The sequence below is a fragment of the Miscanthus floridulus genome, chromosome 2 (genome assembly GCF_019320115.1).
Source record: "Miscanthus floridulus cultivar M001 chromosome 2, ASM1932011v1, whole genome shotgun sequence".
NCBI lineage: Eukaryota > Viridiplantae > Streptophyta > Magnoliopsida > Poales > Poaceae > Miscanthus > Miscanthus floridulus.
In genome coordinates, this window is record NC_089581.1 from 162015050 (window position 1) to 162085953 (window position 70904).

The 70904-nt window shown below is 44.3% G+C and overlaps 1 protein-coding gene and 1 pseudogene across 1 annotated transcript; one reads left to right on the forward strand and one right to left on the reverse strand.

Annotated features, from left to right (window-relative positions):
• Positions 1–21815: 21815 nt before the first annotated feature.
• Positions 21816–27620, forward strand: LOC136535496 (sugar transport protein MST4). The gene is made up of 3 exons (XM_066527755.1): positions 21816–22076; positions 23472–23791; positions 26232–27620. The coding sequence occupies exons 1-3, from the start codon at positions 21941–21943 to the stop codon at positions 27327–27329; spliced, it is 1554 nt and encodes a 517-aa protein (XP_066383852.1). The 5' UTR covers positions 21816–21940; the 3' UTR covers positions 27330–27620.
• A 479-nt stretch (positions 27621–28099) lies between these two features.
• On the reverse strand, positions 28100–60718 carry LOC136537361 (nuclear pore complex protein NUP214-like; annotated as a pseudogene).
• Between the last annotated feature and the right edge of the window lie 10186 nt (positions 60719–70904).

Sequence of the window (70904 nt, forward strand, 5' to 3'; positions counted from 1 at the left end):
AAAATAATTAATGAGACAAGAAGGATTGCATATGGAATGGTCACAAGCTTGCTATATGAAAGACAAGTATACAAATGAACTTAATGAATGATTCGACACCAAGTGTGACTAGATGGCTTGAGATGGTGAAAATAGCAAGGAAAAGACTTTGAGGTACCAAGCAAAGGTGAAGGGCAAGCGATGGCTCAACAGTCGAGGAATCTAGCTAAGGTGAAAAAGAAAGTACTTGCATTTAGTTGATGTACTAATCAAGCTTGATGGTCATATCGATGTGGAGAATCAAATCATTGTTGAAGAATGTTGTTTGAAGTGACTTGATACATTTGGAATAATTAACATTTGTTGAATGAAGTCAAGTCATGTGCTCAAGATGAATATGCTCAAGATGGAAATCAAAATAGATCATGTTGACACTCTAGTGGATGAAGATTGAAGATATCGGCATTGGTTTGAAGAAGATCAACTCGAAAGGTCTAAATTTGTTTTACATTTGAATTTGAGTTAATAGAAATATCGTACTATTAAGAGTGATGCAACATGATGATATATGATGTTTCATAAGTGCTCAAGCCTACCCATGAGAGTTTGAGAGAGAGACATCCAAAAATGCTAACTAGTGGTGCTGCACAGGGCATACTGGACATGTCTGGTATTTGTGTGAAGCATAAAATCTTCTCTGTGGTTTGGGTGTTTGAGTTTGTCGAAAGTCCCGACATGTGTCGGGAGTTCCAGGAGTCAGAAGTCCCAGCCAACGCTGAAAGTTTTGAATCTTTGCACTGACTAGAGCTAACTAACCAAGTCATACCAGCCGGTATGCCTACCGGACGCATTCGGTATTTGCCCAGTCACAACAATTCCTTCATTGTCTCAGCTTGGCTCGTCGGGAGTTCCAGGGATTGGGAGTTCCAACGATCGTTGGGAGTTCCAATGTCTCACGCGTCACTGACAAAGTGATCGTTGGGGCTAACGTGTCCGGTATTGCCCAACGGTCACATAACGACTAGTTTTTTAAAAGGACTATAAATACCTCTTAGCCTCCACCTTTGGAGGCTACTGGTTCTACTGACTCTCTCACACGTTTCTGAGCCTTGAGAACACTCTCCAACCCTCTCTTAGTGAGTGATTGATTCAATCTTGCAAAATCCATCTTGTGGGTTAAGAGAGATTCAAATTTGAGAGCAAGCCACCCTTGGGCACTTGTGAATATTGTCGATCTCATGATTTGCATTTGTTACTCTTGGACTCTTCGGTCCTAGACAGCTAGGCGTCACCAGAGAGCACCCATGACATTGTGGTGTGCCTCAAAAAGTTTGTAACGGTTCGATTCCACCGCCGTAAGGGAAGGAATCAGGCTAGTGAAAGGAGGAAAAAGGAGTTGGAAAAGACTCCAGCTAGAGTGGCCTTCGTGGTTCTCTAGGGCTGACCTTTGCTGGGTCGCTCGCAGTCCCCTCAACGGACAGTAGGTCTCGATGGAGGCCAAACTTTGGTAAAACATATAGTGTGCCTCGATCTCTCTTTTCATCGAGTACTTGTGATCCACTTGTGTTGCTTGAGCTTGTGAATAGGTTACTACGTGTGAAAGGAGAAATCAAAAGGATCAAGTTGAGAGCTGATCGGGCAGAACCTATGTATAACGGACGCGTCCGGTATTGATACCAAACACATCTGGTATTTGTGAACTCTGCTGTTTTTATTCAATCTCATTTCTAACCTTTGTGGTGCAGAGTTTTAGCTCCTAGATACCTTACACATACCTTGTTTACTCTGTTAGCTAACTCGTGAGGGGTTTATTTCTCTGATTAGGAGTTTCCAACACTAACCGTTTCCACATTTTCAAGGGTTGAATTTTTAGAAACGCCTATTCACTCCCTCTAGGCGTCATCCTCGGTCCTTTCAGACCAAAAACTGCATTAGACATCACATTATTATTATCATCATCATTAGTAGTAGCCATTTCTAAATCTTTTAAGAAGTCTCCCAAATCTAGCAAGAATATGAGAAAAGCGCTCGAGGGCAGACATACTTGCACACCAAATACTTGAAAAAAGTAAACAAATTGTTGGTCCTAGAGCAAACATAAGAGAGCTGGGAATGGAGGGAGTGAAAGAATATCAAATGAATGAAGGGCCAAGCTCCTCCTCCACCTTCCCAGTCTTCCCCTTTTATAAGGGAGATGGGAGGTTATGTTTTCATTATTTCCCCTAGTGTGGCTTGCATTTACAAAAGTCTCTAGGGATTACAAATAGGCCCTAAACATTATCCCAAAAGCCCCTAGGCTATGTAATTTGGCACCAAGAACACCAATGGGGGTCCCTAACATACGATACACCCCCAACAATAGCCCCTCGACTCCCTAAAAAACAATAGCCCCTTGGTTTTGCTCGGAAGCACAAGACCCAATATCTAAATTTAACTAAAGTGTGGCCCAATTACAACTTAGACCCAGGACACAACTCCCGTTTATACCGAGATAGTCTAGGGATGATTTTATCTTGGCTAGTCTTCGGTGACAACCCTTGCTCGAACCTCCATGACCCTATCTTTGGCATCTTGATGCTTCATATGGCCTTGAGCCCTCGATGCCTTCTTTTCATAATTGATCCTTCACTAAAGACATTGATGTAGTCGAAGTAGGCAAAGTAGTCAATGTAGACGATGCAATTGTAGATGGTCATGACATGTCTTCAAGCTTTCACTCACAGGCGCTAGGCAAGGCTTTCATCTTATGGTCGATTGCTTGTCCAATGCAATCCGTCCGCTCTCCAAAGCATGGCGGTCTCTGCCCGCTCTCCATCCCCTCCACGTCACCAAAGGATGGCGCCCCCACCCATCTGCCTCCTCATGGAAGCATGGCGCCCCAACCCCTACCCCTTCTCCTCCTCCTCCTCCTCCTCCTACGACGACACTACCTACCAAATCCATGGCAGCAATAGGTCCTCCTCCTCCCTCTTCTCATGGGCGTACCATGTGGACCTCTGCAAGAAGGCGATGCCTACCGAATCCATGGCAGAAGAGGGTTCCATCCTCCCCTCTTCGGTAGGCGGCAACAACCACGGCTTCAAATCTGGCGCCATCCCCACTTCCTTATCCTCGTCGCCTCGGCTTTAGACCTGGCACCGTCTCGACATCGTCGCCATGGGTACAGATCCAACAGCGTCCCCCACATCCCACTGGCAACCAGTGGTTGCACTAGCTTATTGATTGATGGAAGAAGGGGGATGGCTATCACCCTTAACCACCTGTAGGTTGTCGGTGTGCTTGTAGGTAGGCAACCAGAAGATCCAACAAGCACTCACCACCACATGTGTAGTACTCATCCCTTTCGCTTTTTTTTGCTAGACATCCCTCTGTTTAGTAACAATGAAAACATGCATGAATTTGATAGATCAAAGCCTTACCCCTCAAATCTCCTTTCCCCTCTCTCAACCCACAAAGGTGAAGAACAAACCACTATAGAGAAAGGGAGCTTGAGACACCCTTTTGGGCTGAAATGGGCACATCGTAGAAGGTCCACCAAAGTTGCAGTTTATATCACAAATAAGTCACTAGACACCTAAGCAACATTTTTCATAATGTAAATGCTCAAATGAGCCTCCAAAATGGTGTCAACGGAAGATGCAATTAACATCACACGAAGGGTAGGAAAAAATAGGTCACACTAACATACGGGGTAAAACCCATGAAATGTTATCCCTAGCGGTCCTCGTCAGGATAGTGAGATGCCAATGATCATGACTGCATGTTGACGACCGGCGACGAGCATGCTGCATGCACATACTGCCATACTGGCTCTCCCTTTCTTTGCTGTAGGAATGAACGAACGTCATCATGTGGCCGACAACTATGCACGTGCCGTCATATTACTCCTCGCTGCTGCAGGTCACGTAAAATGCTCGCCCTGTTCGTTTGGGCTTGTTTGGCTTATAAGCTATGGTTGAAAGTACTTTTGGTTGATTTGGTGTGAGAGAAAAATACTATTCGTTGGCTGATAAGCCATTGCTTATAAGCCAAATACGACCAAGCGAACATGCTGCATATATGAGGTGACGTGTAACGGCTACGACATAGCATAGCAGTGGCCAATGGGCAGGCCTGCTTAGCTAGCGAGCGAGTACGGACCACAACGTGCAGCGTGGTAGCAGTACCGGTGCACGTAAGGATCATGGGCGGCTAACGCATCATCGCCGGTCGACTAGTGCTCACGCCCTCTCGGATCGCTACCAGCAATCGGGAGAGGATCTAGATTCTAGACGCCACCTTTCTCTCAGTCTCCCATTATCTTCGTTGACACGAGGCCGGAGTCGTGAGCCACCTGCTTCGAGCTGTAGGCTGTAGCATCACATTCAGAGAGCAGTTGCAGATCCCTTTTTGACGATTGACGATCAGACGCCGTGCCAGCCGAGTCGTCGCGCAAGAGTTTTTGCTTCGTTGATCCTTCAAAAAAAAAGAGTTTTTGCTTCGTTGCTGACGATCGCCCCGGCTCCAGAATTCAACCACCCTCCGATCTACACAATCTCGTGCTGCTCGCTCAGACACCTCGTCCTCGACTTTTTTTTTTCGGCAAAGCGGCGTGCATGCATGCGGTGGTGAATCCGTCCCCTCCCCTGCATGCACCTGTGCGTACACCTGTGACCTGTGCGGTAACAGGTTAATAACAGCTTCTTCGACGAAGAAATGGACGTGCCAAGGGAAGAGAGAGAGGAATAGGAATAGCGCGTCTACGTTAACCGGGCGGCGAGTCAAGGCGAACCTGGACCGGAGCAGCAGCAGTTTGCGACCTGCGCCTTGTTTAGATCACCTCCAAATTCCAAGTTTTTTTCACTCTCTTTTCATCATATTAATTTTTAGCTACTTGCATGGAGCATTAAATGTAGGTAAAAAAATAACTAATTGCACAGTTTAGTTCGAAATCACGAGATGAATCTTTTGAGCTTAGTTGGTCCACGATTGAACAATATTTACCAAATAAGACGAAAGTGCTACTATTCATCGTGGCCCTGCCTGATGGCGATAGAACCGCACGCGGAAACTGACGCCTGGAGTTGAAACGCAGATACCGGCCGTTAGGAAATTCCAACACGGAAAACCGCCGCTGCTCTGCTCATACGTGTACTGATGACAGGACCCGAGAACTGTGCACTATTCTTTTTTTCTACTCTACGCAGGAACTGCATACTAGTTGACCTGCTGCAAGATTGCGCATGCGTAGGGTGTCGAGATTTTCCTGTCACGGGCCGGGGTACTGACTTGCGTGCAGAATGCTGGCGATTTCTAGTGCACCCAAGTGTCGATCGAGAGGTCACTCGTGAGGTATACTGAATTAATTTCTGCAGCAACAAAATTGCTAGTGCATGGGTCAAACGTTATGTACGGTGCACCTAGTCCGGCTCCGGCAAGGAGTTCGATCAGCCGAGAAGGCCAACTGAGGGCGGCATCTTAGATCTTACGCCGCGCGCTGCTTCTTCCCACACGCCGGGAATTTTGTTTCTTTCGGCGTGTGAACGTTGCCAGATCGTTTCTTCTGTGACGTGCGGCCGTATTGTCAGTTTATCACGGTTCGACTACTTCTACCTAGCTGGTGTATTTTTTTGGATTTGCATTCTCCAGTGATCTGATGATAAGACTCATTGACTGTATGATCCGTGTGGTACCGTGGCAGCATCACGGAGAGAACGTGCACGTATAAAATTGCGGTGGCGGTTCAGATTCTCTAACTTACGGAAGGTAAGTCACCGGTGACTTGTCCCATGCCTGATGCCCTCCATTCCACATCAAACGGCTGACAGTAGAAAGCAACTTTTCCACCACAATAACAAAGCCCAGCACCGGCGATTCTGGCCCAATATGGCCGCACGCGGTTGGCTGCCCTCGCCCATGCGCGGAATTTTTTTTGGCAGAATTTTTTTTGACGGAAATGAAAGATTTTTTTAATCGTTTCATTGAAAATCCGAAACTAGATGCTTTGCTCCCCTACAAGTTTATGTCTTATAAATTTCTGAACTTACGTACGTGTCCAATACCTGACATAGAAAAAAAAACTTTGGGTGCGTACATGATATTTTACGTGGCCATTTTACGTGTTCAATATATATGACAGCTTATATTTTATTAGAAGAACCTCTCAATTATGTAACATAGTTTTAATCGAGTCAGCATAACACACATACTCAATTATGTAACATGTTAATAACATGTATATTTTAGATCGTCGACGTTCATGTTCGATTATGTAACATGTTAGCGCGTAATATGTTTTAGATCGTTGACGTTCATGATTCAGTTAATTTGTTAATTAGATGTTTATATTTTTTTATGTATATAGCATATTTTTTAAAAACTGAGTATGTGAATTAAAAATAGATGTTTGAATTTGCATTCAAGATATACTTCCTCATGTCCTGTAATGTAGTGCATTTTAGGAATTTTAAGACATATTAAGAGAGAACATAAAAGACACATGTACCCTCAATTTATTTCCTAATCAGACGCTATCATCAACATGATTAATGGAGATTGGTTGATAAATGAAAAGTATTTAATGCAAAATTGGTGTTTGTCCTCTAGAATGCATTATATTTGAGGATAAATTTTGAATGCTAGAATGTACTATATTACCGGACGGATGGAGTATGCTTTATCAGTTAGTTTAGTAGGATAATATATTTATGCACAGTCACAGAATGGAAAAGGAAAGGCGAGAACAAGAAAAGGTGCGGCAAGCAAGGCGCTGATTAGGAGGATTTGACAATATCTCGTTTTCTTTTCATAGATTAATTAATATAATTATTTCAAAAAATCTATAAAAAATCAACGGATTAATTTATTTGAGGTACTACCTCCTAGTAAGTAAAGAGAGTACCATAGTATTGCTCATTAAAAATACTTAGTAAAATGTCCGTTTAATTCTGCTATGAAAATACTTAGTAAAACTATATGTTATTTCTCTGTTTCATATATAATTGATCCCAAGTTGGGCTATATTTGGGCTAGAACCACAGCTAGGCTTTGCTATTTGGGGTGAAAAAGTTGCTTCTTCTATCAGCCATTGGATGTGAAATGGAGGGCATCGGGTTTGGAGTAAGTCACCGGTGACTTGCCTTCAGTAAGTTAGAGAATCTGACCAGTCGTTAATTACCTTCCACGGCTGTGTCGTTCCTTTCTCATGGAATAAGCTAAGAATAATCCAGCTGCGGCAACTGATTTTCTTTTTGTTAGAATTAGCTCTGAATGTGAGGGAAGACACCTTGGGCCCTGTTTGTTTCGCTGAAATTATACTGATTTGTTGTGAGAGAAAAACGCTATTCGTTCGATATACTGCTAAGTAATGCCGAAAAATAGCACGCTTGCCTTTTCTAAAGCAGAAGGCCACATGTTTCACAACCAATACTCTGATTAAGTCATCCACGTATCAAAGAACTCATGTATGGATCATATATACCGACTCAACAATATGACATATAATCTGAACATACAACTCAATCACCCTTGAACAAGAATAACCAGTAGCAACTAATATGATGAGCAATTGCCAGAAATGTCAAAATAGATACGAAAAACAAAGACGAGACACTAAACGTGTACTATGTGAAAACCCTTGTAGAGATATGTCTGTTAGGTTGATCTCCACCAATTTGGCTAAATGGTCAATTGGGCCCTTGATCCGCGTCCTGATCGAGGGGCGCCCAACCGTTCTTCTGGCTGATGGCCCCCGTCGCGCAGCGCAATAAATAGGAGGTGGAGGCTGGGGCTCGAGTCATGAGGTTCACCGCAGCCGTCAGCGCCCCACCATGTCCTAGCCCTAGTCTGATCTAGAAGGACGCGCTGTAAGCGACGGGAAGCGTCATCGCCTTCGCCGCCGCCACTGGACTGCGCCACCACGTTGCTGCTACCTCGTTGGCGGTGCCATGGCCATGACTGCCTTTTGGTGAGGTATATTAGCAAGTCCCCTTATCTAAGTTATGTTTTTACCCACCGATCTACGCCTAGATTGTCCTATAAGTACTTTCAGACACTTCAATGGTACAAGAGCCCAGGTTGCTAGTGGGTAGATCCAGTTTGGGGTAGAAAACCAAAAAGAAATCAAGAAAGAAGTGATCCAAATCGGATCAGAAACCCCAACCCCAACCCCAACCCCAACCCCAACCCCAACAGAGAGGTCGGCGAGGGGAGGGACCTACCTAGGATCTTCCTCACCGCCGATGGTACCGCCATCGTGCAGGAAGACTACGCGCGCTGGAAGAGAGCCGCCGACTCGCTGGAACTCTGTGGCGTCGCATACAAGAGCGCAGGATAGAATAGAAGGGAGGAGTGAGAAAAGAAGAGGAAGGGGAGCCGGACTTGCTCCGGCGGTTGTCTTCCTCACCATCACTGATGGCCACCGCAGCTAGTTCGAGTCTGGGGTAGAAAGGTGAAAGAAATTAGAAGGAGCTCAAAGATTTTTAAGTTTTTCCCAAACCCTAACCCTAGATCATAGAACGGAGAGGAGGAAGGGACCTACCTAGGTTCTTTCCATGCCGTTGCAACCACCGTCGCGCGGGAAGAAGGACCCGTCGTCGCCTCGTCGGTACACGGGAAGACGACCGAGCCGCGCTCGTCGCCGTGCGCGCGAGCCCTGGCCGAGGGCACCACTACAAGCCCGCTCGACAGCAGCGCACTCACCCTCGGGCGAACACGCACACCGGCAAGGGGGCCTATGACGCCGCCGGCCTTCTCTTGTCCGACAGCCTTGGGTCACCGTCGCTACTGCGCCGCGCGCTGAGCACTGAGGAGAGAAGAGGGAGGGAGAGCGAATGCGGTTAGGGTTTCGGGGAGAGCTGGCCACGAGCGTTTTTTATCTGCCGAGATGGTCGAACAACCGTCCGATTGCGATCGACGGTGCAGAGCGAGTCAGGCCGGATTCGGCCCAGGCTGGTGAGAGAAATCCCGGCCTAGGCCCAGGTTACGGCTTGGGCACGGGGGAGGCACCACGCTCGCGTGCACAGGCGCTGCTGGGCCGTGCGCTACTGCTGCGTTGCTAGGCCACACGCTGCTGCTGAGTACTGGGCCGCGCGCTGCTGCTGCGTGTTGGGCCACGCGTGAGCGCCTGAAGGGTCGGGGCGAATGCACAGTAAAGGTTATAAATTTGTTTATTTATTTTCAGAAGCGAATTTTGACGAATTTTGATTGGTTTTTCATCTCTATTCAATTTTGAACCAATGGAATAAATTGTTCAGAGAGTAGATGAGTACAATAAGATGCTTCTGAAAAGTAGATAAAGAATTTTTTTATGTTTCCGCTGCAAAGTTTAATGTTTATTATCTTCTAATTAAATTCGAATCAATGGAAGAATTTAATTTAAATACCAGTTATATTTATTAAATTATGATTACGTTTATCCTTTAATTAAATTAGAACCAACGAGAAAATTTAAAATAGAGTAGTCTGTTTTATTTAAGTCAGATTATGGTATTGTCATTTTCTGACCAACGTTGATGATGACAATATTATAACGAGTTCAAGTTTGAGGTTTAAATCTTTGAAAAATTTTACACCAACATGGTCTATTTTTTAGAGAGTAGATAAAGACCAAGAAATACTCCTGAACTAATAGAATGTATTTTATTATCGTGTTTCCGCTGAAATGAAGTTGATTATCTTCTAATTAAATTCGAACCAACGAAAGAATTTAATTTTAAAGAATAGTTATATGTATTTGAAGTTGATTTATGAGTTTTATGCATTAATTCTATTTTCTGTCTAATGGTGATGTAGAATTGATGCAGGAGCACCTTATTTATTTAACCGACGAATTCACTCGGCTGCATACCAACGGGCTGCAATACTGGGCTATGTGAATGAAAAAGGCTTGAATCAAGCCAGTTCAGGACCGTTTTTGTTAGTTTATTAATTTTTTGATTAAATTGGGACCAATGAAAGGATTTAATTAAAAAATAAAGTATAAGTGAATGTTTTAGTCGTCATGACTAAGTTTTGTATAGATTTATCCCGCATGGGGAGAAGTTTTGACATAGTACTTATGCTAGTCAATCTTGCATGACGAAAGAAGTTTTGTGATGATTCACATGTTTTGTATCCCGCATAGCGAGAGAAGTTTGGATAGCTCTTATGTTGTCCTAGTATTGACCATGACACAATAGAAATGCATCATCATGGTCAATACTTACCAAAAGATAAGAAAAGATACAAGCATGACTTAAAGTACTGCTAATAAAAGACCTTGTTGAGTCATTGAAGTGAAATAAGAAAAGTGTACTCCTAAACGGATCAAGAAATAACTTTGTTTACATGACATAATCATGTCAATGAAGTAAGTTATAAGTGTCACCTTGTTCATAAGTTTTTTTTCTGAAAAGTTCTCAAAATTATGGCAGTAAAGTTCATGCCATATTTTGAGGGAGAGAATATTAAGATCAATTAAGAAAAATACTCTTCATTAAGAGTGAGATAAAGATTAATTAAGATAAAACCATTGGAGGAGTACAACGGTCACAACAATGATACCCCTAAGCAGAGAAATAGCTAAATTCCTGGATATTTTTAAGTTCCGACAGAAAGATAGCGTAGTCAGCCTCCAAGATGTTAAGGTGGTGCTTAAAGCGCCATATGAGATTTTAACAGATTAAACCTAAAATAAAATATTTGAAGATACACCACCTTTAAAAAAGATGGAAAGATATGGGGAGCATGGTATGTAGTGGTATGTAGAGATCTATGATTTGAAGAGAAGCGAGACTGCGTGCCCACTTTAGTGATTTAAAACAACGAATTTCTCGATACCTGTTGATGTTGTATGACTTATACAAGAACTGTCGTTGGCTCTTCAAAGAAGATGAATAATGTAAACAAGGATCTTGTGATACAGGAGCATATAGAATCAATTGCTAAATAGCACTAAAGAGCAACAATAGCCCCATATGAAAGTGCTAGTAGCTGAGACCCCATAAGGTCTCAAAGAATTAGTAAACCAGTTTTCTGATAACTATGAAGTCTATGTTAGTAAATAAATTCAAATGGAAGGTGGTCCCACCTCATTTCAAGAAGCCATAAGAAACGTTTACTCGTTTAAATGGCAAAAAGCTATGGAAGTTGAAATAAATTCGATGAATACCAATGCTGTTTGGGACTTAGAAGAAATTCCTAATGGAGCCAAAACAGTAGGCTATAAAAGGGTCTACAACACAAAATATGACTCAAAAGGAATGTAGAAAGATATAAAGCACAACTTGTAGGAAAAGGCTTTATGCAAAGAGAATGAATAGATTACAATGAGAGTTTTCTCTCCAATCTCATGCAAAGATTCTTTTAGAATCATAATGGTGTTATTGACATATTACGATTTAGAGTTACATCAGATGGATGTAAAGACGACATTCCTCAATAGGGATTTATATGAAAACGTTTACATGGCACAACCTAAAGGTTTTATCGTGAAAGAAAAAGAACGTATGGGATGTCGCCTGTAGAAATCTATTTATGGGTTAAAATAAGTCACAAGATAGTAGTATTTAAAGTTGATGAAACAATGAGAAAATTTGGGTTTTAAAGAAAATGAAAAGGACAATAGCGTTTATGCGAAGTTCAAGAATGGAAAATTTATTTTCCACATCATGTGAATAGATGACATTCTACTCACTAGTAGTGATGTTAATCTGTCATTGGAGAAGAAGAAGTTTTGTCCTCAAGTTTCAATGTGAATGATCTTGGTGAAGCGTCATTGGTTTTAGGAATCAAAATTCATCGAGATAGAAGAAAATAAGGTATTAGGACTATCGCAAAGGCATGCTTAGAAAAGATTTTAAAGAAATAAAATATGCATGCGAGTAAACCTACGCCTGCTCCTATAGTCAAGGGTAATAGATTTGGGAACTTTAAGTGTTACAGGAACCGATATGAGATCGATCAAATAAACATGGTTTCATATGCTTCAGCTATTGAAAAGCTTGATGAGTGTACAAGTACAAGTAAGAACTTTCCCTGATGTAGTTTACGTATCCGGGATATTTTGACAGAAATCCAGTCCAGATATAGATCACTGGAATAGAGTTGAGAATGTTATGTAATTTTGTAAAGTATCATAGGCCTCATGCTGAGTAAAAAAGAACAAGTACTCTCAAATAGTTAATGGTATAAATGTTAAGTCTTGGCGAGATGTGTAGTGAAATCCACAGTAGTTGCTAACACTCGCAGTTGGAGTATTATTGTGGAAAAGCTCCAAAAAACAAATGTGGTGTCATCAGTGATGCACACCATAGTATAGCTTGACATGAGGCTTAAAGAACAGACAAAAGGAGGTTAAAGGGAATTTGTACCCGAATTTAACAATGGTAGACAACAATAATAACCATTTAAAATAAGTTAACTCCTAAGACAACAGGTCAAGTGTGTTGCCGAACACATTGACACTAAGTTATATGTTATAAAGGAGAAAATCCTGAATTATTTTAAAAGCATTGAGCACATAAGTACCGGGTAAGTACTTGCGGATCCGCTTACCAAAGGCTTACCACCCAGTGCGTTCAGAGAACACACAATCGACATGGGTTTACGGAAAAGCCTTTGATTTCTGGATATTAAGGACCTAGTTGAGTATCTGTTTCAAAACAGAGAGGTACATTGTAGCTGTTAAATCTAATGGCAACTGACCGTGACGATAAGGCACACTCTATGCACTGATCTGTGATGGAATGGAAAAAAGAAAAAGGAAGTTAAGTTTAAGTCATAAGGTGAGATCAAGGGGAAGAATGTTATGTTGATCTCCATCAATTTGGCCAAACGGTCAATTAGGCCCTTGATCCGCGCTCTGATCGGGGGCGTCCAGCCATTCTTCTGGCTGATGGGCCTCCGTCGCGCAGCGCAATAAATAGGAGGGGGGGCTGGAGCTCGAGTCATGAGGTTCACCGTAGCCGCCAGTGTCCCACCATGTCCTAGCCTAGTCTGATCTAGAAGGGCGCGCTGTAAGCGACGCGATGCGCCATCGCCATCGCCTTCGCCGCCTCCACCGGACCGCGCCTCCACGTCGTTGCTACCTCGGCGATGGCGCCATGGCCGCGACTGTCTTTTGATGGGGTATATCAGCAAGTCCCCTTATCTAAGTTATGTTTTTACCTATTGATCTACGCTTAGATAGTCTAGAAGTACTTTTAGATACTTCAATGTTGTGACTAGCAAAAGTTACACTTGGGAGCAACAGTTAAGTTAGGAAAGCTCACAAATTCCGCTCTTGTAATTGCTGGTTTTGGCACCCCTCAAACACTTTCCCCGTCTGCTCCCTCACACGTACCTGCACGACGGAGGAAGCCTTTGTTTACGAGCTGAAATGACGATTTTCAAAAGGAGTGCATAACACGTTTTCAAAATAAGACTCAAATGACGATGCCAATAGGAGCCGCATGTGCACCGTGTATTAACCACCAAAAATGATGCACATATACTGAAATTTGGAGCTGTACTTTAACACATCAATATATAGTAGGTGGCATGTGTAAGGCGTGTGGAGTGACATCGTTGACCTTAATCCAATTATAGTCGTTGACATGAGAATTCGAAGCCGCGGTGAATCACCCGACTGGATTTGTAGCGGGTGGGAATCCTTTTAAATTTTTGAGTCTAATAATTGTCAGCATACTTAAAATCGCGTGCAGAACGTATTAGACGATTTTGTGATCGGAGAAAGTACCTGATACTGGTGCCCGGACCACATACTCTATACTCGTCAGTACTGCAACTTCTGACCTGCAAGATTCTGCGTAACATTGGTGAATGGTGGCCACGTGTAGGTGTAGCGCGCCCAGGTGTCAGTGTCACTCGTCAGCTGGGCGTGGGTTCCGATGGCGCCAGAGCCACAGCCTCCTGCGGGCTTCAGGCTTCAGCTCATTGCGCCAGTTGACAAAGTCATCTAGCCCGGCGAGGAGTTCGTCAGCCAGCCTGAGCGTCACGCATCGAGCGATCCCAGAACGCTGGGACTAATTTTTTTTGGCGTGTGTGTGAACGTCGCCAAAATATTTCTTGCGATGTGCGGCCGCATCAGGCATCACGGGGCTGGATTTGGTTTTTGAGTGTTCACTCAAGCGATACGTACGGTTTGTTGACTGTTAGAAACGTGCGAAAAAACTACTAGTAAGTAATTTGGAAAAAGAAAAGGATGAAAGGACGATGCAAATCCAACTTCGCATCGTGAAGCCAATTGGAGAGCAACTGTCCGGCCGGCCGGCCGTTAGCTTATAGCACACATGTTTGCACGGCTGTGTGTGTTTCCTTTCTCATGGATTAAGCATATGCCTAATATATAACCTTTTTAATTAAGTACAATCTGTTCAATCGCTGTTTTTTAAAAGAATATGATTTGCTCTTGGAAGATACTACATATATGTTCCTTGTGTTGTGTCCTTCAACTTCAGTTCTAATAACTAGATAAGATCTTCATAAAATCACATAAAGAAAAGAACACTGATTAAACTCAACACTTGACCTGGCTGTTCTGGGGAAGGGTGAGGAAACACGGCTACTTTCCTGCGGGAAAAACGGCTACGTTGACGTCTACTCCCTTCTGTCTACTCCCTCCCTGACGAGGCTTCGTTTCAGGAGTTTCATGTAGCCTTCGAGCTGCCGCTATCATCGTCAATACGGGAGGTCATGCAGTTCTATTTCCAGGTAGGAAGCAGCGGGCCTCTAGCACTACTACAGATAGGTTTTGTATGGACGACTCATGGGTATTTATAGGGGCGGTTTGGCCAGTTGCCTCAACCAAAGCGTGGCTACAAATCACCGATTTGTAGAGATGGTTCCCATACCGTCTCTACAAATCGATTTGTAGAGGCGGTTGGTGTTATAAGCCGTCCCTATAAATCGATTTGTAGGGGCGGCTGTAGTACTAGCCGCCCCCAATAATACTTGTTTGTAGGAGGCGGTTCAGTTTAAAACCGCCCCTACAGTATATTTTTTCATAAAAAAATTCAAATTTATAATTTAAATTCGACCAGAACACACACATATATATATATAATTTAAATCTGATCAGAACATATATAATTCAAATTTGACCACAAGCACAAGAGCACAAGATGTTGGTACTGAGGATTTCTACTTAAGTGAACGTTACAAGTATGTATACAAACATATAAGCTAGTGATGATTGTCGATATGTATACGTCTTGATACATGCTGCAACTCCTCTATGTACGGTGTACCAAGAAATGTGCCACTACTCAATGTAGTGATTGCATCTAACACCTTTAGAGCATTAGACTTTCAGACTGCAATATATTATTTTAGAGCATCCCCTGGGGCCTTATGATGTATTGATGTCTCTCATTAATATTAAGAGCTTATGATCTAAATAAAATATTGTAAGAAAATCTTAGAACAGGAGGTAATGAATGATATAAGAGATATTATTATTCAGATCATGACTTGCTAAATATACAGATTAGTATAATTCAGATCAAGACTTGCTAAAAATTTAGATTGCAGCCTAATATATGAGATAGTATATATAAGTGGGGTCTGTTCGGCTGGTATTAAAGCCGACTAATAAGCCGGCTGAAACTATTTTGTTGTGAGAGAAAAATACTATAGATTATAGCTGATAAGCCGACTGATAAGTTCAAGCGAACAGGCCCCAAATATGCTGAAAATTCAGACTGTAACTAAAACAATAAGAAAGTACTTGCTGTTAATTTAACATAAAATAGAAAATCATAAAGACAACATCAAATTGTTAACTAGCAGAACAAGCAGTGTCAACTAGCAAAACAAATACACTTATTAATCATATTTTGGACCTCTATCAATCATGTTTCTTCCAAGACTTAAAAATATACTTATCGAACTGGTATATTGGTTCTTCTAGAATCCTAGTACACTAGAATTTGTCATGCCAAGGTACAAAGTCAAAAGAAATTTAGGTATCTGAATATAAGGGTATTCCATAGTGAAAAGTATTTTGCATATGCAAGACATCAGGTAAGGTGAGAAGTATGAATAAAAAGAAGCAAGTAAAAAAAGAATACCAATGGCTCTTGACAAGTTTAAAGTCCCATTTACACGCCCCATTTGAATGTAACCCCCTGCACTTTGTATCCTTTCTCTCTCTGCCTCAAGCTCTGGTTTTTGGTCTCTTGACAAATTGTATGCCTGTGTTACGTGGAAGAAGTATAGAAATGAGACGATCACACATAAACTTTATGTCAAAATATACCATAGTCTTTGCACTTTGTTCTCTTTAATTAATGCAATTACCAGTAGGGCGTAACCACTCCTGTCTTCCTGCAAAAGGAGTAACAACTGACCTGACCATTCCTTGAGATGACACAGCGGGAGTCACCAGCATTTGCCACAACGAGTTACCTATTTCTGACTAATGCTACACAGGCTATACTCCCACAATTTGGCCCAGTAAAATCAGAGTGCGGTCCCTGATAAAAGAAATTTCTATAAGACTACCTGGGTGGATGGAATGTTCATTTTCATCAAAAGAACTAGCAACAAAGAGAAATGCCAAAAATTGCCTTCCAGCATAACAAGAAGAGGCTCTAGTTCAGGAAAATTGGAAGTCATTCTTCAAGAGTTACCATTATTAGGCAACACAACCATCAATTTTAGGTGCTGCTCCCTCCATTTCAAATCATAAGGCGTTTTGGCTTTTCTAGATACGTAGCTTTTGCTATGTACTTAGATATACACTATGTCTAGATACATAACAAAAGTAATGTATCTAGAAAAACCAAAATGACTTATAGTTTGGAACGAAGGGAATACAAGAATAAACTTCCTTCTTATGCATAGATATCCTTTTCAATAGTTAACATTGTTAGGCAACGCAGGTATCAATTTTAAATGTTAAAAGAACAAATTTCCTTCTTACACATATCCTTTTATGTCTTAAACCATGAGTGTTGCACGTCTACTCAAGAACCACAAGTCTACTCTTACACAAGTTTCTGCCATGAAAGATTTTAGCAAAAAAAATAAAAGAGAAGAAATAAACTTTATTAATAATAATCTAGTGATGCAACACTTTCAGAAAGAAATCCAATGCCTGTGCCAAATTAATTGAAAAAAGGCAGATGGCAAGCTCTCCTAGACATAGGACAATGAGTATAGAATTATGGATCCATACCAGTTCCACATTTACCTCCTCAAAAGCCTAATCTTTATTTGAGAAAGTGTTAGTAAACATTGTTCACAAATTTATATATCACTCATAGTTTTATGAACTATATGAGAGACATGTTGATTTATGAACAATGTTTATTATCACTTTGTCAGATGAAGAAATAACCAAAATAAAAGTTATAGATCTTGATGAGTTATACATCTTTGGTATTCATTCCTTTTTCAGCTGAAATCATTTGGTGTTTCAAAATCTTGTTAGAACTTATTATTTTTTTAAATTTGAAAAATTTGAATTGCTCAAACTTTGTCAAACGAAAAGAATGACCAAATCAACACAATAACTTCATAGGGCATGATTTTAGAAAATTTTAGAAAAAAAACATCACATTTGGAGTTAGTATGAGGGAGAAAGACTAGCTACAAATTTTACCCAGAGATTAAAAAGAAAAATCACAATTGTTCATGATGATCAATGATGAACAAGTGTGATTTCTCTTTTTAATCTATGGCTGAAACTTGTAACTAATTTTTCTCTGTCATACTAACTCTAAACGTGATGGTTTTTTTCCTAAAATTTTCTAAAATCATGCTCTATCATTTTAGTCTGGTCATCTATCTTTTTCACTAATTTTGGATAATTTAAATTTTGAATTTTAGAAAATAACAACTTCAAACCTGATTTTCAACCACTAAATGATTTCAGCTGTAAAGGTGATGAATATAAAAGTTGTTGAACACATCACTATGTATAATTTTTATTTTGATTATTTTTTCATTTGACAAAATTTAAACAGCTTAAAATTTGAATTTCAATAAATGACAAATTCAAACAAGATTTTGAAACATTAAATGATTTCAACTACAAAAGTCATGAACATAAAAGTTGTTGAACTCATCACTATCTATAACTTTTATTTTGGTCACTTCTTCATCAAACAAAGTGTTAGTAAACATTGTTCATAAATTCGCATATCACTCATAGTTTCATAAACTATACGAGAGACATGTTATTTATGAATAATATTTACTATCACTTTGTCAAATGAAGAAATAATCAAAATAAAAATTGTATATCTTGATGAGTCATACATCTTTGGTATTCATCACTTTTTTAGCTGAAATCATTTGATGTTTTAAAATCTTGTTAGAACTTGTTATTTTTTTAAATTTGAAAATTTAAATTGCTTAAACTTTGTCAAACGAAAAGAATGATCAAATCAATACAGTAACTTGATAGGGCATGATTTTAGAAAATTTTAGGGAAAAAATCATCACATTTGGAGTTAGTATGAGGGATAAATATTAGTTACAAATTTTACCCAGAAATTAAAAAAATTACAACTGTTCATGATGATCAATGATGAACAAGTGTGATTTCTCTTTTTAATCTATGACTGAAATTTGTACCTAGTTTCTCTCTCATACTAACTCTAAATGTGATGGGTTTTTTTTCTAACATTTTCTAAAATCATACTCTATCATTTTAGTCTGGTCATCTATTTTTGTCACTGATTTTGGACAATTCAAATTTTGAATTTCAGAAAATAACAACTTTAAACCCAATTTTCAACCACTAAATGATTTTATCTGTAAAGGTGATAAATATAAAAGTTGTTGAACACATCACTATCTACAACTTTTATTTTGATCATCTTTTCATTTGACAAAATTTGAACAGTTTAAATTTTAAATTTCAATAAATGACAACTTCAAACAAGATTTTAAAACCTTAAATGATTTTAACTATAAAAGTCATGAACATAAAAGTTGTTGAACTCATTACTATCTACAACTTTTTATTGTGGTCACTTCTTCATCTGGTAAAATACTAGTAAACATTATTCATAAATTCACATATCACTCATAGTTTTATGAATTATACGAGAGACATTTTGATTTATGAACAATGTTTACTATCACTTTGTGAGATGAAGAAATAACCAAAATAAAAGTTGTATATCTTGATGAATTATACATCTTTGGTATTCATCACTTTTTCAGCTGAAACCGTTTGGTGTTTCAAAATCTTGTTAGAACTTATCATTTTTTAAATTTAAAAATTTAAATCGCTTAAAGTTTGTCAAACGAAAAGAATGACCAAATCAATACAGTAACTTGATAGGGCATGATTTTAGAAAATTTTAAGAAAAAAATCAGCATATTTGGAGTTAGTATGAGGGAGAAAGACTAGTTACAAATTTTACCCAGAGATTAAAAAGAAAAAACACAACTGTTCATGATGATCAATGATGAACAAGTGTGATTTCTCTTTTGAATCTGTGGCTGAAACTTGTAACTAGTTTTTCTCCCTCATACTAACTCCAAATGTGATGGTTTTTTTTTCTAAAATTTTCTAAAATCATTTTCTATCATTTTAGTCTGGTCATCTATCTTATTCACTAATTTTGGACAACTCAAATTTTAAATTTCAGAAAATGACAACTTCAAACCTTATTTTCAACTACTAAATGATTTTAGCTGTAAAGCTGATGAATATAAAAGTTGTTGAACACATCACTATTTACAACTTTTATTTTGGTCATCTTTTCATTTAACAAAACTTGAACAGTTCAAATTTTGAATTTCAATAAATGGCAACATCAAACAAGATTTTGAAACCTTAAATGATTTCAAGTACAAAAGTCGTCAACATAAAAGTTATTGAACTCATCACTATCTACAACTTTTATTTTGCTCACTTCTTCATCTAACAAAGTGTTAGTAAATATTATTCACAAATTCACATATCACTCTTATTTTCATAAACTATACGAGAGACATGTTGATTTGTGAATAATATTTACTATCACTTTGTCAGATGAAGAAATAACTAAAATAAAAGTTGTATATCTTGATGAGTTATATATCTTTGGTATTCATCACTTTTTCAGCTGAAATCATTTGGTGTTTCAAAATCTTATTAGAACTTATCATTTTTTAAATTTGAAAATTTGAATTGCTCAAACTTTGTTAAACGAAAAGAATGACCAAATCAACACAGTAACTTGATAGGGCATGATTCTAGAAAATTTTAGGAAAAATCATCACATTTGAAGTTAGTATCAGAAAGAAAGACTAGTTGTAAATTTTAACTAGAGATTAAAAAGAAAAATCATAATTGTTCATGATGATCAATGATGAACAAGTGTGATTTGTAGGGATGGCTAGTGATTGAGCTGCCCCTATAAATTGCAACACCGGGGACGGCTGGTGAGTGAGCCGCCCCTACAAATCGACCCATTTGTAGGAGCGGCTCGTATCATCAGTCGCCCCTATTGTGCCATTTGTAGGGACGGCTGGTCTCGTGGGTCCCGAGCATGCCCACTGTAGGGGCAGCTCTATCACCAGCCGCCCCTACAAAAAAATTATTTCGTTGCTACAAACGTTTTTTTAGTAGTGTAGGTCCGTTCGCGCCGCCTAGGCGTTACCCTTATTAGGTCATAAAATTTGGTCGCAAAATTACATCACAATGTAATATCGAAAAGGAATTGGTTCGATAGGTCAGTCATAGGCCGTGATGTTGGCTTCTCGCCGGCATCGATTAAAACTTCTTTCCTCTTAATGAAAACAGGTCTAAACTGATCGCGAAAAAACTTAGATTTGTCCAATTACATATAAAAAATATATAGATAGTTATGACATCAAACAAGTATCATTAGATTTGTCATGAGATCTATTCATAATAAATTTATTTGGCCTAAAAAACATTAATAGTTTTACCTATATATTTAGTCAAACTTTGGACACGGAAACAAAAAATGCACCTAAAATTGTATTCTTTCGGGACAGAGGTAGAATATGAAAATATTAATATTTATGGTGCATAATTACTACTATTAGATGAATCATTGAATATATTTTTATAATAAATTTATTCAGAGATAAAATAAGCTAATGTTTTCTATAAATTTAGTCGAATTTAAGAAATTTTGACCAGTACGAACTTAAAAAGAATATGTTTGAGACGGAGAGAGAGAGTACATCAGTGCCGAGGACACGTCTTCTCTTTCTTGAAAAAAAAAACATACTCCGTATTTGAGTACAAAAGTCTACTAGAAGATGGAGACCCTAGGTAATTCAGCCGACTAGGAGTCAATTTCTTGCGCCGATACTGATTTTCAAGCGGACCACCATCCCCACGTGAGGTATAATTTTCCTCCAATCGCTCATCAAGTCAAGGTCCTCCATTCACACGGCGACGCGAATTCACCGATCGAGCAGGAGCAGCAGTGGCAAAGTACGATCGCACTCGCAGCGGTTGCAGTCTGGAGCCACCCCGGACCAGGATGTACTAGGGGCTGACTCATGGGCCCACTTGGAATTGTCAAAAGGGGCGGCGCCCTATCCAAAATTTCCAAACTGCTACCTCTACTTCTTCTCTAGTTTGCCAAAAGGAACCACGGCACGGGAGGGATCAAAAGAGTTTGGAATGGATATATAAGCAGTTTTTTCTTTGAAAAGTCACCGTGTCCCGGGCATGCTGGGAGTCTCGGAAATCAGGCCCCTGGGCCGCGCATGGAGCCGTCGTTGACTAGCCTAGTAGCCAGCCACGGCAAGGCCAGCGAGCCGGACTCCGGTGGGGCCGGGGCCGACTCACAGAGCTGACGTGGCGGCATCCGGCCGGTCGGATCGGTTTGAAATTTCCCCGAGGAGCCGGGCTTCCCTCTCTCTATATAAGTATATATACGGACCAGAGGCTGGGCGTCTTCTACCCATCTCCCTCTGCTCCGGCCTCACCGTTTCACTGGGCGAGGTTGCCTGCAGTGCTGCTCCGACTTCTATTCGACGGGAGCACCAGAGGTTAGGTTTGCTTCATCAGGGAGCCAAGATGCCGGCCGGAGGGTTCTCGGTGTCGGCGCCGTCCGGCGTCGAGTTCGAGGCCAAGATCACGCCGATTGTCATCATCTCCTGCATCATGGCGGCCACCGGTGGTTTGATGTTCGGCTACGACGTCGGCATCTCAGGTAACGCCGCCGGCGAGCGAGCTTCTCATTTCATCCATCTTTTTTTGATCTTTTCCGTTCCATGCATGTGTCTGTACTCTGTAGTCTGTACCTATCAACTCTCGTGTGCTGGCTCCAGAGAATCATGCGAAATTCTTCTTCATCACCAGAGGACGGATTTACATACGTATTTGCATGGATAGGGTACTGTATGCATGGATCATTGTTGTGTGAGCTTGTTCGTCTTCTTCGTTCTGAACACAAGCGGATAAGCACAGACTTCAAACCAAATTAATACGGGGTTTTACTGTGGCCATTAAACACGTCCCATTAATTAACGGCAGACTCGAAGATTTTCCAGCTTTGCTTCACCTTCCGATCCATTCTGAATATTTTCCTTTTTTAAAAAAAAGAGTTATTTTCCTTTATTGATTATTGTTCCCAAAAAATAAAAATAAAACAAGCGGGGATACCCATCACTCCATCACTATTAGTTTGTACAAATATCGTGCTGTGTGAGCTAGCCACCTGCTTTGACAGACTGGTAATGAGTCAACGCATGTGAAGAGAAATGCAGCACGTCTGATGAGACACATAGCTTTCTTTCGAAATTAAATTTGTGTGGTATTTTTAATTTGTTGAGCGTCGATAAATAGTTGCCCAAAAAAGAACCCACCACTCATGCGTGGAAGTTGGAGCAGTGGCTTACAACAATTTCCTTTCTTGTTTTCAAGATACTGCAAACACAAATTCTTGGTTTTTTATTCTCACGCAACACAAAGGTTTCTGTTGGAAACCTGAAGCCGTTTTTAGTACTAGATGTTCAAACCCGATGAGATTATTTCGTGCAACTGATGGTTCATATTATATGTTGTATATTCACAACAGCAGATGCCTCCAATAAGTTGTATGCACATGCACAAATTAAACAGGAACACAAGAGAATATTGTATATATTTATCTTCATGATTACGAAACTAGTAGTAGTTGTGTTACAAAGGTCAAATTAATTAAACGGTGGTACTAGATGCAGTATGATGCAAAGCATCCACCTCAGTGAAACAAAAACGTACTTGTATACTCGCTTCCTTTTCACGAGTAAGTTAGCATGCATTTTTTTTATGTATCCTACTACATACACAAAGAAAAAAATGTTGCCACAACTTTAGTCAACCACTTGAACCAACGCTTTCATAGCACGTTTTCACTGGCCATGAATATTGCACTTAAATGCCATGAGCCATCACTAAGCATCTTGGAAAATAAAAAAATTGTTTTCTATGTGTACGTGTACCACACCTTTTATTCAGACCAATTTGTAAAAAGAAACGATACAATCGCTCTAGTGTTATATATTTTAAATAAATAAAAAGACGTGAGAAATAAAATGTCACGAACAATTATTGCATATAATAGGCGGGGTTACGTCGATGGACGACTTCCTGGGCAAGTTCTTCCCGGCGGTGCTGCGGAAGAAGCAGGAGGACAAGGAGAGCAACTACTGCAAGTACGACAACCAGGGCCTGCAGCTGTTCACGTCGTCGCTCTACCTCGCCGGGCTGACGGCCACCTTCTTCGCCTCCTACACCACGCGCCGCCTCGGCCGGCGCCTCACCATGCTCGTCGCCGGGGTCTTCTTCCTCGTGGGGGTCATCTTCAACGGCGCCGCCCAGGACCTCGCCATGCTCATCGTCGGCAGGATCCTGCTCGGCTGCGGCGTCGGCTTCGCCAACCAGGTACGTACCACAACTTGCTAGTGTGATGCGATCGATGGAGTACGTAGCCCACTCGTTTAGTGTAAAAAAGTATTGGCAGCAACGTATTTCGCGTCAAACCAGTGGGCGAGTTGAGGATTTCTTGTTTTTTTATAGCACGCGCGCGGGGGCATTTGCTTTTCTACATCCGCGACAAGGACGTGGGTGTATTTTAGTCACCGTCCTTGGTCGATTCAAGCATCTCGGCGATTCTCTAGTCGTCTCGCTTAAAATTGTGCACGCCTGGCAAGTTCACTGCACCTGTGCACCCAGCGTATTTTTTATACGCGTGATGGCACTTCTAATCGTCTAGCAGCTGTACACTATTATTTTATTTAGGAGTATGTATAACGACATGATGGGCCCGCCATACGTATTTCCCGGAATTTTAGGTGAAACGAGTAGAGGTATACTTGAATTGTTGGTATACCCTGAACCCAGATGGCCATCACCCCGATCGCTTAATCGTTTCTGTGGCTTATAAGCTGGCTGTTGTTGTTTTGTTTTGAGAGAAAAAACACTGCAAAAGGGATGCATATGAACGTGGACACCTGGGCATCGGTGACGGTGCCGAGTCTCGTGTATGACTTGTGTTTACGTTTGGTTGGCAGCAACGGGGTGATAATCCTTCCTTTCAAGTTTCAAGATTCCTCACTGCAGGATCTAGCTAGCAGTTTACCATTGCTAATAAAGAAACTTGGACCAATGACCAGATGATATGTGTGCATTGTGATTGTCGTTTTTTCTTCTTCTTTTTTTAATAAAAAAACTAATGCTTGGCTGGGAGAATTTTGGTTTTTACTGGTAGTGACACTAGTGCTACATAATCGTTTGTTGCTGCTTCTACGTTGCTACCTGCTCGATCTTTAGCTGTCCCAGTTGCCATCAACAGAAACGACGGAGGAATCTGCAACATTAAGCAAGCCATGTTAATTGACTCTAGGACTAGTAGCCATGTTAATAGACCACACGGGCCACGAGCTGCGATGCATGCAGTAACTAGTACCAGTAGTCCAGCGGGCAATTACCTGCACAGCCTTACTGGCGGGCTGCTAGAGACCTGTGCCCTGTTCACTTGGCTTAGAGCATGGCTAATAAGCTAGCCGACTGTCGGCTGAGAGATTGTGCCATGTCACATATAGTAAGTAATACAGCTTGCACATATAATGGACTAGCTATCTAGATCGGCTGTAAGGAATATTTAAGTATTTATTGTTTGTATGCCCGGCGTATGGGATCAGGGAGAGAGGTAGACGAAGGCTGGCTGCGGACTTCTTTTGTCTCGGTACCTGCGTTTTAGCCCGGTGAAGAACTAAGCGCCCGCCTAACTCTCTCTCTCATTTTCTCTCTCCGCCAACTCAGACTTTTATGACGTGGACAGGCATTCAGCCGGCTGAGTAAGCATTACTATACTTGCTCTTATAAGCCGTATTTTTTTCAGTCAACGAATAGTATTTTTCTCTCACAACAAATCAGTCAACAATGCTTTCAGCCATGACTTAACAGCCAAACGAACAGGGCGAGCATACTTTGCTCGGAGTCTTCTGCTCTCGTTCCTGTCAGGCTACTACGTGGTTTGGCTGCGTCTGCAGCCACAACCACCAGATTCCTGAGGTCTTCCGGGGCTCCCGAATCAGCTTTCGTGCGCGGACTAAACATTGGCAGCAAGATGCTTATCGCCTACCGCTGGATTATTGCAAATCATTCATGCGCGTGTTCAGTCCAAGCCAACGTATAGGACATGCACAGCGCAGTTACTAAGACAGGGTTCATGTGGTAAGTTTATTCATTCAGCAGCTTTCAGGGAAAACAAATGAGGCCTGCGATCAGCAGACGACGGAGGGGGACAGATATTTGTAGACATGGCATGCTGTTACAGATTAGTATATCTGAATACGGGCGTTTAGGTTTCAACGCTTCAACTGCTACGGTCGGAAATATCTGCAGGGTGTATGCACGGGTGCACCAGCCGCTCTGACACTAGTTTCGGTCGTTTGTACACATCTTCAGGGGATGGGTGATGGTCATGCCATTAATATTTTGAGACCTGTAGACTAGTTTTTTCTTACACTTTAGACTATTGTTTGAGACTTTAGACTAGAACTGGTGTGCATCTCCATTGATTGAATGATATGTTTGGCTGAACCGCTGAACCCAAGTTGATGGTTCTCATTCCCTGTTAGCAAAGAAGAAACAACAGAACAAACGACCCAATTTTTTTTTCTTTTGAAAAATATAAGCCCAATGGGCATCTTCTGAAGACAACTCGGCCCAATGGGAATCGATGAGGCCGCGACTGTTCTTGCTCGGCCGTATCGGTGTGGTACTGGGCCTGTCAAAAACTAGTTGCAGAACTGGACGATAGTCGAGACATTCTTATCACAATTGACGATAACTTTGCCGTGCCATTCGTTCCGTGCAGGCGGTTCCCCTGTTCCTGTCTGAGATCGCGCCGACGAGGATCCGCGGCGGGCTCAACATCCTGTTCCAGCTCAACGTCACCATCGGCATCCTCTTCGCCAACCTCGTCAACTACGGCACCTCCAAGATCCACCCGTGGGGATGGAGGCTGTCGCTGTCGCTGGCGGGCATCCCGGCGGTGCTGCTCACCCTGGGCGCGCTCTTCGTGACGGACACGCCCAACAGCCTCATCGAACGCGGACGCCTGGAGGAGGGCAAGGCCGTGCTCAAGAAGATCCGGGGCACCGACAACGTGGAGCCGGAGTTCAACGAGATCGTGGAGGCGAGCCGCGTGGCGCAGGAGGTGAAGCACCCGTTCCGCAACCTCCTCCAGCGCCGCAACCGCCCGCAGCTCGTCATCGCCGTCCTCCTCCAGATCTTCCAGCAGTTCACGGGGATCAACGCCATCATGTTCTACGCGCCCGTGCTGTTCAACACGCTGGGGTTCAAGAGCGACGCGTCGCTCTACTCGGCGGTCATCACGGGCGCCGTCAACGTGCTCTCCACGCTCGTGTCCGTCTACTCCGTCGACCGCGTCGGCCGCCGGATGCTGCTTCTGGAGGCCGGCGTGCAGATGTTCCTGTCGCAGGTGGCCATCGCCGTCGTGCTGGGCATCAAGGTCACCGACCACTCCGACAGCCTGGGCCACGGCTGGGCCATCGTGGTCGTCGTCATGGTCTGCACCTTCGTCTCCTCCTTCGCCTGGTCGTGGGGGCCCCTGGGCTGGCTCATCCCCAGCGAGACCTTCCCGCTGGAGACGAGGTCGGCGGGGCAGAGCGTCACCGTCTGCGTCAACCTGCTCTTCACCTTCGTCATCGCGCAGGCCTTCCTCTCCATGCTCTGCCACCTCAAGTACGCCATCTTCGTCTTCTTCTCCGCCTGGGTACTCGTCATGTCGCTCTTCGTCCTCTTCTTCCTGCCGGAGACCAAGAACGTGCCCATCGAGGAGATGACCGAAAGGGTGTGGAAGCAGCATTGGTTCTGGAAGCGCTACATGGACGACGACAACCACCACATCGTCAACGGCAAGATCACCGCCAACAATGGCGCCTCCGTTTAACTAGTCCATCTGATCTGTTGATGCATCAGACTTCAGACTTGAGGAGAGTATATCCGACCGCCGACAGCGTACTACAGTACTACTACTGCTGAAGGAATTTATGAGCACAGTGTTCACTTATTATATGCGATGCAAAAAGGCAATTGGTAGTGCTGCAACCTGCAACTGCAATGGCAATGCCGCCTTGTTGTTCGTTTTACAGGAGCCAAGTGTTTCGGCTAAAGTCCATGCTCATCTTTGATTTGTATCTTTCAACTTTCGAGCATAGTTTACACGGATTGTAATCTCATCCATGCCTGATCCTCGACACCTACATGCGTACTAGTAGTAGAACCTTGTACTAAGCCGATCTTGTGAATGTAACGGTGCCATTCCCCACTCCCCAGTGACCTCTATTTTTCAGCGCAGCTATGAGTCAAGCCCAACACAGAAACCGTTTCTGATACAACACCACACGAAAACTAAACTTTCAGGCATGTTCAGATTGCCCGGTTAGCTAAAAATTGGAGCAGGATACACGTGTGAATTTTGTTCGTTAGATGCAGAGGGGCTACACGTTCCTTGCCGCCGTAGAGCATACATCAGCATGCAATGGAATTAATAAGCTCATCGACCAAGGCCGTAACTTTTGCTGCTCTCCCTTTTTCCTTGTTCCATTCTTATAAATATTTGGTGAAAGATTGCGTGAATGCATTCGGTTGTTACTTGTTTAAGTGTTTGGGTATCATATGCTTTTGTTTCCCTCGATCCCTTTCGATGTCTTTGCAAGCTGCCGCTAGCTCTTGGTGTGGTGGCGATTTCATCTTGCTGCGCGGGCCGGCTCGTGACAGGGAAATATGGGAAAGAGGCCGGGAATTGTATTGACAAAGCTGGCGGACGAATCACGTTCAAGCAGGGGCCTTTAGACGACCTCTTTTTTCATTTCACGCAGCCATGGAGCCTGAGCTTAGCAAGTTGGCAGCCCTGGAGAGAAACCTGCAGGAATCCAAGACCAACCGTCGATGCTGCTGTGGGCGTCTGCTGTGTTTTGCAAAAGAAGAGAGAACAATAAGGTGCCCAAATGGTAGCCTCCATCATAAAAAAGATAGAGCGAAGCGAGGGCTCATCCAGGGCAGCCTGCGGTCATGTGTCTGCAACAGCTCCGCGTAGGAGGAAGGTTTCCACACTTTTTCAAGCTAAGGCCTCAAGCTCTGTAGCTGTGCCTACAACTGTGCTGATAGCAACGCTTAAGGGATACACGGGCAGGCCTGCCTAACAAGTGTATACAGGTGAAGAGTGGAACATAAAAGTAACTTTGTGACATCACAATTGAACTTATCTCCGAGGCCTCTTGCATCTAGCCATAGCTAATGCATAAACTTGTCTGGGGATGCCTACTTTCTCATCTGTGTCAAGAAATCAGCCGGCGGTCTTCCAGTTCCGCTTGCTCCAAATGCTGAGAACCCAGCTCCTTGATTACCACCATAGGATCCGAATCCACCACCTTCAAACCAACCAAATTATGATAGTTGCCAAAAACAGGCTGTTGGCACCAGACAAAACAGAAAAAATTGCCACTGTAAATTTATTCTTTTGGTAGCCCAAACTGCTTATAAGTTGGTAAACACATAAGATCTTAGTGCCAAGTATTTCTGTGGCATCAAAGAACGGTAAGACAATAATTCAGCTCCAAAGCACCAAAGATTGTATTCCCTCGGTTCCAAATGATAAATCGTTTTGGCTTTTCTAGGTACATAGCTATTGCTTTGCACCGAGATAGCAAAAGCTATGTACCTAGAAAAGCTAAAAACGACTTATAATTTGAAAAAGATGGAGTATCTGACATGACAACAATTACTTGCAGACAACAAACCTAATATCTGACTATTTGAGTTAGAGCATGTCTCAGCAGATGGTAATGCAGATTGATCAATAATTAGTACACTTAACATTTAAGACTACAAACTGATTGAAATGGGTTTATGGATTACTGCTTGAAAAAATTGTCTGTGAGACTTAAAATCAATACATAGTATTCCTAAAGCTAAAGATCAAATACTTTACACAGATTTTTTCAGGACAGCCGAAATGAGTAAACCTATTCGGACCTGATCAGTGATAATTGCTGACAAGGGAGAGCACAAAAATTCTTTGTAAGCCTAATCACTGCCAGAAACTGGGTGTTTACCGAGTGCTAAAATATTTGCCGAGTGCATTCTATCGGGCACTCGGTAAAGAAGCTATTTGTCCAGTGCTGTCACAAAAACACTCGGCAAAATAATTGCACTCAGCAAAAGAGGCAACAAATACTCGGTGAAAGGTCCTAATGGCTAGAGGGGGGTGAATAGTCTATTAAAAATTTCTACAACTAGACAATTATGAGGCGAAGTAAGTGTTGCGCTAGCCTACTAAAAAATACAAGCCACCTACCTCAATTCTAGTTTCTATTGTTTATAACCACATAATGACTATGGCACTACGCTAAGTTAGTGTGCTCTCAAAGGCTAACTAAAGAGCCACACTAGCCAAACTAACAAACTCTCACAACTAGCTACATTAAAGAGCTTGATAACTAGTTTGCGGCAATGTAAAGAGAGAGAGCAAGATAGTTATACCGCTGTGTCGAGGAATGAACCAATCAATCACAAGAATGAAAACCAATGAAGACCAATCACCTCGGAATCAAATGATGACACAATGATTTTTTTACCGAGGTTCACTTGCTTGTCGGCAAACTAGTCCTCGATGTGGCGATTCACTCACTTGTAGGTTCACGCGCTAATTGGTATCACACGACAAACCATCAATAGGGTGCCGCACAACCAACACAAGATGAGTATCACAAAGCCACGAGCAATTCACTAGAGTACTTTTTGGCTCTTCGCCGAAAAAAGGTCAAGAACCCCTCACAATCACCACGATCGGAGCCAGAGACAATCACCAACCTCCGCTCGACGATCCTCGCTGCTCCAAGCCGTCTAGGTGGCGACAACTACCAAGAGTAACAAGCGAATCCCACAGTGAAACACAAACACCAAGTGCCTCAAGATGCAAACACTCAAGCAATGCACTTGGATTCACTCTCAATCTCACAAGGATTTGAATCAATGATGGAGATGAGTGGGAAGGCTTTGGCTAAGCTCATAAGGTTGCTATGTCAATGCAAATGGCCAAGAGAGTGAGCTAGAGCCGGCCATGGGGCTTAAATTGAAGCCCCCACGAAATAGAGCCGTTGTACCCATTCACTGGGCACAACACGGGGTGACCGGACGCGCCGGTCAGATCGACCGGACGCAGGACCCCAACGTCCGGTCGTCCGATGCTTGCCATGTGTCATCGGCTTCAAACGCTGATCGCCTGATCTCAACGGTCATCAGTATATTTAAGTAGTGACCGGATGCGCTGCTCAAAGTGATCGGACGCACCAGCGTCTGGTCGTTTCCAGTAAGGTACCAGAAGCGAAAAATCAAGACCGGACGTGTCCGGTCATGACCGATCGGACTCACCCAGCGTCCGGTCACTCAACGTCTCCCCTGTGCGCTGCATATGTCATCATACGTCATACTGATCGGACTCATGCCCTGAGCGTCCGGTCATTTCTCGCGCCAGCATTCGGTCATGAGACCGAAACCGCACACTCACTGCTGCCACTGACCGGACGCGTCGGTCCTACCGAGACCAGCGTCCGGTCACTTATAGTGACCTCCATTCACCTGGGTTTAGCCATCGGATACGTCCGTTATGCTCTGTGAAACCCTGTCTTTTCTGTATAGTGCGCTGGTGAAGTTTCTTATCCTTATTCAAATGTGCCAACCACCAAGTATGTCTACTTGTGCACATGTGTGTTAGCATATTTTCACAAATATTTTCAAGGGTGTTAGCACTCCACTAGATCCTAAATGCATATACAATAAGTTAGAGCATCTAGTGGCACTTTGATAATCGCATTTCGATACGAGTTTCACCCCTCTTAATAGTACGACTATCGATCCTAAATATGATCACACTCACTAAGTGTCTCGATCATCAAAATAAAATGACTCCTACCATTTATATATTTGCCTTGAGCCTTTTGTTTTTCTCTTTCTTCTTTTCAAGTCCAAGCACTTGATCATCACTATGGCATCACCATCATCATGTCATGATCTTCATTTGCTTCACCACTTGGAATGTGCTATCTATCTTATGATCACTTGATAAACTAGGTTAGCACTTAGGGTTTCATTAATTCACCAAAACCAAACTAGAGCTTTCACTCGGCAAAGTTTGGCACTCGGCAAACGAGAAAGAAAACACTCGGCAAATGATAGGCACTCGGCAAAGATAAGTTTGGCGAGTGCAGACACTCGACAAAGATAATTTTGCTGAGTGCCATGATCTGACACTATTGACACCGTTTTTTTGCACGTGTCAAAATGATCAGAGTGGGCTAATCGGCAGGAGGAAAGTTACTGTATACGCTGACAGCCGATGAGAATCAGCTTGTAAAAGATGGTTGCCGATGAATGGTGGTGATCGATGGAAAGGTTGATTTAGACTCGGGCGTTGCCGATAAGGTTGGAGATGTTATTGTCGATGCCGATGAAGGAAGGCTTGAAGACTACTGCCGATGAAATAGGAAGTATGCCGATGGAAAGGAGGTCGGTGAGATTTCCATCGTAATTGAGGCGGATAGGGAAATAGATAGGAGTTGATTTCCTTTTCTATATTTGTTAGAGTATGATTCATGTAAGAGTCACGTGTTTCCTTAGATATGGACTTGGTGTCCTAGTTATATTTGGTTATGTCTCTTTAGATCAGGGTATAAATATAGATTGAGGGGCAATGTAATAAAAAAATCAATCAATATCAAAACCAATTTTTACTCCTATTTGCATCTACTTACTTTTCGGCGACTTCGTCAATTTGCATATTTTTCCTTTTTACGAGTTCTCATTGATTCGGCGAGTTGCATAGCTTCAGTGTGACCTTCGGCGATTCTCGAGTTTCGTGTGAGTACCTCTTGGCCGTGACTTCTGGGCGTATCGCTGTTGTCAGGACCAAAGTGCTCGTATCTTCATCCTTGTCGATTAACAGGTCAAATCGACTGGCACGCTTTGGATATCGATTCGGGTATTAGCCCTTTGTGTTTGTAGATCCACTTTTGCATCAACACATCTTTTGGCACGCTCGGTGGGACCAATCAATCCGATCAATATGTTCAATTCCGAGATCGATTCAGGGAACATTATAGCGGTATCAGAAGAAAATCTTAAGGAAGAGCAGAGGCAGGCTATGGAAAAGGCTATAGAAGAATACAGGCAGCTTTGTCTGAAATCGTTTAGCCTGAACAAGAGTGGACAAGTCATCCAGAAGCAAGATTTGCCGTTGCCTCGGCAGGTTACCTTTGACTCCAATCCTAGTAAACTTCAAGAGATGGTTAATTCTGCAGTAAATCATGCTTTGATTAATCATTCCAATGTGTTATCCAATACTGTTCATAATGCTGTGGTTCGAACTCTCAAAGAAGGACAAGCGTCACCGCATTACATTGGGCCTGCCTATCACCAACCAGAGCCGGCATCTGTCAATACTCCATCGGCTCCCTCGGCCATTGTGGGTACAGAAGTTACTTCTCCTCTAGTATCGGCAGGCTTACCTAATATTCAATCTACACCAATATGATCAGATCCGGTACTACCAGGAGGACGAGTTCATCTTAATACAGATCTATCAGCATCAGCTATGTCAGGCCCTGTGTCTCAGAATAGCCAGATTCCTGCTAATTGGTGGGGATATGGTATGCCTCCGGAGTCATCTGCTTTCAATCCTGGGTTACCTCAAGTATTTGATGCAGTAGGAAAAGCTCCTATACCATCGGCTGTTTTGCCGATGGCTCAAGTGCCTCAATATGCTACAGCAACTACTATGCAACCAACTCCAGGAGGTTTCCAGATGCCTTTGGTTCAAATACCCAATTCAAGTCCATCGGCAAGCTTACTACCGATGCAGCAGAAAGCCCCTACTATGAGTCAAACTGGGGTTCAGTTCATGCCTCAAGCTGGTTATAATTATCCAACAATGTCAGCAAATTACCAGCCATCGGTAAGTTTTGTACCGATGAGTTCTAATAATGGTTGGTCAGGACAGTTACCTGTTCAACATACAGTTTAGCAAAATCAGCAGGTTGTAGGGATTCAACAAGGTCATATGCAAACTGGTTTCCAGAATCAAGCATCGGCAGCTCAACCGATGAATCCTTTCCAACAGGTTAATGGACCACAAGTAACGGCAAATATGCCGATTGCTGGAGATCGTGGGCCACAAAGATATGTGGAGGGATATCAGCAGGCACCTCCCGTAGAAATTCAGCCAGTTCGTCAGCAGGAGGCTGATGCGTTTTGAGCCGATAAGATAGCAGAAATTATGAAGGATCAGTTTGGGATAAAGCCCAAGGTCAATACTTATTCTTATCGGACTCCATACCCTCCTGCATATGATTTAATTCCTCTCCCAAATCGGTACAAGGTACCAGATTTCACTAAATTCTCTGGACAAGATGATACATCAACAATGAAACACGTCAATCGCTTCATTATTCAATGTGGAGAGGCAGCTAGCAGAGATGAATTAAGAGTTCGATTATTTTCATCATCTTTGTCTGGATCGGCATTTACATGGTTCATTTCATTACCACCAAATTCTATTATTACTTGGGTTAATCTAGAAAAATAATTTCATAAGTATTTCTTTGCTAGAATCCATGAAAAGAAGCTTACCGATTTAGTAAAATTGAGATAGCGTAATGATGAATCGGTAGAAAGCTTTGTGCAAAGGCTACGAGATGTAAAAAATAAGTGCTATAGTCTGGTGCTGGATGATCGGCAACTTGCCGATCTGGCTTTCCAAGGGTTATTGCCACATCTTAAAGACAGATATGCTTCTTAGGAGTTTGAAAGCCTCAGTCATCTTGTGCAAAGGATCTCTGATCAAGATACTAGGGTTTTTGAACCTAAAAAGAATTGGAGTAAAAAAGTATCATTTGTTGAAGAAGTAGGAGATTCTGATTCTGATGAAGAACCAGTTATCGGCTTAGCTGAGTGGGTTAAGAATAAAAAGCCGATATCTTGTCCCTTTGGTCAGAAAGAACCAGAAAAGTTTACCTTTGATATCACCAAGGCCGACAAGATATTCGATCTTCTGCTTCAAGAAGGCTAAATTAAGCTGTCACCTAATCATGTGATCCCATCGGCAGAAGAGTTGAAGAAGATCTTGTACTGCAAATGGCACAATGCAACTTCATACAGTACAAATGAGTGCAAGGTATTCAGGCAATAGTTACAATTGGCTATTGAATCTGGGAGAATTAAGTTTGGTACTTCCAAGGCCCAGAAGCCGATGAAAATTGATCAACACCCTTTTCCAGCAAATATGTTAGAGGCCAAAGGGAAGACCAAGGTATTGACGTCAGAGGCTGCTGAGAAAAATGCATCAGTGGATCCCCAACACCGGATAACTACCGATGATGCAAAAAGTAAGGGTTTACTGAGAGAAAGCAGTAGTTCCAAAAACCCTCCTCGACCTGGCATTGTGGTTACCCATCGAAGGCAGCAGGAGGGTTGGCGTCAGCGTAAGGACCGATATCAACAACAGCAAGAAGAGAGACGTCGAGAAGAATGGTATCGGCATAAAAATCATTGGAGGTGCCCGTTTTTCATCCATTGCTGGGAAGAAGGTATTAAATTGCCAACTGTTGAAAATTGCTCTAAGTGCAATGATTATTATGGGTTTATTTATCAATGAGCCGATCAGAGGCAGAGCATCAGTGCATGATCGGCTGGGGGCAAACTTAGTGTACATGAAAGGCTTGGTAAACGCGCTGGATATTTTCCAAGGAATCAAGAGGAACTTGAGGAGATAACAACCGCAAGAGTTCCTGATGAAGAAATATTCTACAGGGACCCTAATATACGCCGTGTAGAATCTACTGGGACCTGTTATCAGCCGGTTTGGAAGACCAAGTTTCCTCGATGGTGCCCAGAGGGTCTGACAAAGACACAGAAAAGAAGGATGCAACGTGAGCATCAAGAGGATTTATACCGAGAGGAAAATTCCTCCAATGAGAGGTCCGGTCATCGGCAGTGGCAGATAAAATACAAAAATAAGGGTCCATCGGCAGATGTTAATATGGTATTCATGTTGCCGATGGAATTTTTGGCACTATCTGATAATGAGAAAGAAGTTGTTCTCTCTGATCAAGTAGCTCAGTTGACACTAGATCCAATGATGGCTGTTTTTGAGAAACCTACTGATGATGAGAGATAGCATCTTAAGGTTTTGTTTGTGAAAGACAGAGTTGACGGGCAGCCTGTATCTAAGATACTTATCGACGGAGGGGCTGCGATTAATATTATGCCTTATGTGATGTATCGGAAACTTGGTAAGGGAGATCAAGACTTGGCCAAAACCGATATGATGCTGAAGGATTTTGAAGGCAATGTATCACTGGCTAAAGGGGCAGTATGCGTTGAATTGACTATCGGCAGCAAAACCTTACCGACGACGTTCTTTGTTATTAATGGCAAGGGTGCATATAATCTGCTTCTAGGGAGGGATTGGATTCATGCTAATTGTTGTGTTCCTTCTACAATGCATCAATGCCTCGTACAGTGGATTGGGGATAAGATTGAGTTTGTCCCTGGTTCTCTGGCATTCTTGAATGTATCCCGTCCAACCGCCGATGTTGTGGGTATTCATCCTATATTCAGATTTTCTGCCATAGATGGAGCCTTCATCGGCAGTTGAAATGTCCAAACCAGTGAGCATGTGGACATCGACAAGTGTGGGAGTAGCTGGGCCATGTCCAAACATAAAAGTGTTTGTTGTGTCTGACCAGAAGTAAGCAGCTGCAATCATCATTGACTTGTTCTTTTGCATATCGGCAATGGATAGCTAATGCATTGGTCTAGCTTCCGTTCTGCCCAGTGTACTTGCATCGACCTATTGACCCTCAAGTACCAATCTTTCCACCCTTTGGTGGTTTTGGGCCAAGATTGGAATGTATCTTTCCATAAATTTAGAGAGAAATTTTGGGCTCTAAAAGGGATTCTGTTAACCTCTGCATTAATCAGATCAGTTGGATCTGGGTTGCCCATTGGTCCTAGGCACTAGACTTGTGGCTGATCGGTTGGAATAACTAATTTGTTGCGCAGTTCCTAAGTTTAGAGGATCCGAAGAACAAAAGAAAAGAGAAAAATTACCAACTGTATGAACTCGCAAAGACCAGAGGAATCGAGGTAAAAGGTAACGGAAGAGGAACGAACCATAGGGACGTCGAAGTTGATTGCCATTATCTTGAGGTAGATGGGGGCACGAGCCGAAGACTCGAGGTTGACGCTGGGGAAAAGTTCTTGTTGATTGAGGTCGCGCAGTTGTTCGTCGGAGTCGCCGCCAGAAAGAGAGAATGTCAAAGATTGAAGTCTAAGGGTAGAAGACGAGCGTTCTAGAGAAATCTATTTATAAGCCGCTTGGAGTAGGGGTATTCTGGACTTATCTCTATGCCGCGCGCATGTAGGTCGAGGTGGTTCAGATGGATATGGTAACTGTTCGCACGATAATCAAGGGATTGTACAGATGATTTGATGGCAAGTAATCATGACTTGGAAGAGATCTCGGTATAGGATATTTTAATTCTGAAAATAGCGACATTATTATGTTAGGATCTTGCCGATGGATTATTGTTTCGGTATCTTAACCATAATCAGGGCAAGAGTGGTTGGCAATTGTGCGATATTTACTGAGGTGCGTGAATCAGGATTAGATTTGATTAGATTTGATAACAGATCAAGTTTTGGCTGGAAGGATGAGTTACGGTAATTGGGTGAAGGCAAACGTTATCTGGAGTAAATTTCGGAGCATTAATGGTTTTATACTCCGAAATTGGAGGGTATGTGTTGACACCGTTTTTTTGCACGTGTCAAAATGATCAGAGTGGGCTAATCGGTAGGAGGAAAGTTACTGTATACGCTGACAGCCGATGAGAATCAGCTTGTAAAAGATGGTTGCCGATGAATGGTGGTGATCGATGGAAAGGTTGATTTAGACTCGGGCGTTGCCGATAAGGTTGGAGATGTTATTGTCGATGCCGATGAAGGAAGGCTTGAAGACTACTGCCGATGAAACAGGAAGTATGCCGATGGAAAGGAGGTCGGTGAGATTTCCATCGTAATTGAGGCGGACAGGGAAATAGATAGGAGTTGATTTCCTTTTCTATATTTGTTAGAGTATGATTCATGTAAGAGTCACGTGTTTCCTTAGATATGGACTTGGTATCCTAGTTATATTTGGTTATGTCTCTTTAGATCAGGGTATAAATATAGATTGAGGGGCAATGTAATAAAAAAATCAATCAATATCAAAACCAATTTTTACTCCTATTTGCATCTACTTACTTTTCGGCGACTTCGTCAATTTGCATATTTTTCCTTTTTACGAGTTCTCATTGATTCGGCGAGTTGCATAGCTTCAGTGTGACCTTCGGCGATTCTCGAGTTTCGTGTGAGTACCTCTTGGCCGTGACTTCTGGGCGTATCGCTGTTGTCAGGACCAAAGTGCTCGTATCTTCATCCTTGTCGATTAACAGGTCAAATCGACTGGCACGCTTTGGATATCGATTCGGGTATTAGCCCTTTGTGTTTGTAGATCCACTTTTGCATCAACACATCTTTTGGCACGCTCGGTGGGACCAATCAATCCGATCAATATGTTCAATTCCGAGATCGATTCAGGGAACATTATAGCGGTATCAGAAGAAAATCTTAAGGAAGAGCAGAGGCAGGCTATGGAAAAGGCTATAGAAGAATACAGGCAGCTTTGTCTGAAATCGTTTAGCCTGAACAAGAGTGGACAAGTCATCCAGAAGCAAGATTTGCCGTTGCCTCGGCAGGTTACCTTTGACTCCAATCCTAGTAAACTTCAAGAGATGGTTAATTCTGCAGTAAATCATGCTTTGATTAATCATTCCAATGTGTTATCCAATACTGTTCATAATGCTGTGGTTCGAACTCTCAAAGAAGGACAAGCGTCACCGCATTACATTGGGCCTGCCTATCACCAACCAGAGCTGGCATCTGTCAATACTCCATCGGCTCCCTCGGCCATTGTGGGTACAGAAGTTACTTCTCCTCTAGTATCGGCAGGCTTACCTAATATTCAATCTACACCAATATGATCAGATCCGGTACTACCAGGAGGACGAGTTCATCTTAATACAGATCTATCAGCATCAGCTATGTCAGGCCCTGTGTCTCAGAATAGCCAGATTCCTGCTAATTGGTGGGGATATGGTATGTCTCTGGAGTCATCTGCTTTCAATCCTGGGTTACCTCAAGTATTTGATGCAGTAGGAAAAGCTCCTATACCATCGGCTGTTTTGCCGATGGCTCAAGTGCCTCAATATGCTACAGCAACTACTATGCAACCAACTCCAGGAGGTTTCCAGATGCCTTTGGTTCAAATATCCAATTCAAGTCCATCGGCAAGCTTACTACCGATGCAGCAGAAAGCCCCTACTATGAGTCAAACTGGGGTTCAGTTCATGCCTCAAGCTGGTTATAATTATCCAACAATGTCAGCAAATTACCAGCCATCGGTAAGTTTTGTACCGATGAGTTCTAATAATGGTTGGTCAGGACAGTTACCTGTTCAACATACAGTTTAGCAAAATCAGCAGGTTGTAGGGATTCAACAAGGTCATATGCAAACTGGTTTCCAGAATCAAGCATCGGCAGCTCAACCGATGAATCCTTTCCAACAGGTTAATGGACCACAAGTAACGGCAAATATGCCGATTGCTGGAGATCGTGGGCCACAAAGATATGTGGAGGGATATCAGCAGGCACCTCCCGTAGAAATTCAGCCAGTTCGTCAGCAGGAGGCTGATGCTTTTTGAGCCGATAAGATAGCAGAAATTATGAAGGATCAGTTTGGGATAAAGCCCAAGGTCAATACTTATTCTTATCGGACTCCATACCCTCCTGCATATGATTTAATTCCTCTCCCAAATCGGTACAAGGTACCAGATTTCACTAAATTCTCTGGACAAGATGATACATCAACAATGAAACACGTCAATCGCTTCATTATTCAATGTGGAGAGGCAGCTAGCAGAGATGAATTAAGAGTTCGATTATTTTCATCATCTTTGTCTGGATTGGCATTTACATGGTTCATTTCATTACCACCAAATTCTATTATTACTTGGGTTAATCTAGAAAATTAATTTCATAAGTATTTCTTTGCTAGAATCCATGAAAAGAAGCTTACCGATTTAGTAAAATTGAGATAGCGTAATGATGAATCGGTAGAAAGCTTTGTGCAAAGGCTATGAGATGTAAAAAATAAGTGCTATAGTCTGGTGCTGGATGATCGGCAACTTGCCGATCTGGCTTTCCAAGGGTTATTGCCACATCTTAAAGACAGATATGCTTCTTAGGAGTTTGAAAGCCTCAGTCATCTTGTGCAAAGGATCTCTGATCAAGATACTAGGGTTTTTGAACCTAAAAAGAATTGGAGTAAAAAAGTATCATTTGTTGAAGAAGTAGGAGATTCTGATTCTGATGAAGAACCAGTTATCGGCTTAGCTGAGTGGGTTAAGAATAAAAAGCCGATATCTTGTCCCTTTGGTCAGAAAGAACCAGAAAAGTTTACCTTTGATATCACCAAGGCCGACAAGATATTCGATCTTCTGCTTCAAGAAGGCTAAATTAAGCTGTCACCTAATCATGTGATCCCATCGGCAGAAGAGTTGAAGAAGATCTTGTACTGCAAATGGCACAATGCAACTTCATACAGTACAAATGAGTGCAAGGTATTCAGGCAATAGTTACAATTGGCTATTGAATCTGGGAGAATTAAGTTTGGTACTTCCAAGGCCCAGAAGCCGATGAAAATTGATCAACACCCTTTTCCAGCAAATATGTTAGAGGCCAAAGGGAAGACCAAGGTATTGACGTCAGAGGCTGCTGAGAAAAATGCATCAGTGGATCCCCAACACCGGATAACTACCGATGATGCAAAAAGTAAGGGTTTACTGAGAGAAAGCAGTAGTTCCAAAAACCCTCCTCGACCTGGCATTGTGGTTACCCATCGAAGGCAGCAGGAGGATTGGCGTCAGCGTAAGGACCGATATCAACAACAGCAAGAAGAGAGACGTCGAGAAGAATGGTATCGGCATAAAAATCATTGGAGGTGCCCGTTTTTCATCCATTGCTGGGAAGAAGGTATTAAATTGCCAACTGTTGAAAATTGCTCTAAGTGCAATGATTATTATGGGTTTATTTATCAATGAGCCGATCAGAGGCAGAGCATCAGTGCATGATCGGCTGGGGGCAGACTTAGTGTACATGAAAGGCTTGGTAAACGCGCTGGATATTTTCCAAGGAATCAAGAGGAACTTGAGGAGATAACAACCGCAAGAGTTCCTGATGAAGAAATATTCTACAGGGACCCTAATATACGCCGTGTAGAATCTACTGGGACCTGTTATCAGCCGGTTTGGAAGACCAAGTTTCCTCGATGGTGCCCAGAGGGTCTGACAAAGACACAGAAAAGAAGGATGCAACGTGAGCATCAAGAGGATTTATACCGAGAGGAAAATTCCTCCAATGAGAGGTCCGGTCATCGGCAGTGGCAGATAAAATACAAAAATAAGGGTCCATCGGCAGATGTTAATATGGTATTCATGTTGCCGATGGAATTTTTGGCACTATCTGATAATGAGAAAGAAGTTGTTCTCTCTGATCAAGTAGCTCAGTTGACACTAGATCCAATGATGACTGTTTTTGAGAAACCTACTGATGATGAGAGACAGCATCTTAAGGTTTTGTTTGTGAAAGACAGAGTTGATGGGCAGCCTGTATCTAAGATACTTATCGACGGAGGGGCTGCGATTAATATTATGCCTTATGTGATGTATCGGAAACTTGGTAAGGGAGATCAAGACTTGGCCAAAACCAATATGATGCTGAAGGATTTTGAAGGCAATGTATCACTGGCTAAAGGGGCAGTATGCGTTGAATTGACTATCGGCAGCAAAACCTTGCCGACGACGTTCTTTGTTATTAATGGCAAGGGTGCATATAATCTGCTTCTAGGGAGGGATTGGATTCATGCTAATTGTTGTGTTCCTTCTACAATGCATCAATGCCTCGTACAGTGGATTGGGGATAAGATTGAGTTTGTCCCTGGTGATTCTTCTTATATCATCGCATCGGCAGAATCAGATATTTATGAGCGAACTAAATGCATATCAGGAGAAGTTTGGGAAAAAGAATTCCTTAGAGTGGCTGATTATGAAATTCCACCGATCCAAGCAGTCGGTTCCGAAGAAGAGTTTTAATGGATAGGTTTACCGATGATGGAAAATTAGGGCAAGGGTTCACATCGGTAGATGATTTAGTAGAAGTAGATATTAGTGATGGCGATAGGCCAAGGCCTGCTTTTATTAGTGCTAAGTTAGATTCTAAGTGTAAGCAGCAAATAACTGATTTGTTAAAAGAGTATAAAGATTGTTTTGCTTGGGATTATACTGAGATGCCTGGATTAGACCGATCGATAGTTGAACATCGGTTACCTATCAAATCTGGATTTTGGCCACATCAGCAGCCAGCGCGCCGATGCAATCCTAATATACTTCCTGACATTAAGGCCGAAATAACTAAATTAATTGAGACGAAGTTTATTCGGCAGTGTCGATATGCAGAGTGGATCTCTAATGTGGTTCCTGTTTATAAGAAAAATAGAAAACTTCGTGTTTGTATTGATTTCAGGAATCTTAACAAAGCCACACCGATGGATGGCTATCCAATGCCGATTGCTGATTTGTTGATTGATGTTGCAGCCGGACATAAAATTATCAGCTTCATGGATGGTAATGCAGGTTACAATCAAATATTCATGGCTGAAGAAGATATTCCCAAGACTGCTTTTAGATGTCTAGGTCATGTAGGGTTGTTTGAGTGGATAGTTATGACGTTTGGTTTGAAAAATGCCGGCGCTACTTATCAAAGAGCTATGAACTTTATTTTTCATGAATACATCGACACATTAGTGGAGATCTACATTGATGATATAGTGATTAAGTCTAGAGATATCACAAAACATCTAGCCGATCTACGAAAGATACTGGAGTGCACAAGGAAGCATGGATTGAAGATGAATCCTATTAAATGTGCATTTGGTGTATCAGCAGGTCAATTCTTGGGTTTTATGATGCATCAGCGGGGCATCGAAATCAGTAGAAAGTCTATTGATGCGATTAACAAGGTGGTTGCTCCTGTTAATAAAACCGAATTGCAATCTTTGATCAGTAAGATTAATTTCATTAGAAGATTCATATCTAATCTGTCGGGTAAGATCAAGGCTTTCAGTCCATTACTTAAATTAAAAGCCGATCAGGAATTTGTATGGGGAGCTGAGCAGCAGTTAGCCCTAGATGAAATTAAGAAATATTTAACAAATCCTCTAGTGCTAGTTCCACCTCAACACAGGAAACCTTTCAGGTTGTATTTGTCAACTGATGATACCGTTATCGGTTCAGCTCTTATTCAAGAATTTGAAGGGAAAGAACGTGTTATTTATTATTTGAGCAAAAGATTAGTGGATGCTGAGACAAGGTATTCGGCCATCGAAAAATTATGTCTGTGTTTATACTTTTCTTGTGTCAAATTAAGACATTATTTGTTATCTGCCGAATGTACGGTCATATGCAAAGACGACGTAGTCAAGTATATGCTGTCGATGCCGATATTAAGTGGTAGAATCGACAAGTGGATTTTAGCATTATCAGAATTTGAACTACGTTACGAATCGACTAAGGCAGTTAAGGGGCAGGTTATGGCTGATTTTGTCACTCAGCATTATAATACAGTGGACTCTCTGGAGGTTGCTCCTTGGACACTTTTCTTCGATGGGTCCACATGTGGTGAAGGAGCAGGTATCGGCATTGTGTTGATTTCACCTCAAGGAAGGAAGTATGAGTTTTCATTGCCGATTATTGCTACATCGACAAACAATCAGGCTAAATACCAAGCCTTGATAAAATGGTTAGAATTGCTGAAGGAGATACGTGCCGATGCTATTGAAATCTTTGGTGATTCTATGCTAGTTATAAATCAATTGGCTGGGATTTATGAATGCCGAAGTGAAGTTTTAATTTCATATTATGAAAGATGTTTGCAATTGTTGAAAGGGTTTAGAGATTTTCGTCTTGAACATATTTCTCGACTGCATAATGAAGAGGCTAATCAACTAGCTTAGTATGCTTTAGGGTATCAGTCTATTCAGGAAGTGCTAACATCGGCGGTCAATACCGATGACTGGAGAAAGGAGATTGTCGATTATTTAAAGGATCCATATAAAAAGGTTGAAAGACGTATAAGGTTCCAAGCTACAAAGTATGTGCTCCTCGATGATGAATTATATTATCGAACTATAGATGGAGTTTTACTCAGATGTGTTAGCAGTGATGAATCGAAAAGCTTGATGGGTGAAATTCATGAAGGAGTGTGTGGAGCGCATCAATCAGCTTTCAAGATGAAGTGGATGATCAGAAGGAATGGATACTATTGGCCGACTATTCTTGAAGATTGTTTTAAGTATTTTAAAGGATGTCAGGGGTGTCAAAAGTTTGGTAATGTTCAAAGAGCGCCTGCATCGGCTATGAACCCTATAATTAAACCTTGGCCGTTCCGGGGATGGGCTATCGATCTCATCGGTCAGATTTATCCGCCATCGAGCAAAGGACATAAATTTATTCTGGTTGCTACCGATTATTTCACAAAATGGGTTGAGACGATTCCTTTAAAAAAGGTGACATCGGCTAATATGATCGATTTTGTGAAAGAGCATATTGTTTACCGATTTGGTATTCCTCAAACTATCACTACCGATCAGGGTACTATGTTTACATCGGGAGAATTTGATGAGTTTGCTACAGGTATGGGAATTAAAGTTTTAAATTCTTCTCCATATTATGCTCAAGCTAATGATCAGGCTAAGGCTTCTAACAAAGGGATCATCAAACTCATTAAGCGCAAAATTGAAGAAAATCCTAAGAGGTGGCATACAGTATTAAATGAAGCCTTGTGGTCATATCGGATGTCATATCATGGTGCAACCAAAGTAACGCCTTATCAGTTATTATATGGACACGACACAGTATTACCTTGGAAAATTAAAATTGGCTCTAGGCAAATACGTTCTCAAAATCAGCTGACAGCCGATGATTATGATACTCTTATGAAGGATGAGTTGGAAGATGTGGCGGGTCATCGGTTAAGGGCTTTAGTTAGCATCGAAGAAAATAAGAAAAGAGTAGTCAGATGGTATGACAAGAAGGTGAAGGTAAAGGAGTTTGCCGATGGAGATCTGGTCTGGAAATTGATTTTACCGATTGGAACTAAAAGTTCAAAGTTTAGAAAGTGGTCTCCTAATTGAGAAGGACCATATCGGATAAATCAGTCTGTTCCTGGTAACGCATATATTCTAGAAACCCTCGAAGGGGTTGTGTTTCTTAGAGCATTAAATGGAAAATATTTAAAGAAATATTATCCTAGTATCTGGATGGATGCATAAAAGTATAAGTGCCGATAACAGTCCTATCGGCTAGAATTATACAAGGATGTCAATGTCTCATAAAGTGCCGATACAATAGACAAGATTTACAAGTTTAACAAGGATTGGATAGCCAATATCGCACGCAGGCGAATTTGGTCGGCTTCCTTCATTTCTTTGATGTCTTCATCGGCAGCACCCTCCACAGGCTTGAGTTTTTTCTTCATGGTCAAGGCTTTGCGAGCCTAGATGTCTCTTTCTTGCTGAAGGGCTTTGATGGCATTGGGTAGCCGGCTTTCTTCTTGTTGGGCATGAGTTAAGGCTGCCTCGACTTCTTTCAATTCAGCCAATAGAGCCATCTTCTTTGCCGATAAGTCTAAGATTTTCTACTTAAGTTCAGCGCCCGAAGTTTGCAAGTTGCCGATGCCCTTGTGCTTCTCATCGGCAATCTGTTTCAATTGTAGCATCTCTTCTTTGAGTTGAGCCTAAGCTGCTCTATCGGCAATACGTTGAGCAGCCCGTTGATATTGCAGTTGACGGCTTTCTAAATGGGCTACTGGGAAGAGTACTTCTTCAACATCGGCAGTGACCTGGCCACGGATTGTTTTGAAAATTACCTTTGCGGGGTCCAAGTCATCTACCAGTTGGGCGGTATCCTGCTGTAACAAGTTCAGGAGAGCTTCCAACTTAGACTTAATTTCTGCCGATATTGTTCCCAGCGCAAGGGAAGAACTTGTTTCCTCTCCATCATCATCAGAAAACGTCAATGGCAAAGAAAAATGGGCTGTTTGGGGAGTCTTGTTCCTGAGAAAAAGAAAAAGAGGTCAGTTAAGGATAAGTATGAATATTATAAATCGACTAGGTCAATCGGCTTACCTGTTTTAAGGCAATTTCCTGTACTTGGCTAGAAGAAGCAGCCTGGAGTATGCCGTGTGGAGGATCAGCTGAGCTTGCCGATGGGATATCCTCTGTGGCCTCATCGATGGTTGGCTCTTGGGGTATGATGACCGATGGCATGTCCTATACAGGAGGATTAACTGCTTGCTCAGTTGCATCGACTGATTCTGGCCGGATTGCAGACATTGGGGCAGATGTGGGGATCGGAATGGACTTCTATTGTTTTTGCTGTGCCTCAGCATCTGTTAAGGCTTTGCGCTTTGCTTGGGCCTCAGCAACGGTTGGCTGGGGGGCATCGGCACTTGTTGATTGTAGAGCTTGGACATCTGGTACACTTGCCGATGTACCCATTTGTTGCTGCAAAACAAGTGTAAGGTATGATATTTAACAGATAAAATATAAAATCAAAGGAATACCTCTGAAGGTTTGTTAGAAGTAGTGGTGCTTGATGTCGGAGGAACTGCCGATGATGATCCAGCAGTGGCTCTTACACCCTGATGATTGATGTTAATACAGTTTGTGATCGACATGAGTAGAAATAAACAGGGTTGTTACCTTGAATGCCTTGATCAGGGTTGTAGCAGCAGCCAATGGAGTGGCCCTAGCTATAGCCAATTTGGACTTGGAGGTGATGGTCTTGGCACGGGTCTTCTGGTGAGTCAAAGCAGCTAAGGTGGGGGCGTTGTAGCCGATCGGTGATATCGGGGAAACAGGCCGAAGATCGAAGGGTTTTCCACTTTTGCTCATAGATGGTGCTGGGTTGTTAACCTGTCACGAGAAAGTTAGTTATCGATATATGAAAGGAAAAAGCAGAAGGGAGTTAAAAGAAACTTACTGCGTCATCGGGAATGGCGTATTCAGGGTCGATCATGTGCCGATATGTGTGAGCAGATGTTGCAAACAGTTGTTCCCTCCACTCTCGCCACCATTGCTTATATGATTTGGTGATGAAAGATACTGGCGTCCAGACGAATATATCGACATCTGTAGTATCGGCATCGGGGGAGAGTTGCACTACCCTGCTCCAATCTGTTCCGCAGGTGATTGTTTCTCTGGGTTTGATCACATCGGTAAAACAAAGTTTGATTGGCAGTTGCCCAAAAGTCAATTAACGGGATACTGCCGATGGGTTGTAAAATTCATATGTGATATTGGTGTTTTTCCCGCTACCGAATGTGTTTACTGGGATTGCCCTGGGAGTAATGATGGCCATCATGAGTTCATTATCCTGATTCAGAGTGTCATCGGCAAAGTTGAAAAGGAGGGGGAATCTGTTTTCTTCATCAATATAAGGTACCCAGGCCCTATGATCACGAGAAAGACCATTGTAGAAGCTTTGGAAGAATCTGCCGATCTGGTCTTCATTGGCCTCTGTTCCAGGGAGGATAATTATGGCTTCACCAAAATTGAGGGGTGAGCGTGTTGCCGATTCCTCGTCCCCAAGCACGTGGTCTTCAGCAATTTCTCGTGGGAATTGTTGGGCAAAGAAGTCCCATTGCAAACGTTTGTGCATATGGGCATTCAGCCACATGTTGATAAACCACCACGGGCCTCCTAAGTTGCCGATGGATTCGCCAAGCAAAAGTTTCTGAGACACTTGATGAAGAAGATGATAAGTGGAGCTCAGAAGGTATCGGCCAAGAGGGAACCTTACACCATTAGCTAAGAGTTCAGCCACGGAGAGGAAGGCGTTGGTTGGTCCTACTGATCGACCACAGAAGATAAATTTTTCTAGCCATATATTTAAGAATGAGGCATGTTCCCTCTGGTTAATTGTCCTGGTTCTCTGGCATTCTTGAATGTATCCCGTCCAACCGCCGATGTTGTGGGTATTCATCCTATATTCAGATTTTCTGCCATAGATGGAGCCTTCATCGGTAGTTGAAATGTCCAAACCAGTGAGCATGTGGACATCGACAAGTGTGGGAGTAGCTGGGCCATGTCCAAACATAAAAGTGTTTGTTGTGTCTGACCAGAAGTAAGCAGCTGCAATCATCATTGACTTGTTCTTTTGCATATCGGCAATGGATAGCTAATGCATTGGTCTAGCTTCCGTTCTGCCCAGTGTACTTGCATCGACCTATTGACCCTTAAGTACCAATCTTTCCACCCTTTGGTGGTTTTGGGCCAAGATTGGAATGTATCTTTCCATAAATTTAGAGAGAAATTTTGGGCTCTAAAAGGGATTCTGTTAACCTCTGCATTAATCAGATCAGTTGGATCTAGGTTGCCCATTGGTCCTAGGCACTAGACTTGTGGCTGATCGGTTGGAATAACTAATTTGTTGCGCAGTTCCTAAGTTTAGAGGATCCGAAGAACAAAAGAAAAGAGAAAAATTACCAACTGTATGAACTCGCAAAGACCAGAGGAATCGAGGTAAAAGATAACGGAAGAGGAACGAACCATAGGGACGTCGAAGTTGATTGCCATTATCTTGAGGTAGATGGGGGCACGAGCCGAAGACTCGAGGTTGACGCTGGGGAAAAGTTCTTGTTGGTTGAGGTCGCGCAGTTGTTCGTCGGAGTCGCCGCCGGAAAGAGAGAATGTCAAAGATTGAAGTCTAAGGGTAGAAGACGAGCGTTCTAGAGAAATCTATTTATAAGCCGCTTGGAGTAGGGGTATTCTGGACTTATCTCTATGCCGCGTGCATGTAGGTCGAGGTGGTTCAGATGGATATGGTAACTGTTCGCACGATAATCAAGGGATTGTACAGATGATTTGATGACAAGTAATCATGACTTGGAAGAGATCTCGGTACAGGATATTTTAATTCTGAAAATAGCGACATTATTATGTTAGGATCTTGCCGATGGATTATTGTTTCGGTATCTTAACCATAATCAGGGCAAGAGTGGTTGGCAATTGTGCGATATTTACTGAGGTGCGTGAATCAGGATTAGATTTGATTAGATTTGATAACAGATCAAGTTTTGGCTGGAAGGATGAGTTACGGTAATTGGGTGAAGGCAAACGTTATCTGGAGTAAATTTCGGAGCATTAATGGTTTTATACTCCGAAATTGGGGGGTATGTGTTGACACCGTTTTTTTGCACGTGTCAAAATGATCAGAGTGGGCTAATCGGCAGGAGGAAAGTTACTGTATACGCTGACAGCCGATGAGAATCAGCTTGTAAAAGATGGTTGTCGATGAATGGTGGTGATCGATGGAAATGTTGATTTAGACTCGGGCGTTGCCGATAAGGTTGGAGATGTTATTGTCGATGCCGATGAAGGAAGGCTTGAAGACTACTGCCGATGAAACAGGAAGTATGCCGATGGAAAGGAGGTCGGTGAGATTTCCATCGTAATTGAGGCGGACAGGGAAATAGATAGGAGTTGATTTCCTTTTCTATATTTGTTAGAGTATGATTCATGTAAGAGTCACGTGTTTCCTTAGATATGGACTTGGTGTCCTAGTTATATTTGGTTATGTCTCTTTAGATCAGGGTATAAATATAGATTGAGGGGCAATGTAATAAAAAAAATCAATCAATATCAAAACCAATTTTTACTCCTATTTGCATCTACTTACTTTTCGGCGACTTCGTCAATTTGCATATTTTTCCTTTTTACGAGTTCTCATTGATTCGGCGAGTTGCATAGCTTCAGTGCGACCTTCGGCGATTCTCGAGTTCCGTGTGAGTACCTCTTGGCCGTGACTTCCGGGTGTATCGCTGTTGTTAGGACCAAAGTGCTCGTATCTTCATCCTTGTCGATTAACAGGTCAAATCGACTGGCACGCTTTGGATATCGATTCGGGTATTAGCCCTTTGTGTTTGCAGATCCACTTTTGCATTAACAGACACTCGGCAAACTTAGCTTTGCTGAGTGTCCTAGATTCGACACTCGGCAAACACGGCATCTTATAAACTCGCACAGCCGCCGCTCCCTCCCTCCCACTCTCCCTTGCGCCGCCCCTCCCTCTCTACCCCGACGCTGCCTCTCCCTCTCTCCCCTCCCTCCCTGAGCAGGGCACCCCTCCCTCCCTTCCCTCCCCGATTCGGCCGGCGGCGGCACCCCTCCCTTCCCTCCCTCCCGGATCTAGCACGGCGCCCCTCCCTCCCCTCCCTCCTGAATCCAGTGGCCACGGGCGAGGGGGAGCCCGGATCCGGCGGCGCGGGTGCAGCAGCGCTCCTCCTCCGACCTCAGCTCCCTGCGGTGGCATTACTTCTCGACGTCTGCGTCAACTCCGACGGTGGGGGAGACCATATCCGGTGTCACGAGCGTCAACTCTGGCGTCACGGCGGTGGGGAGGCCAGATTCGGCGTCACAACGGTGAGTGAGGCAGGATCCGGCGTCGGGCGACTAGATCCTGCGGCGGGTGGTCGGATCCCGGCGGTCCGACGAGGATGCTGTCACCGGCGAGCAGCTACGGCGGGTGTGGTGGCAGCAGCGGGAGTGGTGGTGGCGTCGGCGTGGTGGTGGTGGCGGCCTGGTGGCGACGACGGCGGGGTGAGCTGCGGGCGGGCGGCGGTGGGTTTTTTTTTATATTTTTTGAAATATTTTTTGTCGAGTGTCGGGTTTAGCACTCGACAACGTCTTTGCCGAGTGCTCGACAAAAAACACTCGGCAAAGACAGCTTTGCCGAGTCTGTGTTTGCCGAGTGCAACACTTGGCAAAGGCTTTGTCGAGTGTGTTTTTTTTTGCCTTCGCCGTGTGCCGTGGGCACATGACAAACCTGTGCATTGCGGTAGTGAATGGAGCCTATGCACTATATGCTAGCAGCTTCATTCTAGAAGAAATGAGTAAGCAACCTAGCAGTTCCAACTCCAAAATATCAATAGTTAACGGAACAATAAAATCAATCTAGGTGTATTTAACTGCCAGCAACTAGCAAAACTTTAAACTGATGACCACAGGTTGGAACGTTGGATGATTAATTAAACACGTATGCAAACCATAAGCAATCTGTGCTCACACATTAGCATTTATCCAAAACTTCCCTCCAAAAGTAAGTATTTGTTCAAACCAGAACACGACTTCAGAGATCTCACCACTGCCAAAGCCACCTCCCTGAGTGGCACCTCCAAAACCACCACCAGATGGAGTTGCACCAGCAAAACCGCCACGTTTGGAGGCAAGAGCCGCAAAACCTCCACCAGTAGCAGCAGCAGCAAAACCACCACCTGCAGAAGCAGCGGGTGCTGAAAAGTCCCCACAAGATGCGGCACCAGCAAATCCAGCATCACTTGAAGATAAAGAACCAAAACCCCCAGATGTAGATGCACTAGCAAATCCACCAAATCCTTCAGAACCTACGCCTCCTAACTGGCGCGATTGTCCAAAGGAACCCAACACTGATCCAAGTGCCTGTTGAGCACCAAACTGTGCTGCCCAAATCCTGACTGGACAGCCCCAATTTGCGCAGGCTGCCCAAATCCTGACTGTTGCCCAGATCCAATTTGTGCTGACTGACCAAAACCAGATTGAATTTGTGCAGGCTGACCAAAACCAGATTGAATTTGTGCTGTCTGCCCAAATCCTGCCTGCTGACCAGCTCCAATCTGTGCAGGCTTCCCAAATGCTGACTGCTGGCCAGATCCAATTTGTGCAGGCTGTCCAAATCCAGTAAGCCTGCTTGAGAACGAACTAGAAAAAGAACTAGAGCTAGTTGATTGAGATGGTTAGGCTGGCTGAGCTGAAGGAATGCTTGGCGATGCCGGCCGGAAAAGCTGTCCTGGAATGGTTGTCAAAGTAAATGGTGTGCCTGAACTTTTATTGTCAGATGTACCAAAGGAGGCACCAAAAGGATTAGACTTTTGAGGACTTGAAGAAGGCTGGGACCCGAGGCTGAATCCACCAAGGGCTCCCAAGTTGAGTTCGGCACTTGCAGAAGGCGCCTCCTCTTCCATATCGTCTTCATCGGTTGAGATGGTGTCAGTGTTTGGTCCTACATCTTTTCCTGTGGAAGTGACAACTGATTCTGATGCTGTTGGCGCTGTTTTAGGAACAGAGACATGAGTAGAAGGCAAGCTGGCGCCAGTTGTTGGAGGCACTGAAGGTTTGCTTTCATTGGTCGATATGACTGAAGTCGAACTTGCAGAAACTATGGTACTAGTTACCTCTGATATTAGTGTTTCAGGTTTGGAAGCATTTTGACTCAAGCCAGTTGACGGATCCTTAGCAAGTGTAGGGATTGAGCTAGACACAGTATCCCCAGATACTGTTGGAGAAACTTTCTGCATTGAGCTAGATAAAACATCCGAAGTTTTTGCACCTGATGAGACTGATGTGGCTGAAGAGGAAACAGTCGGCCTTAAGGAGTATAAATTGGTCTGAGTAACAGGAGCTGGCGAGAATGCAGAAGGTTGAGGTGCCATTTTGGGGGTATCTTTCACAATGTTCTGTACAGCATCGCCAACCCCACTTAGCTGGTCAGTCTTCTCATGTAATACAGCAGACTTGGAATGTTCAGAAGTAAAAGACGATTTGACAAGATCTCCAAATATGCCACCCTTGTTCTGCAGAGAAGCACTTGGTCCTTTTATGTTCCCCAAAGATGGCATTGACTGACTATCCTGTCTGTTCTTCATAGTTAATGTAGGCAAATCTCCAGACTCCCCAGTAGTTTTCACAGACAGTGGACTCTGAGAAGTTTTTGCAGCTATTATGGAAGGTAATATATTTGGCTCTGTGTGGCCATTACTTTTAGGGGTTATAGTGGTTTTGAAGGTTAGAGTATTTGGCTTAGACACAGTATGTTTTGTTCCAAAGGATGGAACACTGGATGGGTGTGTAACTGAATGATGGTGGTGAAGATGGTGTCAATTTTGAAGATTGTGCAGTGCTTTTCATTTGCCCTGGTAACTCAAAATGCTTTTGCTCTGACATTTGAGATGACCCAGTTGATTCCTTTACCCATTTGAAGAAAGGGTTCGGTTGGGGTCCTGACGGTTTTTCTTTTACATCTGAAACTGTCAGAAAATGTTCCAAGTTAAGAATTACAAAGACTGATGATATAATAAGAATCTTTGTGATCTTAATAGAAACCCCAGAAAATTGATGTCTAAGGCTTGTAAAAACTTACCTTCACTCAGAGAACGCAGTCTGCTTACATATGGTTCTACTATAGATGAATTGGAGCTATCGCTTGACTTTTCCTGTGATATTGCTGCCATTTGAGAATCAAATACTTTCTTGTTTGACCTGAATGGTAGATCACTGCTGATCTTGAGGCGTTGTTGCTGTGCTATTCTTTTCACAGTTGTTTTCTGAGGTTCCAAACTAGCCAGGCTCTAAAAAATTGGCAAATAATTTGTAGTCAGATTTATTGCTTATCCACCACATGAAGAACAATATGTAATAAAAAACAAAGACCCACATCTTCTTTCCAAGTCATGTGCATGTTACATGAGAAAATGCAATGTTTTGGGTCTAGGCTCAATAACTTACCATATCCAGTGATTCTCTCCTCCTTCGAGCGGTCTCAGGCTCACCACTCTTGGAAGGCCCTAATATTCCCTTTGAATGCTCATTCACCGATGGAAACCGCTTAATTGGCTTAGGAGTGCTGCCTGAAAATTTGGTTGCATCAGTTGTGTGGGCTAAACCAATTGACTCAAACAACTCTTTGGTCACCGCCCCCTGCTTCCTAGTAGGAGAACCAATATTTAACACAGATATCTGCTTTGAAAGGCATTCAGATAGCTGCTCAGCAGCTGCCAACTGCGAGTTCAGTGCATTATATACACTGGATAATTGTGTCTGACTGAAAAAGTAAAAGCGAGAAATAGGTTAAAAATCATCGTATTCATGAAAAGATCCACAAAAGAAAAGGTGAAACAAAACACACAAACTAATGGAATATAGAGAATTGCACTGACAAATAGAACTACGTACACAACAAACTTAGTTATTATCCAGAAAGAGCATCTAAAAAATAGCAAAGCATACTATATAAGTATATTAGCTTAATCGATATGAGTGATGCTAACCATACAATGTGCAGAGAATTTGAGTTTGTTACAAACAAAAAAATACAAAGCAAAAGAGTATTTTCATCTAAATATTCTGATGAGAACAAACATAAAAGCGAAAGGTTACATACATTTATGTGCTACATAGTCCCTTTGAAAGGAGCGGAACATAAAAAAGCCACTTGTTCAATTGTTTGTCATCCAATTGATGATAATCACTAAGGGTGCCTAGCTGAACTGGTTAGGTGGACTCGGCAGCACTCCTCAGGTCCTGAGTTCGACTCCCCGTGGGAGCGAATTTCAAAAATCCCCTCGTCTGTCCCATGGCCAAAGCACAGGTCAAAAGGCCTAGCTCGGTTCTCACAGGGTAACGGTGCCCCTGTGTCAGGGTGGGGCAGGGGTTCGGGGGTTTTCTCGGCCTATGTGAAAAGGTCTTCTCTCTTACAGCAATGCCTGGGGGTGGCTTACCCCCTGCAGGTCGAGTTTTTTTATAATCACTAAGGGTGTGTTTGGTTTGAGGAATGACGTGGTCCATCTTCTTCTCACTCCTTACTTTTTCTATTTGGTTTGTGGAATGGAATGAGTTGATCTATCACCATCTCATTCCTCACAAGCTAATAATTAATATACGCATGAGGAATGTGTTGATTCCACCAAAATTCATGGGATGAACTCATGATGCATCACCTCATGAAGCATGGGGTGAACTCCACAAACCAAACACACCATAAATTTATATGAAATTTGTAGCAAAATGGTCTAACAGTTAAATACCTCGACCTTGTCTTATTAGAATAAACAGCTCTTCGATCACTCTTCCTGTTTCACTGGATCTGTTCATCTCCAGATTATTGAAGTGCCTCTACATCTCGATCAGCTGATTTGTCAAATTCTGTATGACAAAGGACTTATTATTCTCCTCTGATGTCATACAAACAAATGAAGTTAGTCAGAATGTTAGATACTGATACCTGGTTAGCTTTGAGGATATTTTGTCTCTTCACTTCGAATTCTGGACTCAATTTCTGACGGTTCCATATATCCCAGTACTGATTATCTGAAGACTGGCTAACAATTCCTTTCATGTAAGTTTGCCTAGCAGAAACTGAAGAGAACAAAAAATAATGTAACATATCAGCCCACGTTTTCTGGTGGCTTCATTCATTTGTAAGTGATCCAATGAGGCAAATTAAACATAGTTAATTAAGAATAATCACTTGTATTTCTTCAAAATTATATACAGACCATGTTGGTATGAATAATTGCATATGTATTTTTCCTGATTACACACACACACACTCATTACAAACAATGGCAAAAATGACATGAAGTATTTATCCTGCAAACGCATATCATTTTGATCAAATAATTTCTTTCAGGTGTGAAGATATGTACGGAAGGAAAAAAAAGGATATGCCCTGTTCTACCTACTTACTAAAAAGATAGCCAAAAGAACATTGAATGTCTCACCTTGAAACATCTTGTTCCTCAGATCTTCAATTTTTGAACATTGTTCCTCTACTTTGCCCTGGGGATTAAAACAAGCTACATTTAGTAAAAAAATTATAAGAGATGAATGGACAGCACCACAGACAGACAGTTGAGGGAGGAAGAGTTGGGGGGCGCTCGCAATTATGATATACCTTGAAGACCTGCAACAACTCCAAAAGGTTTTGCAAGCCATCCTCAAACATAGAAAGAGGACGCTGCTGGAAGGTTATGCAGGCATCTCTGAAACCACCATCCTTTTCTATATACGCTAGTAGGGCATCTAACTCCTTCATCACTTCATTTATCTGTAACGAAGGGGACAAACTTTAGTGTCGGAGACAGACAAGATGCCAAAGTATAAGTATGTAGGTGATGCTCCATGAGACAACAAATAAGATGTGCACTTATTACTTAAAAGTTCCTTGCATTGATGATAATATTTCCTAGAGGTCTGAGGAAAGTAAATAAAGGTAGAAAAAACAATATAATAATTAGAGATGTTCAGCTGTCTTACACTGTAAAACTTTTTAGACAAGTCTTGTTCAGAATCGAATCTTGTGCCCATCTTGGAGTTTCTAGAATAGTCTGCTGGTGCTTGTGTCCTGCTGTTATGTGATTTGCCCATAGATTGCTGTGACAGAGGTGATCCACGCAATGATTGAGGTGCTTCAGAGTTTCCTGTCCGAAATCCACTTGACGAAGATCCAATTGGGGAAGGTTTAGCTGGAGATATCGATGGTGAAGGTACAGAGCTTAAGGCAACTGGAGCACCAAAAACTTTTCTATCAGCAGTGTAACTGGTTTGCGGCGAAGGAACTCCAAAACCAACCTCATTCCTTTCTCCGGTCTTGGCAGGGACAGATCCACTAGAGATGAACAATGAAGACTTGAAACCATAGACATCACCATCTTTATTGGAGTTTTGAGATCCACCAAATATTCCCACTGATTGAACGGAATCAAGGCCTTCTTTACCAGTTTGGCTGTTTCCAAAACTTCTGCTACTTGATTGCAAGGAAGGAGCTAATCCATTAGGTGCATTGCCTCCTGTTGGATTCATGCCTTCATTATTGACAGTAGAAAAACTGGAAGATATTGTAGGTTTTGTGTTTCCTGTTAATGCTAAGCTAGGCAAAGCTGCAAGTGGAGCAGTCGCATTCACTTGCTTGGTGTCTAAGGGCTTCTTATTGGAAGAGATAAGCAACAAATTGCCAGTTGTTTCCTGTTCTTTTGAAGCTGAGCTACTGTTTTTCACATTCATTTCCTGCTGGTTGCTACCTGCAGATATAACATAAGGGAACTTTAGTTTTCGAAAGCACTTGGAGAAACAGAAAGATAGCTCATTAAAGTGCAACTTAGAAGCTCTTGGCTAACATCCTATTACCTGTTTGTGCACTAGAGGGCTCAGCACCATGTTATGTGAGAGTACTCTTAGATACTGAGCCTGTAACACTTGGAGTCAACTCCTTTTAAGATACAGTTGCAGGTGAAATATGTTTGGCCCCGTTCGGCTTGCTGAATTTTGGCTGAAACTGGCTGAAAACACTGTTCTGGCTGAATTGTTGTGAGAGAAAAATACTGTTTCAACTGAAAAAAAAAGCCGAACAAGCCAGATATGGGGCAAGCCGGATATGGGGTAGTCCTCATTGGTAGACACAGTAGCATGAGGTAAATCAGAAGGGTCCGAAATCCTAAACAATATACAGTGTCAATACAAAAATGTTTCTCCAACAGAAGTTCAATATTTAGAAGTTAAAGTAGCTAAAGTGACCAAATTTTCACAATATTACTCTGACAAGTATCAACAAACAATATTTATCAGGCGAGGTAATGTACAACTAGTTTGCCTTCACCAGTCAAACAGAGTAGAATATGTTGAGGGGCAACCTCCTTTTGTTCAGGTCCAACTGTTACAGTGATCTTTTGAAATAATGAAACATTCTCAACACCAAACCCTAGTATGACATTATCATCGCCATTCTCTGAAAAATCACAAAAGAAGACCAGAACTGTTTAGACTTCATTTTCAAAGAGAAGCAACAGCATATCATAAAAGCCATGTTTCATGGGATAGGATTCACCTTGCAAGTCAATCCTAGGACTGTATTTATCCTCCAACATTTCAAGATATGTTACAGTTTTTTCATCATCATGTGCGGATGGCCACTTCAGAAGGGCAATGTGTTCATCAATGCTCTTTTTATTGGAAGCCACCATGAGATCCCTAAAAATTATTTTTAAAAAATCCCCACTTACAAGTTCCCACCAGAGAAGAGAAATGCAAACAGAATCTAGCAAGCAAATAAATATCGCCGTGTACAGCAGGCGGGCTAGCAAAAAGGGGTGCACCTCACCTGACTATATCCATCTTTTTATCTAATGTACTCCCTCAATTTCAAATTATAAGACATTTTGGCTTTTCTAGATTCATAACTTTTGCTATGTATGTCTAGATACATAGTAAAAACAATGTATCTACAAAAGCCAAAACGTCTTATAATTTAGAACGGAGGGAGTAGTAATATTGAAATCCAACGAAGCAACACGAGCAGAAGAATAATAGACTAATAGATTTTTTATCCTAAGTTCCATATAGAAGACCCCATTGCATGGTAAGAGAACCTAACAAGCAAAGAAGTCGAAATTCACATGGTTACCCCCTTGCTGACGTATACAGTCACTAGTAGGGAACAGACCTTTCATCCGAGGTCAAAATGGGCTCTAGTCCCGGCATTTTTTGCGCCCGGGACTAGAGAGACCTTTAGTCCCGGTTGGTGTCTCCAACCGGGACTAAAGGTCCCTGCCCAACGGCTACTGCGCTCGGCACAGTGGCAAGGGACCTTTAGTCCCGGTTGCAGACACCAACCGGGACTAAAAGTGGACCTTTACTCCCGGTTGGAGCCACCAACCGGGACTAAAAGTCCTCCAACCTTTAGTCCCGGTTGGTAACATCAACCGGGACTAAAGGTAGACCCTTTAGTCCCGGTTGGTAACACCAACCCGGACTAAAGGTCCCCCGATGGGTTAGTTCAAAAGGGAAGCATCACATCCATTGTTAGATGTGTTGTGTAGGTGGGGTGGTAAGCTACGTGCGAGGCAATGCATGAGGTCTTGGGTTCGAATCTCACGGGACACAGCGGTGGGAGGCATTATTTTTTTTAAAGCTGGGAGGACCTTTAGTCCCGGTTCCTGACCCGGGACTAAAGGACCCCCCCTTTAGTCCTGGATGCTTGCTCCCGGGTGGGGAACCGGGACTAGAGGGGGTTCCCCACCGGGAGTAAAGCGCATCTCTATATCAGTGAGTTAACTGGTTTGTGCCATCTTTCGTATCGTACCTATTGCTATAGGGGTAGTGCCCGGAAAATACTCACTAAGTCACAATATACTCCCTTGATTACAAATCAAGTGGTAAATGTGAACTATTAAAAAAACTCGACCTGGGGGAGAAATGTCCCCCTGATTTTGTTCTTAAGAAGTTTTTGCTAGCCATCGAACCTGAACTGGTGACGGGGGTTTCATTGACCCCCGGACTTTGACGGTCTAAGTGTAACTCAGGAGAAATTGACAAATGGGACCTATAACATGACTAGTAACTGTGTACAATGGCATGTTTTTAATCAAGTGAGTTGATGGATCAAGGATTTCCTTCTCGAAAGATTTTTGGTGAAATCCAATGCAGAAAATTCATTTTCCATTTCAGTGCTCATAAAATCTGTCAAAGAACAATCTGCCAACATACATGTTGAGAATACTCAATAGAGCTTCTCAAGGACCTAGGTTCACATACCAATGATGCAGATAACCCAAAAGTAGATTAGGTCCACCTCCGGGTGGTAAAACATCATCCATAATGCCGTGGAAAAAATCAACATAGGTATAAACATCTGGCTTGCCTGGGCTCTATAAGCACATTGCAGAAGTAACGCAGTCAGTTCATCCAATTAGTACTGCAATATTTGTTAAGGCAAAAATTACATAAATATGTTTTATTAACCCTTGCCAATAAATCATATGACAATAAGCCAATTTTAGGATTTATTTTTTGTTATCCGAGAGTTGAAGGCTATACATCTGAGATATTAAGACAAAATCATAGACACAATTTTAGCTTGCACAAATCGCAACCAAGAACATGGTCTTGGTAAACATTCAGATTATATCCTTGAAACATGATTTGTCATTTGCTGTGGTCATGGCCTAACTATGCCCAGAGAGGTATATGTAGCTATTGAAGCAACTTTGTACACGCATGTTCCTAAAAGTATATGCAAATGAAAAATTTGGCTATGTGCCCAAAGAGATGTCTCTAGCTATTGAAGCAACTTTATACAAGCATGTTGCTAAAAATATATGAAAATGAAACTTTGGCTAAATAGCACATGGCATGTGATATGAATCCGACGACAGCAAAAAAGGCGTGTAGAGGACCACCTAACCTCATAAAATGTGCTTTCTTTAGTCCTTATAACTTGAACAAGATATCCTTCTTCATTGTCATCTTCATTTAATCGAACACACCCAATAACAATACTATCACCATGTACCCAGCCAATGGAATCCACTGCTCGCAAATAGAAAATCATCAATAATGAACAATAAAAGTACATACTAAATGCAATTTCAGCTGCACGCAAACCAATAACATACAAAACGAACTGATGACTCTATGTCCTATGTATACATCTCAATGTTTATGGAGCAAATGTAAAAAAAAACTTTCCCAAGGGATTCTGGATGACAAGATATCTCACAGTTTTCTAAGGGGCTATCAATTTTATCATTGGTTCTTCAATATAATTGTACAGGATGACTACGGTACAGCAAGTCAACTAGTTTTTTCCCATGTGATTCATAAATACTTGTTCCAAGAATCCCTGGTCATCCAATAAGTGGGCATCATACATATAGACTCTGGGGCTCACAATTTCTTCATAAAGACGAAACCAATTGATCAAAGGGTAAAAACATGTAAGAAACACGTGATACTTGTGAATTCAGTGCCTGATGAGAACCAAACCCCTATCAGCTTCATCTACCATATACTCGCAAAAAAAAGAGCTTCATCTACCATAGACCATAAATCAATTTTACATATCAGTGACTCAGTGTAAGCACGGTGCTGTTTTTCGACAGAGAAGGATCAACTATAGTATATGGTGATGATCACCTCCATTTTACTAGTGTTTCAACTGACTAGTAGACCATCTGTATCAACTGACATCCTTACATGACTGATGAACATGGGCGGACCCAGGGCCCGGCGAGGCGACCCTGGGCGCCTGCCCGGGCTCCGGCGCGGGTTGCAGCGTGGGGGCTCCCGCTGCAACACAAAATTAGACGCCCGTCAGACAAGCATGCTAAGCCAGCGGAGCACCTGCTAGTGCTATGCTATGTGACAAAACGTAGACGACACTAACACACTAGCCTGCTTCAATTTCCAGTACAGAATGCGAGCCTCAGCGGCGCCAGGGAACTATGCATGCAAGCAAACGTAGTTCCGTCGGACACTATCATGCTGTCAGACTGTGAATGTATTTTATGCATTTGTTTTGTGTCTCCTCCTGGGTATGCCAATTAATCAAAAGAAACTGTACAATTATTTAGCCTAGCACACATTATACAGAAATAGAGAGGTTTGGATTGTAAAGTAAATAAATAGATGAAACTGCTGCTTATAGAGTGCAAACGAACTCATGATCTCTTGACGGGATTTCTCAGCACCATCGGTCGGACACTAGCACAGTGTAACAGTCAGAAGAGGTTAGGGTTCACCACTGAACCTATGTTATAACTCTATTTTCTATTTAACAAAATAATGTGCTTAGACATGGTAAAAAAGGCTCACATTTATATACAAGGCTCGTGGTTGCAACCCTGTTCTATATTAAGATGAAGGAGATAACTTCATCCACCCAGGCTCGATTTAATTCCAGGGTCTGCCACTGCTGATGAAAAATATAGAACAAAAAAAGCCTTAGTCCCAAGAAAGCTGCCAAGCTGAGGTAGGCTATGAGGGAAAAAATATTAACAAAACAACAATAACATTAAAAGTAGAGCATTTCATTTTGTATCTAGGTGTCGGGTATCAGTATCAGGGATACCCGGAAGAAGGAAGCTAATGGCCGCGAACGCTAACACCCTCGGATGGTCAAGAGCGTATCTTGGTCTCGCCCGGCCCCGAGGGCACGGGCTCCGTCTCACCCGACCTCAAGGATACGGGATTAGGGTCACCCAACCCCAAGGGCGCGGGCTCAGTCTCGCCCGACCCCAAGGGCGCAGGCTTCGCCTCGCTCGACCCCGAGGGCGCGGGCTCCCCCTTGCCCGACGGAGGTCCATACCGCCCCCAACCACTACGGGTCTAAAAGTACGAGTCCAAGGTAAAACTTCTGACGCCAGAAGGGGAGTAGGCGCATCTTGACGTGACCCGCGGCCACGACGGGCCACGTCTGAGGACGCACGTCGCCAACAGCATCGGGCGTGCCGGCGCTGTGCTACCTACTCCCCGTACGGCCTCCAACGGAGGCGTCAGCGAGCCATACCGTCCGCTGGGACGGGATGGAGCGCCACGACCGGCCGACGACGCCCGCATACGGCGCCAGTGACGAACAGGGCCGCGACGTGGAGCCGTCCCCGTCGTCATCTACAGGGCCGGCGGGACCCGCATAAAGGAGATGGAAGACGTTGCAATCCCGGAAGCCTTCCTCTCCTCTTCTCTCTCTCTTTCTCCGATATAACACGCATCTTCCCCTTCATCTATAAAAGGGGAAGCAGGGCACCCTACGGAGGGGGCATTCACACACATCTAACACGTCTGAGCGGCTGAAGGCTTAGGCACCCGACGGTAGACAGAGAGCTCAACCAGACTCACTCTTTTCACCAGAGACTTGGGACCTTCTCCCTCTCTCGCCTGTTTATAACCCATACTACAAACCAAGTGCTGGTAACACGAGCAGCAGCAGACTGGACGTAGGGACGCTCCACCCGAACTAGTATAAATCCTTGTGTCCTCCGAGCACAGCCATCTAGGTCAAATGCGCAAACTAAAAATTTACTAGCCAATGATTCGAAACACCGACAGTTGGCGCTCCAGGTAGGGGCCTTTTGCGCGTCTCGTTGTCCACAACACGCCACGGACGGCTAGCCACGGCGTTAGCTGGGTCCCGGGCGTGCACATGCGCTTTGGGAGCCTGGACTTCATCATCGCCACGGAGGGAGAGCTGGCGCGGGCTCCTGCCCCCGTCCAACTTCTTTGCTCCACCGGCCTTGACACGACCATCGAAGCCCTCGAGATGCTGCAGCTGTGCACACCAGAGGCCTGTGTCCCCGGGAGCGACCAGCTCCTCGGCTTCGATTACGGGAGGTTGGAGTGTCAGCTCGACGCCTTCCTAGGACCCCGACCGTCCCGGGAGGATGTGCGCTGCCTCACCTTCTCCTTCGCCGATGTCATGACGTAGCTTGCCGGAGGGGAGCCGCTCTCCCCGAAATATCTCACCCGGGACGCCCCAACAGCGTTCCCGTTCGGTCTGCGCAATGCCGCGAGGAACGTTGGGCACGTCGCGGTACAATGCATGTACCCGCCTTCCACGGATGACGAATTTGTGGGAATGGCCGACTACGTCGCGGAGTCTTTCCACGACCTTCTCGTGGGAGATTCAGAGTCGATCTCCGACTTTGACTCCAATAGGGGGAGTCATCACCCCTCGCGCGAGAATGTTTTATGGTAGGTATCCCCGAAGGACGCGTCAAAAGCGTCCATGAGGGAGGGGCCACCCCACCGAACGACTTTGACGATGAAGTCGAAGAAGACGTGTGGGCCCTTCCCCGCATGCAGGTGGAACAGCTAAGGGCGTGGCATCAGGAGCTCGAAGATGCGCTCCTCCAGCTGGAGTAGGAGAGCGTGGAGCTCGAACGCGAGATCGAGCGTCGCGGGGATGGTGGCTGCGCACGCGCCATCGCCCACGACGTAAACCAGAGGATCGTCGAGGATGACGGAGGCCTCCCGCACTTCACCCGGGTAAGTCAGAACATAGCTGCCGCGGCACCCTACTCCGAAGGCTCCCAGAGCCCACAACACCCGAAGACCGTTGGGCCCACCGCAAGATCCGCAGGCTGCTCGAGCGAGCAGCGGTGCAACAGGCGAAAAGCTCACTGTCTCAGCTACGCGAGCTCGATGCCAGTCAGCGTGTGTCTTCGGGATGACATGGCCAGGACATGTCCGTCCACCAGGTGCCATGCGATGGCGGGGGACTTGACATGGTCCCGGTGCATGAGCGTCTCGGCCCCAACTGTGACGCACGCAACACCCTAGACGTCCACAAGCGTGGACGGGGTGACAAGAGAGAGGAGGCCGGCCGCGGCTACCATTCTCGCCGCGGCAGATGCTACGACAGTGGCAAAGACCATAGCCCAAGCCCCGACCTACCGGGGCCCCAGGCTTTCAGCCGGCACATCCTCAACGTGACTTTCCCGCCGCAGTATCGACCGCCGACCAACGTCCCAAGGTACTCTGAGGAGACGAACCCTGGCTTGTAGCTTGAGGACTACCGGCTTGCTTGTCAAGCTGGCGGCACGGATAGTGATTACTTCATTATCCGTAACCTCCCCTTGTTCCTAGCCGATTTGGTGCGAACATGGCAGGAGCACCTTCCGCCCAACCGGATTGAAAGTTGGGCGGACTTGAAGGAGATCTTTGTGGAAAACTTATAGGGCACCTACATGCGCCCTGGGAACCCCTGGGATCTGAAAAATTGCCGATAGAAGTCTAGAGAGACTCTCCGTGAGTACATCTGACGCTTCTCCAGGCAATGCAATGAGTTGCCTGATATTGCCAACGCCGACGTCATCGGAGCCTTCCTGTCTGGGTCCACCTGCGAGTCCCTGGTCCACAAGCTGGGACGTAAGGGCCCTCGGACCACTAAGGAGCTCCTCAACATTGCAACCAGCCATGCCTCAGGCAAGGAGGCGATCAGAGCAATTTTTGATCGCTCCAAAGGCAAAGCGAGGCGGGATGATGATGTCAGTGAGGGCCCCTCTAACCGTACGAACAAGAAGAACAAGCAGCAACACGAGGGCTCGGTCGTGGTCGTTGCCGAGCAGAAAGGTGGTCGGGCGCCCGTCGAGAATGCTGCTCGAGGGGCTATGACCGAACCATGCCTTTCCCGTCAAGCATCTGTATCAGGACTGCGCCCTCATGAAACAGTTCCTGTCCGACGGCTCCGATAAGGGGAACCAAAGAAAGAAGCCTGAGCCGGCGGCATACGACACCAAGGGGAAGGATGGCGGCTTTCCGACCCAAGACGGCTGCCTCATGATCTTCGGGGGGACGGTGGCCTACGACTCCAAACGACGCCAAAAGATCGCACACCGCACGGTCTACGCGGCCGAACCGGCCACGCCGTCTTTCCTCCGGTGGTCGAAGTCTGCCATCACCTTCGACCAATCCGACCACCCGAATAGCATCCCACAGTCAGGGAGGTATCCGCTCGTGGTTGACCCGATCATTGGCACGAAGCGTCTCACCAAGGTGCTGATGGATGGAGGCATCGGCCTCAACATCATGTATGCTGAGACGATGCCATGGGCATCGACCGGTCGCACGTCCGACCGACCGGAGCGCCTTTCCACGGTATCGTGTCTAGGAAGCAAGTCATGCCACTCAGGCAGATTGACCTACCCATCACCTTCGGAGATCTGACCAACTATAGGACGGAGACCCTCACTTTCGAGGTGGTTGGATTCCACGGGACCTACCACGCCATCCTAGGACAACCATGCTACACGAAGTTCATGGCCATCCCCAACTACACCTACATAAAACTCAAGATATCGGGCCCGTGTGGGGTCATCACCGTCAGCACTACCTTCCAGCGTGCTTACGAGTGCGAGGTTGAGTGTTGCGAGCATGCCTCGGCAATCATCGCCTCCGAGGAGCTCGAGGTCATCAAGGGACTGCCGAGGAGGCACCCGACTCCAAGCAGTCGGCTGGATCCTTTGAGCCCATGAAGGGCGACAAGGAGGTCCTCATAGACCCCAGTAGTTCCGAGGGCAAAGTGGTGCGCATCGGCACCATGCTTTCCTCCAAATAGGAAAGCGCGCTCGTCGACTTCCTCTGCAATAACAGAGATATCTTCGCGTGGAAACCCTCAGACATGCCAGGCATACCAAGGGAAGTCGTCGAGCATGCCTTGAAGATTAGGTCGGGCTCCAAGCTGGTGAAGCAGCGCCTACGCCGCTTCGATGAGGAGAAGCGTAGGGCCATCGACAAAGAGATCACAAAGCTTTTGACGGCTGGATTCATCAAGTAAGCGTATCATCCCGAGTGGTTAGCCAATCCCGTCCTTGTACGAAAAATGAATGGGAAATGGAGAATGTGTGTTGACTACATGAGTCTCAATAAGGTATGTCCAAAGGATCTGTTTTCTTTGCCATATATAGATCAAGTAGTCGACTCGACCTCGGGGTACGAAACCCTCTACTTCCTTGATGTGTACTCCGGGTACCATCAGATCACCATGAAAGAGTCCGACCATGTAAGGAAAATGGACCCTAGGCTCATTTATTTTGGATTTTGGTGTTTGATGACCAACACAACCAAATTGGACTAATGAATTTGCAAGTAATTGTTTTGTAGTTCAATAGGGTGCAAGACGTGACTTGGACGAAGGTGACATGATGATCCCACAATCAACACCATAAGCAAGACCCTATAAACACAAGAGAAGACCTAAGACATCAATCATAGTCCAAGCATGAAGATGGAAACCAAGTCGGATGTAAGATCGCAAAGAAACAAGCTCGGCAGAGGTGACCGGACGTGGCCCTTATAGGGACCGGACGCGTCCGATCAGTTGCTTGGCAACAGCATGCGTCAGCAGCTGTGACCGGATGCTGAGCGAAGCAGTGACCGGACACACTGATGACAATGTTCTTCATCACGGCAATGTTTTCAGCATGACCGGATGCAGCGGCACTGGACGACCGAACGCACAAATTACAACGTCCGATCGAGTTGCACGGTGGCTCGACCATCGAGGAGTGCAAGGACACGCACCCCAGGCATGGTGGCCGACCAAACGACCAGAGCCCCAACCCGGATGGCTCAGGACCACAGGCCTTTGGTCATCGTATCCAGAAAGCGTCATTCCCATAGCGCTTCCGACCGCCCACCAACATCGCCAGGTACACCGAGGAGACGAACACCGGTATATGGCTCGAAGACATCCGGCTCGCCTACCGAGCCGGAGGAGTAGATGATGACTACTTCATCATCCAGTACCTCCCCAGCTGTGTGTGGGAGCATGTTCGAGCGTGGCTCAAATTTTTTGCGCCAGACAGCATCCGCGGCTGGGCGGATCTCAAGAGGGTCTTCGTTGGAAATTTCTAAGGGACGTATGTCCGTCCTGGAAATTCTTGGGACCTCAAGAGCTGCTAGAAGGAGCCCAACGAGTCCCTGTGGGATTACATCCGTAGGTTCTCAAGCAGTGCAACTCCCTTCCTGATGTCGTTGACGCGGACGTCATCAGCGCGTTCCTCTTTGGGACAACCTGCAAGTCCTTGATCCACAAGATCAGCTATGTGAGTCCTGTACCACCTGCGACCTGCTCGACATCGCCACGAACCACGCCTCCGGCGAGGAGGCGGTCAAGGCGGTCTTCAGTGGCGGTCGGGACAGGGGCAAGGCCAAGCGCGAGGACCAAGGCGAGTGTCCCTCCACCCAAAAGGGCAAGAAGAAAAAAAGGATCGGCACTGACAGGCCAACCTAGCTTTGGTCACTCCGGCCGACCAAGCGGGCAAGCAGCCCCAGCAGGGTCAGCCCGACCACTTCGACAAGCTCATGGAGAGTCCATGCACTAACCATGCCTATCCCATCAAACACCTCTACAAGGACTGCAAGCTCCTCAAGCGCTTTCTACGGCAAGCCACTAAGCCAAAGGAAGGTTAAGGCAAGGAGGAGGAGGCCAAGAAAGGAGGCACGACGGGCAAGGATGAAGACGGCTTCCTCGACCCTGAGGAATGCCTCATGATCTTTAGGGGATCCAACGCTATCCACTCCAAGCATCAGCATAAGGTACGCTATAGAGAGGCATGCACCACCGAGTCGGCCATCCCCTCTTTCCTTAGCTGGTTGGACTCCCCAATCACTTTTGATCAAAGAGACCATCTTTCCCACGTCGCCTGGCCGGGTCGCTACCTGCTCGTCGTTGACCCCATCATCCGCAAGAAGCGCCTCACCAAGGTGTTGATGGACAAAGACAGCGGCCTCAACATTCTCTACATCGACACCCTCGATGCTATGCGCATCCCCCGGTCGGAGCTCCGCCAAGTGAGCTCTCCCTTACACGGCGTGATCTCAGGGGCGCAGGCATATTCACTAGGGCAGATCGACCTACCCGTCATGTTTGATGACTGCGCCAACTTCCGCTTGGAGGTCCTAACCTTCGAGGTAGTAGACTTTCTAGGGTCCTACCACACCATCTTGGGACGGCCATGCTATGCCAAGTTCATGGTGATCCCCAACTACACCTACCTCAAGCTGAAGATGTCGGGGCCGAATGGCATCATCACCATAGATAGCACCTTCTCGCACGCCTACACGTGCGACCACGAGCATTACAAGCTCACCACTGCCATCATCAACTCCGTCGAGCTCCCAGAGCTTGGGAATTCAGCGACTCCAGCAGTCCCTGACTGCAACGGGCCGACCTCCTCGAGTGCCTTCCATCCAACTAAGGAAACTAAGGCGGTGGAGATCGACCCTCATCGACCCGACCAAGACAGTTCGGGTTAGGACTAAGCTCTCGGCCAAATAGAAAAGCGAGCTCGTTGACTTCCTACGTGTAAATCGCGATGTATTCGCATGGAAGCCTTCCGACATGCTGGGCAAACCGAGGGAGGTCGCCGAGCACGCACTATGCGTCGTTCCGGGTTCAAAACCCACCAAGCAACGCATGCGCCGCTTTGACGACGAGAGGCACAGGGCCATAGGCAAGGAGATCGCCAAACTTCTGGCAGCCGGATTCGTCAGAGGTATAGCACTACGACTGGCTAGCTAATCATGTTCTTGTGAAAAAGAAGAATGGGAAGTGGAGAATGTGTGTTGACTATACTGGCCTCAACCAGGCATGCCCAAAGGATCACTTCCCTTTACCATGCATAGATCAGATAGTCGACTCCATCTTAGGGTGCGAAATTCTCTCCTTCCTGGATTCCTACTCAAGCTACCACCAGATCGCGATGAAAGAGTCCGACCAGGTCACGACTTCATTCATCACCCCGCATGGTTTATACTATTACGTAACCATGCCTTTCGGTTTGAAGAACGCTGGCGCCACCTATCAATGGTGCATGTAGTGATGCTTTGCCGATCAAATTGACCCGCCCGACCAACCTGACCAAGTTGAGCGACCGAAACCAACAATCATCATCTATGTAGATGACATAGTGGTGAAAACGACTCAAGCTAGCGACCTGATCGCAAACTTGGCCGCAACATTCGCGAACCTCGGAAGGTTCAGCGTCAAATTGAATCCCGAAAAATGTGTTTTCGGGGTTTCGAATGGGAAGCTGCTCGGATACATCGTGTCCGAGCGCGGCATCGAAGCCAACCCTAAAAAAATCGTGGCCATTTCCAACATAGGCCCTATACGCAATGTCATGGGCGTACATGGCTCCCCGGCTGTTTGGTCGCCCTGAGCTGGTTCATCCCCCGACTAGGTGAACGGGGGATGCCTCTCTACAAACTTCTTAAGGAGACAGACGCATTCGTCTGGACAAAGGAGGCACAACAGGCTTTGGAAAGCTTTAAAAATTCACTAACGTCGGCCCCAATCCTCGTCACTCCCAAACGGGGACAATCCCTCCTCTACATCATGGCAAGCAACCACGTTGTGAGCGCCGCCCTCGTCGTCGAGAGGGAGGAGCCAAAACCCCCTGAAGGTCCAACGACCGGTGTACTTCGTCGAGGAGGTACTCACCAACGCCAAAATTCGCTACCCCCAGGTTCAGAAGCTTTTGTACGCCGTGCTGATGGTGACGCAGAAGCTCCTATACTACTTTACCGACCATGAGGTCAAGGTCGTCACCTCGTACCCACTCGGGGAGGTTGTCCGTAACCGCGACGTCGGTGGCCAAATTTCCAAGTGGGCTCTCGATCTCATGGGCCACGACATCATATATGTCCCCCGCACCGCTATTAAGTCTTAGGCTCTTGCTGACTTCATCGCCGAATGGACGGAAGTCCAGCTCCCAACCCCGGATATCACCCACGAGTACTGGACGATGTACTTCGGTAGGTCGGTCATGGCACCTGGCTCAAGGACTAGAGTGGTTCTAATCTCCCCGGATGGGAGGAGGCTCCACTACGCGATCTGTCTCCATTTTTCAGCCTCGAACAATGTCGCGAAGTACGAGGCCCTCATCAATGGACTACACATCGCCATCGAGCTCGGCACCACACGGCTGTATGTCCACGACGACTCAGAGTTGGTCATCGACCAAGTCATGAAGGAGTCCTCCTGCAAGAGCCCTCTTATGGCGGCGTACTGCCGGGAGGTGTGCAAGCTCAAGGACAAGTTCCGAGGGTTTGAACTGCATCATGTCCCTCAAAAGGACAACGACACTACCGACTTCCTCGCAAAATTGGTGTCCAGACAGGAACCGCCCGCCGACGGCGTCTTTGTAAACGCCCCTCCACGAGCCATCTGCCCCCATCCGAGGAGGATCCAACCCAGATACGCTCCAACACCAATCTGGCACTCGGGGCTCCGACCCCCCGACGTGCCTCGACCCCGACTGAGTGCTCGGGGGCTCTGACCTTAGCGCCTCCATGGCAACGTCGCCTGGCGACATCGCCGTGATGGCACTCGATCCGATCGACTGGAGAGCGCCACTGCTCGCCTACCTCCTTAAGGAGGTTCTCCACTGGAAAGGACTGAAGCGCGACGAATCGCTTAAACGCGCCAAGATGTTTTGTCGCCATTAGTAACGAACTTTACAAGCGAAGTCCATCGGGAGTGCTCATGAAGTGCATCCCAACCGACCAGGGGAAACAGCTTCTCCTTGAAGTCCATGCCGAAATCTGTGGACATCACACGGCCCCAATGTTGCTGGTCGGGAAAGCCTTTCGCCAAGGCTTTTACTGGGCCACTGTGCTGCGATATGCAGAGGAGGTGGTCCGCGGGTGTGAAGGATGCCAGTTCTATACTTGGCAACCTCATCTACCGGCGCAGGAGCTTCAGGAGCTTCAGACCATCCACATCACCTGGCCATTCGCGGTCTGGGACCTCGACATGGTCAGACCCCTAAAAAATGCCCCAGGTGGCTTCACTCACCTACTCGTGGCGGTGGACAAGTTCACCAAGTGGATAGAGGTGAAGTCCATCACCAATATCCTCTCGGAAGAGGCGGTCAAGTTTTTCCTCGACATCATCTATAGGTTTGGTGTCCCTAACTATATCATCACCAACCACGGAACAAACTTCATCGGGAAGAAGGTCCTAAACTTTTGTGATAGATACGGCATCAGGATCGATTGGTCCTCAGTCGGACACCCGCATACTAACGGTTAGGTTGAGCGGGCCAATGGCATGGTCCTCCAAGGACTCAAGCCCCGCATCTTCGACCGACTCAAAAAGTATGTCGGACGATGGGTTGCAGAGGTCCCAACGATCCTCTGGAGCCTAAGAACGACCCCAAACCAGTC

What these genes read in the sequence shown, in the direction of transcription:
- LOC136535496 (XM_066527755.1), top strand. Translation starts at nt 21,941, where the DNA reads ATGCCGGCCGGAGGGTTCTCGGTGTCGGCGCCGTCCGGCGTCGAGTTC. An exon ending in CTACGACGTCGGCATCTCAG is followed by an intron (nt 22,077 to 23,471) that starts GTAACGCCGCCG and finishes TGCATATAATAG; the next exon opens with GCGGGGTTACGTCGATGGAC. An exon ending in GCGTCGGCTTCGCCAACCAG is followed by an intron (nt 23,792 to 26,231) that starts GTACGTACCACA and finishes CGTTCCGTGCAG; the next exon opens with GCGGTTCCCCTGTTCCTGTC.